The sequence below is a fragment of the Platalea leucorodia genome (genome assembly GCF_965183815.1).
Source record: "Platalea leucorodia genome assembly, chromosome: 7".
Lineage (NCBI taxonomy): Eukaryota > Metazoa > Chordata > Aves > Pelecaniformes > Threskiornithidae > Platalea > Platalea leucorodia.
The window spans coordinates 10,777,096-10,849,184 of NC_138829.1; the positions used below are offsets into that span (position 1 = coordinate 10,777,096).

At 43.1% G+C, this 72,089-nt stretch overlaps 2 protein-coding genes across 2 annotated transcripts; one reads left to right on the forward strand and one right to left on the reverse strand.

Moving 5' to 3' along the window:
- Nucleotides 1-23,497: 23,497 nt before the first annotated feature.
- TMEM179 (transmembrane protein 179) lies at nt 23,498-31,487 on the forward strand (the record flags this gene model as incomplete). The annotated part of the gene is made up of 4 exons (XM_082316877.1): nt 23,498-23,799; nt 27,497-27,634; nt 29,164-29,242; nt 31,308-31,487. The coding sequence occupies 4 exons, from the start codon at nt 23,498-23,500 to the stop codon at nt 31,485-31,487; spliced, it is 699 nt and encodes a 232-aa protein (XP_082173003.1).
- Nucleotides 31,488-46,149: 14,662 nt separating this feature from the next.
- On the reverse strand, nt 46,150-54,955 carry LOC309593759 (nutritionally-regulated adipose and cardiac-enriched protein; the record flags this gene model as incomplete). The annotated part of the gene is made up of 4 exons (XM_082318834.1): nt 46,150-46,352; nt 49,119-49,145; nt 51,017-51,140; nt 54,938-54,955. The coding sequence occupies 4 exons, from the start codon at nt 54,953-54,955 to the stop codon at nt 46,150-46,152; spliced, it is 372 nt and encodes a 123-aa protein (XP_082174960.1).
- Nucleotides 54,956-72,089: the final 17,134 nt, after the last annotated feature.

Below are 72,089 nucleotides of genomic sequence, written 5' to 3' on the forward strand. Positions count from 1 at the left end.
TAACCAGATGTTGTTCTGCTAAAGCACAGCTGCTCACTGTATATGGTCCTGACAACCTCCTATTTCAGAGACGGTCATTGCGTAGCAATCCCATCTCTCTTTAACATAACCTGTGAGCCTACAACAAATGACGATCACAACTCATAAATGCACAGAGCACTCATAAAATCACAGCTGGAATTCATAAATTGGCCATAGGTGATCCCCAAACTGTCGCAATGCGCTGGTCTGTCTGCCTTCATGGATGTGCTCCCTAGCCCTCTCTCTCTCCCTTGACCAAATGCTGGCCAGACACAGCTTTCAGGATCCACAATGCAGTACTTACTTACACTGAGATTTGTTTTATTTCATTCTGGTAAGCTCACTTGCTGCTCTCTCTTGCACAGAATACAAGATTACCCTGAAGAATAAAATAAAGGAATTAATTGACATTTTAATTAATTACAACTTTTAATTAATATTCACCAGGGTGACAAGTGTTCTGGAATGCAAAACAGGAGTAATTCTTGAGGAAAAAAGGGAAAGGCCCTGCAGTTTGTGTTCAGGTTAAATGAAGACCTTGTAGCTGAATATATGATTATATCAGGTATCTGCTGACTCTGTTCAATGCCCGAAACTTTTGCTCATTTTGAAACAGCATGGACAGTTCTTTACTAACAATATCAGGGGCTGTGAGCAGGGCTCAGAGGCAGAGTGCACTGACTGAGTAGAAAGCATGGTCCATAACCTAAACAACTCAATATCTAAAAACCTTGGTTGAGGTCAGGCACAACCTCTCAGGCACCACAGAGAGAGATGTGAAGGGACGCACATGACAGGTGCCATCTCCTTCTCCTGCTATTTGCAGCCTGTCTTCTCCCATGTGCTGAGGAAACCCATATAGGAACATGTAGAAATCCATGTAGGAGATCTGCAGCCTGTTGATGGCTCTGCAGGAGCTGAAGGACTCCTCACAGCCACCCACCGCCCATCCTCCCTATGAAATACTGAGCAAGGCTGTCATGAATTGTTACATGGATGTGCTGTATTTTATTTGCATAGTAGGGATCCCTTGCCTGGATTGCTATAAAAACTGTCCTGTAATTTTCTCCCAGGCATGAACTACAGCTCTTTGACATGCCTATGAAAGATGGGCTCCTTTTACTCACTGGTGGTAAAGAAGGGGAAGGGGAAATTCTCCCTGTATATAATTCAGTATTCACTTTATAATGCAGTTTATATGTTAGTAATACTCCACTGATTGCAAGGAATGCTTACAGACTGTGATCCTGAAGGATGGGGCAGGGCTGTACTACAGGTGGAATCAGGTGTTTGACAAAAGAAAAAAACCATTGTTTTTTTCTGAGTTTAAACAACTGTAGCTGTTTGTGGAAAGAGATGAACTAAGAGCAGTCAGGAGTTCCCTGTCCTGCCTTTCCAGCATGAATATTCTGCAGAGATAACTACTAAAATGGAATAGTGCCAGAAATTATCTTACTGCCAAGAAATAGTTCTCTTTGACTTTGCAGTAGATTTGAAAGGATGAAGGTGGAAGAGACTTTGCATCCCTTGGCTGTTCTCTGAAATATAGAAATTTCCCTTCACTGATGGAGAGCAAGATCACACAACACAGTCAAGCTGACCCAATGATTGATTTTCACTAAAAAAAGAGCCCTCCCTTCTTCCTCTCTCTTCCTTTCCTCTTCGCCTTCACCTGCACTCCAGAAGCAGCCCTGGTCTGCCAGCCTGACCCTTGCATGAGCCAACACAACTCTTCTGCTGGGTTAGTTTTCTGCCAGGTTAGTGAGTTCAATCAGTTCAGCAAGGACCAGGAAATCACTCCAGTCACAAAGAGAGAAGCAGAAACACACAGCTGGGAGCAGGTGAAAAAGAAAGCAGGAAGGCTGGAGGGACAAGGACTGACCTCTCTCGATGCAGTGACCATTAGACTGGCTCAACTATGTGATCCAAAGGTCTTAGAGAATATTTCACTTCTCAGACAACTTTCTGGTAGCACAACAGTTGGGATACTCCTTTACGAGTTCAGAGGAAGTGGTATCATCTTGGATAGTGTTTTCATCTATTGGGGTGCCACACAAAAATTAGATCCTGTAATCCTTTCTCAGGCAAAACTCTCCTGGGCTGCAAATGATCTGTTGCAACACCAGAGCAGTCCACAGCAGAGGCTGAACCTGCTCCTTTGGAGATCATCATTCAGTTATGCTCTTTTACTGATGGTGGTGATAGTTTCCAAGCTGCCCATGACTTTTCCTGATCCTTTGGTGACCTCCAGGTGGTAAGAACCTTTTTTGACAAGAGTTAGGTCTACACTCATGTGCTTTGGAAGTGGTGTGAAGGAAGCTGGGGTCCCTTCTTGGGCCTCTCTGCTGATATTGGTTGTGTGATGTTACCACAGTGGAGGAGGAACTTATGGAGTTGGACTTATCTGCCCATCTGGCAGCTAAGCTGTAGGTTATGCTCTGAGGCACAGAAGACTTGTTGACTCCTACACCAGGAGGAAAGACGAAGCTGAAATCACTCAGCAGGTGAATGGGGAAAACTGTCACCAGACCTGATCTTGTGGCCACTCCAGCACTCCAGAATTCAAGAAAACCAGCTAAATTCTGGATGAAAATACAGATCCCTCTGTGCATCAGCTATGCAGAATCAGACCCTAAATAGCAAAGGAATTTACTGCAATCCCATCTTTGCCAATTAAGTGTCTTCTGCTTCTAAATCGAAGGAAGCTTCAATGTTAATTTTAAAATATTGCTGGCATTTATCACGGTAATTACTTCAGCCATGTAAAACTCCAGACGCCATAAATAGTGTTGGTACTATAGATTAAATGCTCCCAAGGTGCGTATTACTGATGCTACAAAACACACATGCGGACAAGGATATTCTTCTCCAAGCTCAGCATTTGTTGGGCTCATGCAAAACCATTTGAACACACATTTGCTTCATGAGATGTCTGAAAATGACTGATGTTCCTTGTCAAAAGCCATCCATCTTTATCAGTGACTATATTTTGGAGGAGCAAAAGAAGCACACCTGGGCAAGCACACTCACAATCTGTAATATGAAACATGCTTCATTGAAATTATATTTTTCAATTAGTAACTTTTGAAGATGGAAAAAAATTATCTCAGGGACTTTGAATTTCCATGGTCTTCAGTTTCCAAATTCTCAGTCTCTGAAAATCAGACCTCTTTGATCTCTTAAAGATATTGTGGGTATATAACCCATAAATGAACCATTACAAATTACTAATCAGCTTAGAAAATGTTCATCTTAATCTACCACTGTGGGCCTCTGCACCCAAAAACAATGAAAGGTGTCTGTGTAGGTAGGAAAAAACAGTCTTTATCAGACATGCTTCCCTAGTATGGACAGGCTTGTGCAGACAGGTATGAAAAGGAGGATAGAGCAAGGATTTAAGGACATCAGGAATAAGCTAGAAACTGATAAGATAGCAAACTGTGAGGTACTTGAAACTGGAAGTTACACATTGGCCAAGTTTACAGATGTAAAGTGTGACCATTAATGTAATCAGCTGACATCAATATTATTGATTATAGGCACACCTGACTGGGAAATATATGCTGCACTTCTGTGAACACTGGTAAAGGGCATTGTTGCTAAAAAAGGTAAAGAGATTTCTCTTTAGATTTGGCTCTGGGCGCTCCCTGCAGACAATCTGCCCCATCACCTGGCCGATAGTGCTGATGAAAGGTTCCCTGGGCTTATGTTTTCTATAGATTTGCCTGTTTACAGGAGGAGGCTGTATAGAGCCTGCATACAGCAGGAGGTGGCTGCACTGTTGGAAGCAGCAATATACATATATAGTGATGTGTATTGCGTAAAATGCACATTTATCACTCCATTGCTCTTTATTAATAGGAGGAAAGATACTAAAAAATAACTCAACCCCAAGACACAGAATGGAGATAAAGCTGTTTTATAGCATCTGAAAGCACGTGGAAAAAATTGTTGCATAGCTGGAACTTATTTGGCACTAGGGAAACTATTTGTTGAGCTGCCAGTAAAACTGTAGAAGAGGAAATACTTATAGAAGACATCCAAAGAAGCACTGAGCTTCCGCCCCATGAAAATCAAGGTCAACTAGAGCACTTGAAATCATTAGGAATACCTGAAAAAATGAGCCCGTATTGTCGCTGGGAATGACTCAGACAACGGTTGGAAATACGTGTTTGTAAGGACACAATAGCTTCCTACCACCCGGGGAACTTCTCAGAATTTATTTTCTTGAGCACAGTGACTGGCATAGCTTGGGCAGAGTTCCCAAAATTCAGCTTGTGTGGCCTGAAGGGTGAGTTCTGTCTGTAATACCATCGCTCTTGCTCATGTTTAAGCCAAGGGGAGATTTCATTGCTCGTTAACTTCCATCCAGGAGATGTGGTTGCATGCTCTGGCACAAACTTGGTCAGCTTCTGCAATGCAGTGCTTTGAAAAGCTGTGTGGCCAATGTGACTTCTTAAAAGGATACATATTTTGCTGTGGAAAACTGCATCCAATTTGCTTTCATATGGAAGCATTGGCTTAGTGTTAATATTTTGTGTCCTGTGGCCACAGTGGCATTGTCCTAAATATATGTACAAGTATTGTTGCTTATAATCTTTATCTAGTAAATATTCAGTGGCAGTAAGAAATCACAGGCAGCCAGCACACTAGAAAGTTTATTGTTGTAGGCTTTTTTTAATTTTCACTGAATCTACACTAGCTTTTTCCAGATGATGAACTGACTTCAGAAACAGAAATAAAACTGTATATTTTATATTATTTAAAACCTTATTTTACTTTATATTGCATTTCACACAAGAGAAAGAAGGGGTTTTTTTTGTGTCTGAAGTGAAATATATCAATAAATATTTTGATCTGTTTCCGTTCACTGTAACTAAGAGTCTTCTGTGATCATCTTTTGCAGCCAGTATGTTGCTGGTTGTTTAAGAACTTGTGGTCATTATGGAAGATAAATGACAGTCCTTGGAGCCCATGGCTGAAGCACACATTAGTCACTAGTAAATGATGTATAAAAAATATTCAGCTTGCAAAAAGATAATGGTGGTTCCTGTTTGAAAATGCAGAAAAATGCACATATCTGGAGTACAAAAGTGTCTCATCAATATCTCTGTGGGTAGAAAACTAACCTGTCAAGAAGAAAATGTTGACGAGATGGAGATATTTATGTACTCACAGCACTGATCATAATGATGTAAAGGACTATTAAAGCAAACTTAAAATATTAGATACTGCAAGTATACCACTTAATTGTTTTTCCATGCAACCTAGGAATGCTCTAAAAAAATTCAATTGGGAATTGTTCATTCCACATCTTTGACCTCTAGTGATCCTGCTCTTCCCTATTTCACTGTTATCCATAAATATAATAGCCATTCCTTGTTTGACCTTATACTAATGGAAAAGTCCTTCACCCTCTCCAGTGCTGGAGCTGAGGACTGGGACTCACAGGGAGGGAAGCCCAGAGGACAGAGTCTGTCTCGGTGACTCTGGCATTGCCAGGGCTGTAGCAGCTTCTGCAATGTGAGGATTGTGGTGACCTGATGGCTGAGCTCTTCTCTGGCCCTCTTCTCCCAGATGATGACTTCCACATGAGACATCACCCCTGCATTACACAGAAAATCTCATTGCCCTCCCAGAAGAGGGCAATTCTGCCATTTCCTTGGTGTGGAAATTGTGTGCAATTATGCTGTCTCAGGGCTCCAGCTCCCAGACTTTTGTTAGTACCAGACCTTGCAGAGTAAGCCACATCACAGGACCAGGCTGTTGGTGTGCGATGGTTGAACACCGGCAGTGGAGAAGGCAGCTGTCTGCCAAGAGTGGGGCTTCTGTTGCTAGCCAGCGGCCTCCTTATGGGCCTTTTTTCCTTGCCTTTCATTCCTGTCTCCCTTAGCCTACCTAACAAAGGACCTTTTCTGCATGGCTTGCCAGTAGGGCTGAGCTGACCGAACGACTGCCAGAGCCAGTCCTACTCCTCTTCCTCTACCCTCAGGCTTAGTGCTGTGGCCTTGCCTCCTCCCTTATTCTAGATCTAATGCTTCTCTGACTCTTCACTGAGCCAATTCAACTCACTTATCTGGAAGAAAACAAATATAAAGATTATATATATATATATTTTTTTTTTTTTTTTCTGCCAGTTCTGTGAGATCAGCAAGAGGTCCTTTGAGGACCAGGGTAAGTGAAGGGAAACAGCAGGAGAATGGGGGAAAAGAAGTGATGGTGTGGAGAGAGCAGGACCACCCCTTCCCAAGGCAGTGAACCATTAAAGTGGCCCAGCTCTGCCTTTGAACAGTCATTTAAGTATACAGGTACAACACTACAAAGGTAGTTTCCCTACTTAACATGAAGCTGGAAGAGCCAGCAGGAGAGCAGGCAGCAGTTTGCTGTTGCTGTAATGTGCAATTGAGTACCCACCTGGAGAGTTGGTACTTAGATGTAGAGGGCAAAATCAATTAATCAGACTAATTTTAATTTTCATTAGTAACTATGAATTCAGCTTGAAAGGAGAAAAGTAGCAGAGTGACACCTGTTGAATGTTATGGATGCCAGAGAAAGCTACTTGTACTTATTCCCTATCAACACGTAGAGACAATACAAACTCATTCACGGGAGGCCTTTCTGCCTGCGCAATGCTCTTTGTCACTCTGTGCAGCTACCGAATGATCTCACAGATAAATATTCACCTTTAGTTCCTTCCTGGCACTCCTTGCTTTAGAGTGGACGATATGATACCACAACCTGAAAGGTTATATAGGCCTTCTTTTACAGTAAACATCTGTGACATGCAAAAGGGAAAAATTGTTCTGTAGATCTGGACATCAGTAAATGGCATATGTCAGTCAGCCAGAAGCTGCCCAGCTGCTCGAAACAGGACCTGGGGTCTTCAGCTGCTCTCAGCTATGCTTGAACAGTCTGTTGAAGCTGTCCTGTTGTAGCAGAGGTGACCTTCGCTCTCAGTGCTTTTCTTCATCCTATAAAGATGCCACAGCTCTTAATGTATTGAAATTTTGATATTCAGTCCCTTTTTCAACTTCTATAACCCATGAAAATAGGGAGATATTTTGCAGAAAGGAAAGCCTGGAGAATTTGCCTGCCTTCTGCTAAACCTTGCCCATGTGGCCTGCCCTTAGGCGAGATCGAAGGTTAGTTCAACTCCCTCAGCATAACAGAATGCTGTTTGGCACTCGTACACCGAAAAAACAAATTGAACCTGCCCACCCTCTGACCTGTTCAGCTCTTCTATAATGAAAAGCAGTCAAATTCAGCATGTCGCAACTTTATTATCAGAAAAGAGAGAGAAATCTCTTTAGCAACACTTTATTTACTTCAGAAGTAACCTTGAGTTGTCAGCTGGAGAGGAATACATTCCTTCTCTGTATCCACTTTACATTTCCCTTGCTTCCAAGGTTCCAATTCGAGGCAGTTTCTCTTGCTGCGGCAGGAACAATAGTGTGTTGCTGAGTGCCTGGTTAAGATATTTATAGGTGCACGTTTAGAGCCAAAGTACTGCACTGTAGCATTATGTTTTCTAGACACAAAGAACAGTTACATGTTTTCAGCTAAAATGGTTTTTATTTGAAATGAAGACACTCAGTGCCATAAAAAGTACAAAATCAAACTCACCCAGAGGCAGCTTGCTGAGCATTTTTGATGTGAACTCTACTGCAGGAACAATGAGAGCAAAATTGCTGCTTTTCCAGGAGTATGAGAAGGGACTTTAGGAAGGCAGTCCCCCACTAGCAAAGGTAGTTACCTCTCAGCTGCTTATTATAGCAGGCTGGGAAAGGCTACTTGCTCTCTTTCACAACATTTCTATTCTGAAAGAGTGTATAAACAAAGCCTCTGAAGTTTTCACTGCAAATGGGGACAGTGAGGGAGATTCTGGAAAGGCTTGTTCATATCTCTTCCCTTCCTCTGTCTCCTGGCCAGGTGCTTTTACTGCCATGCTGCTGGAAAATCTGGGGTGGAAACCAGCTTTGGGGCTGTCTTACTTTGCATGAAAGCTTTTTATATTTGTGGCCTGCATCCTATAGAACAAGGAAAATAGATTTTAAAAAAAGACAAATAGAGGAACAATTAAATAGAGTGGAACCCTTTAACATGGAAAACAGATGATTATATATTTGCAAACAAAGGGATTTTTTTTTTCCCGCCTTCTACTTTCTTCCCCTCTAAGGAGGAGAAAAACGTGACCTCTGAAACTATTGGTTGAGGAGACAGCACTTGGGATACTGTAATACTGTCCTGTGATGGAGTTGATTTGACAGCCAAGGAAGCACTCTGGGAACAGATGCCCTATTGAGGTCTCTGGCCCTTTCGTGCCACAGCAAACCTCTCCTGGAGATGCTTGGGAGAGAAGAACAAAGTGTCCTCTAAAGGAACAATATGGGACCCTACCCAAGCGTCACTAAATACACTGGGAAAAAGACAAAGTTTACGAGCTTAAGCAAATGATTTAGCCTATGATCATGGGCTAGAAATTAAACTTAAAAGGTTACAAGAGAAAGAGTGGCTTTTGGAAAACGTCATGTAAAATGTTAGAAGTTGAGGCTAATTAAAGCTACACCTTCCTTTGGAAATGGGTCATTTATACATTTGCTCTAGGACTAAAACCAGGGCTAACTTTGGCTTTTGGTGGATGCTTGCAAACAGTAACGTATTTGTTTTAAAACACACCCAGTATTACAGCTTAGAAATGGAAATGGAGAAAAGAGACAGACTTTACTGGAATAAATAAAACCCTGCAGTCTAATTTGTCATTTGAATAAATTATATTAATTACACAATGTCTTGGAATTTTGCGTGCTGGGTTTTGACAGGGTTGGCCTCCAAATTATATCCTACACTGCAGAAGTTATCACTAGATTTAAGACCCTGAGTCATATCAGCAAAGCAGCACTCCTCACAACACATTTTTGGTAATAACTTCTGTTGCAAAGTCAAACAAAGCAATACAATTGCAGCCTGACAGGGGAAAGAAAGGCAATGCAAACAGCCTCTGTAGCACCCACGCTATCCATTAAGCACAAACCCGCTCAGGGAGACAGGAGGTTTTTACCATGCCGGATAATTCTTCTCCCAGTGGTCAGGAATTAACACAACAGCACCCAAATGCAGGGCATTTTCTTTTCATCCATTCAGACAGCTTCTCACTCAATGCTCTCAGCTTTCAGGAATCCCATTCCTTCCTGCTTAATTATCCCCCGGCACTGAGCGCTGGCTCGTCTGTGGAGTAGGTAATCCCACTGCTGTCTGGGCATCTAACACCTCCCTTGCAATGCTGGAGTCACCAGGGGACTGCTTTTGTATACACTAGTTCCTTCTCTTGATTTCTTTTTTTAAAAAAACAGATAACCCGAAAACCTGAATCACTTTAACAAAACAAGAAAGAACGTGAGGCTGCTTTGGTTTGAAGTTGCTCTTCTGGTGCGCTGGAGGGAGTGGATGGCAATTTGTGTGAGGGAGAGCACCTTGCCCAGGTAGCCCTCAGAGGGGAAAGAGAGAGTGAATTAAGGGGTCTTAATTGTGAAGCACCACCAAATATCCTCTGGGGTGGACCTGTTTTATGCTTCCCCCATCTCTGAGACCTTTCCCGTCTCCATACTGCAGGTTCGCAGTAGCGGGGTGATGACGCTGAGAGCTGGCATATGCTGGGAAACTGACAGCCAGCTCTGCGAGCGGAGCTGGCAACATCCCCCCTGCTCCGTGGTGATGAGAGCGGAGGCCTTGTCATGGGATAATAAAATATTCATGTCTTTGGGAAACATGTATTTACCTCACACGTGGGCACTGCGGGTCAGAGCTTGTTCTCAGTGACTGTGGTGCAGATCCCAAATAGCTGCTTTGACACTGGGATGTGTCTGCGTATGTGTGTGAGACTTTTCACACCGGTGTGAGAGGTTTTAGGGAATTTGACGCCTTCTACCAAAACTATTTGGAAGCTGTTTGTTCAGGAGGAGACTGGTATTAGCAGGCTCTAGGGATTGCTATTTATACATATATTTTAAACTGCAGTTGTACTCAGAAAATCCACTTTAAAAATAGCAATATGTCTTTGTATTCCCCTGGTTGCCATATGAGATGCCGTGTGTTCCCAAGGATATGTTTGGGTTTTTTCCTCCCTAACTGCCAGCACTAGAAATTCAATCTCAGGTCTGAGAGCAAACAACATCCTTGTCTTCTCACATATCATCGCCAGTAATAAAAACCTGAAGATCAAAGTGTACCCTTGGTGACACCTCTACAACCACTCTATCTGCAAGTGATCAGCCCTGGGTAGGAATCCTGCCAGCACTTATGTCCTGGGTGCCTGAGAAAGCGCTGAACCCAGATTGCTCTTAGTGTTGTATCTTCCTTGACAGCAAAAGAAAAACAAGAGTAAAACAATTACTTTTAAAAGGGAATGGATAGGGATGTGATTATATGTAGTATTACCTCACTGTTACTAGATGTAATATTGCATCAATGTTATTCACCTGTGGAGAAGGTGCTGATTTTGCCTTTGTGGACAAGATGTGAACTTGAGTGCACCTGGACTGACAAATGTCAAAGTCTGATGTTGCTGTTACTGTTCCTGACAAGTCTCTTTGAGGTATGGGGAGCAGAGGAAACTAAATCTGAAGCCTCTAATCTGTGGCTTTAAACCCGAGGGCTTTTAACTCCAGTGACTCTCCCTCAGGCTGCAACTTGTTCTCTGCTTCTCACACAGCTTTCCTGGCCCAAAGAGGACAAACCTATGCAGAAAACAGCTAAACCATCCCAATTATATAGAGTGCTTAAGCAGCTGACGAGCATTTGACACATGACATGCTCAAATTTAAGCGTTTATTGAAATGGGCCCTACAGGCAGGCAGGGCTGTGCTTGCTACGCCAGGGGTTGCAGACTGGGCTCATGGTGCCCTGCAGCTCTGATCCGCGCTCGGAGAGCCGTGCAGCTCAAAGGGATGCACCCTGCTGTGCTGGCTGTGGGTCCCAGTCCTTATCTTGCTGGCTCCAAAGCTGTGCTCAGCCTTGGATGTAAATTTAATCTTGTTGGGAGCTAACGGACTGAGAAATTTGACACACCTTTTCTCTCTGTAGATGGGAGCCATATGGCTCCCGACTCTCACAATGTTCCTCTATCTGAAGATGAATGAGCATTAACATATGTTCTCTGGAGTAATTAAAAATGTGATCATAAACATAGTATGACTCACTGAAGGTAGAATGTGTTACCAGGGGACCCACCTCCAGCAGCAGGGCAGGATCTTTGGAGAAAATTAAGGAAATAGGAATTGGAAAACTCTTTGGGGGCTGCCAAGCCCATTCCAAGTGTGAGTTAACCTGCAGCATTTTAACTCCTTTTTTCATATTCATGCAAGATAAGTTTGATGAGATGCAGAGAAGTCTGTTTACACTCTGTCACTATGAAGAACCTGTGCAGATTGGTTTTGCTGGAGGCAACCACCGAAAATTGAAGTCAAGCCAGTGCTAAAGTGACAAGCATCTATCTGTGGTCCCAGATGCAGATAAAAGCGCAGCAGTTTTTGCATTCAGCATTGGAAAGGAGGGCACTGGGAAGAAGAAAGGAGACTTGTTTAGCATAAACCACATTAGTTTAAAGCTCTCTCAAGAAAGTTTGAATTAAAACATTTTAGGGTGTTTGAATTAAGACATTTCATGGTGTGGACAGAAGAAGCAGCTGCAGCTCAGCTGGGGTGAGGTAACTCACTGAGCCAGAGGAACTCAGTTATGATTCTGAGCCCTAAGAAATTCCGATTGCCAAGCTAGCGCTGAATTTGAGGGATGTCTGAGAATTTCCCTGGGAAGTATCTAAGGACTGGATATCTTTGGAGATAGAGAAGTAATCCCTAAGGCTGGAGGAAGAGGATTCGTGCTTGTTACAAGAGCTGTATTTTACAGACTCTGTCTACCAGCAATATAGAAAAAGATACAATAGTTCCTTAGGGAAGTTCAAGTATCCCATCCTGGAAAGCTCTGTGAAAAAGCAAGAAGATTGCTGTTTCCCATCTCTCCTTAGAGAAAGAAGCGACCGGGTGGGAAAGCACTCACAGAGGGAGAGTTTTTCAAAGCGAGAAACCTTCCGAGATGCTCCAAAATGAAAAGCTGAGAGCTCCCACCAGTGCAATCTGTTTCGGTGAACTGGTGTAACTTGCTTATTGTGTGCTTTCCTCTTCAATTGGGTGCTTATCTTCACATCTGTTGAGGGCGTATTTTGCCTTTCCCCTGGGATTAGAAATAGGTGTACTCTGCCCCGGGGTCGTTGCACAGCCGTGCCCCCATGCTCCGCTGCACCCCACTTGCCTTTATTCTGCTCCCTGCTCCAAGCCTGGAGCCCCACCACATACGTCAGGTTGTGCCTGACACATCCTCTCTGTTTAGAAGAACTCTTCCAAAATTAAAAGCAGACTCAAGGCTGGCTTTGGGGTTTTGCATTGTTTTTTCTGTTTCTTCTTTCCTTCTGTCCTGTGAGACAGGGTTTCATGACGTGCTACTGCTTTGCCTTGTCCTTAGCACAGAAAGGTGAATCTCACTGAAAATCCATTGCTGGGAGAGCCGCTCCCCGAGAGCTGGCTGGGCTGGGGTGAACCCTATGGCCACGCGATGCAGCACGACCTCTCAGTGTTACAAAAGGAGGAGGGATTTGACATTTTATCCTGTGGACATGAGTGATGTGGCCTCTCTCAGCCAGGAATAGCAGTGGAGCTAGAAAGGGTAACCCAGGCCACCGAGCAGTGCCCGGGGCAGGCAGCTCACCTGCTTCCGGAGAGCAATAAAAGCCAATTCCTATCATTTGTGAGAGTCCTGGCCAGCTCATCCAGGCATATTTATTCTCTTCCTCCAGCAATATTTATTTTAAAATTGCATTGTGTCTGACTTCTCAGTACTATGGTGGTGTGTCCTATCCGTTCAACCTGAAAAGAAGTAAAACCAACCCCTTCCACTGAATTTTTGCCTTCTGTTTTTTGGGAGCAAGTTACCAGAAGCCTTGAGATCTTGAAGTTCTGGTAGCTGATGAAAAACACCATCAAAACAAAATCATGTTTTATATCAGAGAACAAATTTTAGGAAACTAAACTGTGAAAGGCTAATCTGAACGCCACTGAAGTTGGTGGGAAAACTAGTAATATCAAGTGTAGAAGGATTTCACCTCAAGAAATACAATATTGATAAATGTACAGGGAATTTTCAAGGTTTCAAGATGAAAATTTCCAGTCAATGTTCACGAACATTACCAAACAGATATTCTTTAAACAATTAAAGTCTCTTCTTGCTTATGTCTGGGAAATCCTAGACAAGGTGTATTGACTTCTCCAAATTAATGTTACATTAACGGGAAAAAAAGAGAAAGGCACAAACTGTTAAAACTAAGTTAGCATCAGTGAAAAAACCCAAAACCACAAAGCCCAGACATATCCATTTGAATTCAATGTTTGGTCCGATGATGTCTGTTACTTTAAGTTATTTTCTGTATATTTTGGGGAGCAGAGGGTTTTTTTAAATGGCTTTTCTAGAGAATTTCCCAACATATCATAGGTCAAAAGGCAAACAGAATAAAAGGCAAATTTGATATAAATCATTTATTGCAAATACTTTGCTTAGTGAATGATGAACCAGAATAACAGAACAGATTTAGATCTTCTGCCCCTCTAGGTCATGATATATTACTGTCTGCAGGTCCTTTTCCATTCTTCTCCCATTCACGTCCCCATAAAATGTCTTGAAAAGAAAGTGAGTAATAGCCCAAGTCCTGATGTCCAGGCACTGTCAGATGGATGGAGAAAAAAATGCGACAAATGTAAATGTAAACTCTACACTGCTATGTAATAGTAAGGCATAATTTGCATAAATATTGTTTGCAAAGAGCAATTAGCACTTCATTTACATTCAGTGAAGTAGCAATTTGCACATTTTCAGGAAACAATTTCTTTACCCATATGTGCAAATTTTGTGCACTGCAATTGACATGCTAATAAAAAGATGTTAATAGACCAATTTTTTTTTTACTTTATATCACAGTGTACTGAAATATTGATTCACTCTCCTGAAATATTGATTTGGTGGGCTATTTGTAAAACCAGAAAAATGTAGATTTGAATTTTTAAAACTTGCTTTTTAAAAAAAATATCAGAATTAATTTCAGATGTCTGCAGTCTTCATGCTCTTTAAGTGGTATTTTAATGGGTATTTTTGTCAGAAAAATATAATAAACATTATTAAAAAACATTAGCAAATTCAGTCTCCTAATCTGCAATAACAATGAGTATATTTGCATATCGCAGCATAAAAATAATGCAGTCCATTTTGTAGTGTCAATATAGCACTCAATTCTTTGTTAAATGCTAATAAAAATATTTCACATTTATATAGCATTTTTTTCAGAATGCAGAAACTTCCTAATTAAGAGACAAATTTTATAATTATTGGGGGTACAGAGCATTTTCTTAAACAACATGAATTCACATGGGAACTGGTCAGGAAAAGAATAGCTCTGTGTCAACCAGCTATTGTCAATGGATGTTTCTGGCCTTTGCAGCAGAAGGAATTGATGTTAAGTGAATTTTTTAGACCTCCTGCAGCACGGTCACTAATGGTTGTTTTGTTTGTTGTGTTTCCTTCAATATTTTCTCATTTCTATCATGACGTGCCTTTGGGGAGGGGTAGGGATTGGAGATCCTACAGCAGTTGGGTTGCACTGTAGTTGGTGGTTACTGAAGGAATGGTAAGAAATCTTTTGGGCAAGATTATTGATTTTTGGAGTGAGTGTTGCATTTTTCCATTCTCAATCTCAGTTCCCAAGAAGGGGTTATTTTTGGAGACTGTTAGTTCTGAAGAGGGGTAGGCATTAGGATACAGCAGCAGAGAAGGATGCAGACAGACATGAATTTCCCTGCCAAGCAGGCTGGACACAGTCCGCCTCTGCTCTGCAAGCCATGTAACAACATGTCCTAGCTAGTAGGTCCTGCATCTCTTAGCTGGAGACTCTCAAATGAACATATTTGCTAAATTTGTCCTAGTTATGGCAAGCTCAGAGTACAGACAGAGTCAAATGGGTCTGGCTGTTACTGTCTGTGTAGAGACAGTGTCGGTGGGGCGTCCAAACACCACAAGGCACCACTGAAAATCTTGCTCATAGGGTGCATTTTAGTAAAAGGCATTATTTGTCAATTGTTGATCAATCACAAGGAAAATGAATACCAAATATGACAAGAAACAGCAAAACCTCCCAAATCCCCTTTTTACATGCTTGTTAAAGCAATTGTTACAATAATGAGCTCGTATTCCCTGTCTTTTCATCTCTGCCAGGAGATAAGGTATCACTATGGTTGCACCCAGGAGTGTGACATTCAGATCTATTTTGATGTCTCTTTATTGCTGTTGTTGTCTTTTTACTTTGCAAACCATAGATCTATATTTCATCTCCTATGTCAAGTATTCAAAGCTCTGCTTTGATCAATGTAAAATGCATGTGTCCCTAACACAAGGTGGGACCTCTGTTTGAACCTACAAAGTAGTTAACTTTGAGCTCAAAATATGAATCTCTGATCTGCTAATCATTATTTTACTCTATTTTTATTTACCCTTTTTTATTCTTTTTTGTTTTTGTTTTGATAGCATCCTACAGAACCTTTGAGAGCCTGGGCAATAACGCTGCATAATACAGCTGCATCTCAGCTGTGCAGTAACTTCTGGGGACCTCAGGTTTTACCCAAGCAGCGGCTTTTATCCTCCCTGTACAGACCTTTAAATGCAAAATCCACCACATATTGTTTTATAACTGATCCCTGTACATTACAAACAAATAACACCTTAATGAAAAGGGGAATAAATAGTTGAACCTTTAATGTTTCTAAAGCCTCAGAGGGACTACATTTTGCAAACACCTCATAACATTACAAGAGAGGCTAATAAGAGAGCAATAATGACACGAAACATTTGGGAGTCCTCTGACCTTCAGAAAGCCCATGGGTTTATTGTTTTCAAAACCAAACAGATCTGTCCAATTTTCTGTTGATTACCAATAACTAAATCCAGTGACAGCAACTGATGCATACCCGACATCCATGCACAGAATAAGCTGGGGCCAGCCAGTGTGTGTCAGGGCAGGTACTTTTGGCTTGGACTGAAATATAGAAATGGAGCTCTGCAAAACCACCTGGTTTGTGCAGTTTCATCTGCTGAGTTGAAAACTGCACCAAGCCAGGAATATGATGATCTGGGGCTCTTTTTTTTTATTTATTTCCACTTCTTTCTCAGTAGCCTCGAGAGTTGATGTACCAGGTCAGACCTCCTGCTGGCTGTAATTACGTTAGTACCAGCGCCTTCAGCTGAGGAGCTGAGCTGAGGAACATTTGTCTCTATCTCACATATGAGCAATGTGTTTAATGAGGCCACGATACACTCTGGAGCTATTTGACGTCCATAGTCGCCTTATTTCCCTCTAAGTCTTGGTGTCTTGTTTTATTGGGACTGGCTCTCAGCTTTCACAGCTACATGCCCAGTGTGTATTTTGGTGGTGGGACTTTACTCAGGTTGACAGATCATATCTTTAGGATGCTAAGCGTGGGCTGTGACATGATCGTGTGGTGGAGAAGCCACAAGACCCTTGTACTTTACCCTTAATCTATGGCTCCAGAATCAGTTTAGGTCCACTTTCCCCCATTACAGATGCATTGTCCCATTCACAGACAGTAGCAAGGCCCCATCTTAATGTTTTGGGTTCTTTTTTACTCATTGCCTCATCAGAACTAAACAGTCACCATGAAGTTCCTCCTGTCTCCAGGAATTAAGGATGTGCCTCTCTGTCTTGATTTATTCACTTTTGAGACAGAGTTTAATTTTGCAATCCAGCTCTCTCCTCAGTCTTTGCATTTATTTTTGGCAGGAGCAGTTGCCTGCGGCACAAGCACTGAAGACTAGCTCAGTGTTAATAGTTGTCAAGGAAAATGAAGAGGCTATTTCTCACGTAAGACTTCACCCTGCATGACAAATGCTAGTTTGAGCAGATTAAAAATCAATGCATGGTACAATACGTCACACATGAAGCGACCACATGTTATTAATTGGCATGCTACCTATTAGCTGCTCTTAGTATATGTTTATGTGAGTGGAACAGAAACTGGTGAAGACAGGTGGGTCAGAAACTCCTTTGGTATAAAGTAGTGCAGCAGTGTCGGAACTAATTGAGATATGCTGATTTGTAGCACCCAGTTACTTGGACAAGGGTTTGAGATGCTTTTTTTTTTTTCTAAAATGTGATTCAACATACATTTAATTAGAATGAACAGCAGCGATACTCTGATATGTCTCCCCCTGCACCTAAAACCTTTTTAATCACAATAACTCATTTAAAAACATGATGTGGTTTACAGAGGGATTTTTTTTTTCTGCTTTTCAGCTGTCTTTGTGGTGGATCCTTGATTACTGACCTTGAGAATTTCCCAGGGAAATTACTTGATCTTAAGATACAAATTAGTTAGTGGCTGCACATAAAAATGGTCTTACAAAGAAAACCAAAACCAGCAAAGGCTGAATTTCTTTTTCAAAGTCATATTAGGGCTGGGAAATTTTTGAGTGATCTTCAGGAAAAAAAACTGAGTGTCATTTTCAAAAGGCGTAGAGTTGGAGCAGCAGCGTTGCGAGTGCTGGGCACCCCCTACACAAGGCTCTGGGTGCCGGACTCACTTCTGCAAAGCGGCAATCACGAGTAAAGGCCTGAGGACAAAACAGTTCAGAGGTCTTCCCCAAAATTGCTGCTAGATTTCTGCATGTCATAAAACACGATTTCCTGCAAGAAGTAGAAACAGAGAAGGGGATGTGGACAACACAAGGGACTTTGCTGTTGTGTGGCTGGTGAGGCCACAGCCTTACCTGCAGGTTCTGCTCGGTGCCTCTCATGCTACAGAGCAGGCAGGGGCATTAGAAAGAGGCACTTGATCCATTTTATCGAGGGAAATAGTGCCTCCCAGTAATTATCCAGGTAGAAAAAAGCAGTTGAAATAGAGCAGAACACTGCGACAAATTTTGTTATATGCACACAAGGGACTTTTGGATGCTGAATGTCTGCAAGCACAGAAAGCACAGGCTCTGAAGTGCGGAGTTTTGAGCAGATCCAGCACAGTTCAGATGCACAAGACCTCAGTGACTGCTTGCCTTCTGGATCTGGTGACATTGCAGTCTTTGGCAGTCACAGGTTAAGCTGCAGATGTAAGATATTGATGTAATATGTAATGACCCCATTTAATCTAAAGCGGGGGAGAGTTACATTTATCCTCAGGCTGGGTTTTGATTGCTCGGACTCTGTGGCTCCTAATTTGCTGATCTCTCTTCTGTCTTCTTCCCCCCCCTCCCTGCCCTGGGCTTTTCTAACATCTTTTTGGTGCCAGAAGAAAATATACATTCACTCCTGAAGCTTGTTTTTTCGATGCACTCTTCACCTGTGCAGAACCTGGGATCAGAGCCTTGCTACAGTTTGTCCTACCCTTGTCATTACCTCTGTCCCCTTAAAAGAGGGAGGCAGGTGAGCAAATAATGTGCCATTTCGGGACCGTGCCCCTTCTAGCTGTTATAGCTCTCACAGGCTGTAAGGTGCTGTGTGGAGTCTGACATGCACTAGTCACTCAGCTTAGGGTTAATGATGCTCTGAAAAGCTCAAGCATTTTTTTTTTTTTAATTATACTTTAGCCACAGCCTGGCCTCATTCAGTTCAGAATGTGAATAGGTTTGAATATGTTTTTTTTTTTCTTTGGGTATAAGAATGCATACATTATTGTACCTGGACACATTAATGACATTCAGTTGCTTCCTGGTCACTGCTCCATTAATGTCTGTCATCATGGCACCTTCTCTGCCCATAACCTCCTCACAGACAAGACAGCTTTCCTAGCAGAATAGAGATACTTTAAAAAAAAAACACTTGCACAAAAAAACCCCAAACAAAACCGAAAAACCAAAATGTCAAGATGTTCCCAGATGAGATGCCCTGAGAGATTCATGACTCGGTAGTAGTGTGAAGAAATGCAGATGTGACAGGTGGGTGACAGTTAGGTACTTTGTCTATAATCCTTCTGAACTAGTGGCAGACACATTCTTAAAGACAGTGATTACCATGAGAAACCTCTCCTAAAAAGTGGTACTTGCAGTAACTTCCATAAGATGATATATGGGATGCCTGGATCCTTTTTATCAGTTTCAGAGGACAAATACCATAGGTCAAGACTTGTGGAATAATAATAATGGATTAATATAATAATAAAACAGACAAGAAAGTCTGAATAAAATAGAGTCCAGAGCCTGGAGCTGGTTTGCTGCATTAAATAGGCAAACTGCATTTGCTAAACCATTCGGTAAAATGGGCTGAGGCAGCTGTTTGAGCTCAAGTAAATCAGGGAGACGTTGCCTTTGGGTGACTGAAGGGCTGGCTCAAAACCAGCCATTTGGACTGGTTTTCTCTGCCTAGAAAACAGACATATTGCTCCCTGGGCATCCTTCTGCAGAGATACCGCTGTGACTCCTCTCCAGAAATAAACAGCACATTACTGGTATCAAGATGGTAGCCACCTTCTAGACATGCAGCCATTATTTTTCTTGGACCACAGAAATGATATATCCAAGGTAAAATAAATATATAAGTAAATAAAGTTGCTCACAAAAATGTTTTTGCCTGAATAATTAATTCCTCAGCAAATTTTCCCATAATAAAACATGTCCTAATGAGCTATCAGAAGGAGAGGAAATTCATCACTTACCTCACAAATATCAACTTGAGAGCACTGCTCATGTCAGAGAGCATAATTAATGACTTGAGAGGGAGTGTGGAGCAGCACAGCCAAAACCACAGTCCCCATCAGTCATTCCACATCAGTCCAACTCGTACAGTGTTACTTGATCTACAGAGGATTAGCCAGGCAACTAGAAGGAGATATGGGGCTGAAGGGAATACAGGCAAATACGGTACATCTGATCTTGATTTATCCAGGCTGGTTTTCTGCTTACCACTGAGGTGGCAATGGCAGTTGATCCTGCAGCCTGTTTTCAGTTTTTGTGACTTTTCTTCAGACAAATAAAATTTGCAAACTCTGGACTTCACCCTCGCTGATGCTGAGCAAGTCATCTTCAATCCCATGTCACCACATGGTTCCCTTGGGGTTTCTTTCCTACAGGAGATGGGAGTTCAATTCCTGTGCAGAAAGCCCAGGTGGGTGCCCTGGAGTGGGCAAGCCCCTTCCGAGCTGTGGGCAGGAGGTCTGGGATGTTGTGTTAAGGGTGCTGTTGGTCATGGTGGTCATGGCCCCATCTCTTCTCTCTGTCCTGGGCAATTGCAAGCACTACCCCACTGGCTTCCTTCACAGTGCAAAAGGGACCAAACACTGACCACACATCTGCTCAAGTGGTAACCCCCTCCTAAAGATGTTTACAGAAGCCAGGCTATGGGGGGATGCTTTGGAGGAACAGCTCTCCCTACTTGGATGGCAAAGCTGAGACAGTGGGCTAGTTGTCAGCTGTTGTAACGAGAACCTGAAATGGCCATAGTGGGTCAGACCAAAGGACCATCTCGTCTGGGATCCCATCTCCAAGGACACTGGCACCACCACATAGCAGATACTTAGTTTAGGGAAGAATGGAGGATTCTAGCAAATGCAGAGTGATCATTTTCTGGCTCTACTTTCTCAGCAACCTGCTGCCCAGGGACTTCCCGAGCTGAAGGCTACTTCTCCAGCTCTGTGTTTAGCAGCTCTTGATGGGCTTTTTCCATTAGTTTCTCTAATCTCTTTTTGTACTGATATTTATTTTTGGTCTCAGCAGTGTCCTGTGATGAATGCCACAGAATAATTGTGTGCTGTGTGAAATATGTACATCTTTTCCTCTGTTTTAAAATTTCTGCCTGACCTGTATGTTTGATGTTCTCTCTTCCCTGTGATATGAGAAAGAATGAATAATCATTCACCTTGCCTTGTGCCTTTCTCCCCCAGTTTCAACATTTTAAGGAAACTAAGCCTATTTAAGTCTTCTTTGTAAAACACCATCAAATTTACTCCACTAAAACAGCTGCATATTTCAGAGACCAAGTTCCAGCCTAGTGTAATTTTATTTTTAGGATTTACATGAGAGAAGACTATAAGAAATCCAGGCAGCTGCCAAACGAGTGACATCTGACAGGTTTGATTTCTACCTCTTTGCTCACTCCAGTGTGTGGTCGCTCCATCCGACCAAGTACTGCTCCTCAGTAGCTGTCAGCCTCTTAAGTGCAGCTGTTTTACATGTCTGTTAACATTTGCAAATGCCTAACTGTATTTTCTAAAACTCTCCGATAAATGCTCACTTGAGTTTGTTCATCAGCAAAGACAACTTTATATGTTCTACAAGTGACCCTCACGTTTCACCTCTGCAATAACCCTCCTGCAACAGAGCCTTGGGGTTGCTGGTGGTAAGATCTGAGCATTGGGCTTGCCCGAGGCAAAGTGCCCTTGGCATTTGCTGGCCCCTTCTGTGGGCTCCAGTGTAAGCAATAACAGCTTTTATGTTGGTGTTGACCTCCCAAGTTAACTTCAGAAAACGTTATCTGGCAAATCTGATGTGTCAGGTTTCAAAGAAAAGAGTTTTCCAGCTCAATCCAGGTTTGATTTCCTTCCAGAAAAAGGACAAAACCCTTTGGGAACCCAGCACTTCTTGGAAGCAAGGTTAAGAGCAATAAACTTTTCTCCTTACTACCAGACTGAAATATCAGCGAAATCTTTTCTGTTAGGAGTGCACCTCTGTCCCCACAGGGTCAGGTCAATGCTCTGTAACTCATCTTGCAAAATTGAAATACAATTTATGATGATCAGAGTTGGATAAGTATCAGAAAAATGGCCTGACACATTTCATACATACTGACAAAAGTTTTTATTCAAGAAGCAGGATCTGCACAAAAAATATTTTCACTGTACGGATAGAGCAAGATTTCAAGATAAAATGTATTACAAATGATTTACAATGAAGCTGAATTAATGTCTTCTCTGAGAATCCCCCCAGTGCCTGCCTCAGGACTGCATCTGTAACCTCTTAACAACATAGAAAAATGATTGTTTTGTTGCCCAATGGAAACACAAGCCTGAAATCCCATGAGCAGTATATTCGGGGTCCCAGTCCGCATCTGCTCCTCTAAACACTACCCAGAAAGTGGCACAGTGCCTAAAACGAGCGGAAACAACCCTGGGATTAAGAAGTGATTTGAGAACTGCAGTTGATCTCAGACTGGATACGGCTAGGAAATTGGATTAGGAAATGACTTTACCTGGGACTGGAGATGAATTGTGGTGTCTGGCGTTGGAAAGAGGATTCATGTTTAGATGGAAAAATGAAATTGGGATTGAGGGGAAACTCTAACTTGGGGACAGTTTAATTTGGATTTTTGTGCGGGGGGCGGAACTGAGCACAAGCCGCATTCCCCTCTGATGTCTTTTGCTTTCTTCCATCCTGGCCATGCAGTTTTGGACCCTACAGCTGAGGGGATGCTCCGATGTCTTTCCAAGAGTGGTGCAGGGCAGGGGGCTGGTCCCTGGCAGTGCCGAGCAGGGTGGATGCTCACCCCTGGGAATCGAGTGAGTAGTGACTGTCCCTGCCATGCACATAGCATTGCTGTGCTCGTCCCTTCTCAGCTTAATGTCCAGCTGGAGCTTAGGGTTATTTTCTTTCATCTCTACTCTGCCTGCCAGCCAGGGGACAATGCAAGTGATCCCAACCCTGGGCAGTCCCTAACTGACACCAAGGCTCAACAAAAGTTCTTCCACTTCTGGTGAGCCCTTGCTGCCACTTTCAATATCTTGTTGGAGGGGTGACCAGCTGGTCTAGGAACAAAACCACTTGGTCTGCAGGTCCTGGGGTGGCTGTGCACCCTGTCCCTTATGGCCGCCATCTGAGGTTGGTGGCCAGATTTTTAGAAACTGGGACCAAAACTTGCTAGGATTCAGCATTCAGGATGAAGCTGGTTGGTTTTTTGGTTTTTTTTTTGGGTTTTTTTTTTTTTTTCAGTGGAGAGTGCTTGTCCCGGCCACCAACACAGGTGACGTCAGTGTCCTATGTCATTAGCAGGATACCCCACTGAGAGCCTTGTGGTACCCAGCCTGGCTGGGAAGGCACAGACTGATTTAACCCCCTGGATGCCAGGGTGTATCAGCAGCCAGGTTTTCCCGAAGAAGAAGGATCCCCCACAACAGCTCGTCCTCTCTGCTCCCCCCCGCAAGCCCTGAAGCCATCACTAGGAGCAGCTCGGGCGCAGGAGAGGCAGCAGCTGTGTCTGGAGGAGGCATTGCATCACATTGCATTGCACTGCGCATCCTCCCTCCCCACCCCCTACTGCTGCAGGCTTCCTCCCTTCGTCCCTCCATCCTCCCCCCCTCCCGCCCCACATCCCTCCCTCCTGCATCCCTCCCTCCTGCATCCCTCCCTCCATCCCTCCCTCCTTCCCTCCCTCTGCCTGCGCAGAGCCACGGACATGGCGCTCAGCAATTTCCTCTTTGCTCAGTGCATCTGCTATTTCCTGGCCTTCCTCTTCAGCTTCATCGTGGTGGTGCCGCTCTCCGAAAATGGCAACGACTTCCACGGTCGGTGCCTGCTCTTCACCGAGGGCATGTGGCTCAACGCCAACCTGACGGTGGAGAGACAACGCTTCACTGTGCAGGAGTGGGGGCCCGAGGCCGCCTGCCGCTTCAGCATCTTCACCGGGCTCCTCTCCCTGCTGCTGGCCACAGTACAGGCCTGGAGGACCCTCTTCTTCCTCTGCAAAGGGCACGAGGAGTAAGTACCCCTGGGGAGGGCAGGGGGTGCCCATCCCTCCTGAAAGCTGGGGCAAGTGGGAGCAGCCTGAGGGTGAAGCATTGGGCTTTGCACCATCCAGATCACCCTGCTCCCTAAAGGGGTTTGGGGTGAGGCAGTGTATTGCCTCCATCTGTCTGCACACACACCATGTGCACCCCTACCTGTGTCCAGGGCCCTCTCTGGAGGATGCTCCCCTGCAGGGGTTTGGGGTGTGGGGCCAGATTCACCACTATGCACCCGCTGCCCTTTGGCAGTCTGGGAGAAGTGTCTGGCCAGCTCAGCTGTGGTGGGCATAGAGGGTGCTGGGGGCCATGGGGCGATACTGGAGGCTGGGGCTCGCAGGTGCCTCCTGACCATCATCCCACTACATGTCCTTCCCAGGATGTATACCGGGTGCCTGAAAAACCTTGAAACAACATGGTTGCACGTGGGGGGGCAGAAGGGAACAGTTGGTGGTCCCCCTCTATTTTTATTCTGCTTTTGTGATGGACATGGCAACTATTGCAGAGGACAACTATTGCTTGGTTATGACACGAGAGCAATGCTGAGCGCTCCCTGCAGCAGCTGCAGGGCTGCACTGGCAGCTGGTTACTGTGCTCAGACAAACCAAGGGGCATCAGACCTCAGCAGGAATAGTGAGAGGCTTGGTGGTCCAGGCAGCAGCTCAGGAGAGCTGTGCTCTGAGCTCGGCTCACTAGTGGCCTGTCCTGCCACCTTGCGTAGAGTTCCTGGCACAGGTAACCCAGTCTGCGGGTGTTACGGGGCCAGGGCCCTCCAAGCATCCAGCTGCACAGAGGTGGGAAGGCAGGAACACATACTGGTGGCTGGCTAGGCTAGGAAAGTCATTTTCCCATGGTTTAGGGACCATGCCAAGGGTAAATCACTCGTGTCCAGGTCTATTTGGATTGGAGGGTTCTTGGGTCAGTGGCTGTTATGCAGATCTGGGCTTGTACAAAACCCTGATGTTGGTAATATTGGGGACTGGGTAGTAGTGTTGTCTCTCTGGCTCTTTCCAACCACTCTCAAGCTGCCTAATACTAAAGCATGGTATACCAAGTAGAGATCAGAAACTTATTTCCATATTAAAACTTACCTTACAAGATCTAAATATAACCATGGATTTCTTAATACATTTAAATTAGGCTTCCTCAGGTGATCAGACACGTACAGAGCATTAGTTGAATCCAGACATTTTTCAGTTTTGCAGTTCAGAACTAGTTAATTTTTGGAAGAAACCAGCAGTAAAAATCTTGTAATAATGAAATTTGGATCAGATGTTTGGCCTGCTTCCAAATGTGGCTATTTAGTTCAAAACTGTTGGGCAGGCCTCTGAAAATTGTCCCTTTAGGATCACTGCTGCTGGGTCAGCTCTGGAGTAAGTTGGCCTGAGGAAGTCAGGGTTATGCATCCTAGCAAGGTGGCCAGTCTTCATGTGCAATGGCTCCGAATGATTGCTGTCAGATAGTTAGGCCTGCTAAAAATCCTTCTTAACAGGGTCTCAGCACCCCTTGCCTCAGGGACAGACTGAGCTTGAATTGCCTGCGGGGGCAGGAAAAGCAAGTAAGTTCTCACTGCCAGCCATGCTCTGGGCCTGGGACTGTTCAGCTCAGCTGAAAGGTAGAGGTACAACTCAGATTCTTCACTACTAGGATTGCAAAGAGACTTCTACTTTGAGTGTAAGCATTTATCATTACAGGGCATCCACTCAATCTGGAATATGTAGCTTGAAATTCTGATCTAGGTGAGGCAGAAAGCCAAATTAGCACAGTTCTCTACCAGGATGCCCTGGCCTGAGGAATCTCCAGCACACGGTGATGGTTAGTGCTTGCCTGGTGCAAATCAAGTGCAACACCCAGCTCTGCTTTGTCAGTGGGAGGTCTGATTCTGGACCTTGGCACCTCTTCTGTGCTACAGGGTAGGAAGTAGAGGGAGGACCAGAGGTCCCAGGCTGGCAATGATCCACTGAATACTTTGGGAACTGTTAGTTTTCTATGGCTTTTACTAATTCTCATGTCAGCTCTGTTCTTATTCAGTGGACTGCTCAAGTCTTTTCTGCCTCTCAGGCCAGCATACCATGCTAAGGTGCACACAGTGGCTATGGCTTTAGCAAGACTTGGGATGAAATCTAGGCTAGGTGTGAAATCAGGGCAAGGACAGTGAACATGCAAAATCATGGTGTGCTTGTCCCAGCTCCCTCTGCTATATGGGTGACCCTGGCACTCCGCAGAGGTGAGCTGATCTAGTCCACCAGGTCCTGTGAAGCCAAAGGATAAGAGTAGGATTCATGTCTATGTTCATCTAGAAATCATGTGTCCTGGCATCCAGCTCCCACTAGTTTGTAAGGGCACTTCTGGAAGGTGGTTTATTTCACTTCTTTTCTATCAGTGTTGGGATGGGATGGGACGGGATGTGATGACTGTCACTTTGGAGAGAGCCTAGACAGCCCCTCTAAAGCCACATCAATCCAGAAACAAACATCCTAACCCCACTGGTAATTGTTTCCTCATTTCATTTTAAAGAAGTCCTCCTGAGGTCACATATGTCTCACCATGCATAACCTGTACAAATTAAGATTGACCCAGAACCTTCCCAGGATTCAAACACTGACTCAAAAAGCCTCTCGGCTTTTCATTTAATGAGCCACCAGGGAAGAGAAATTACTGGATTTTTTGTTCTTTGGGGTGAGTAGACTCCTTCTGTCCTCAGCATAATGAGAGTGGCACTGGTGGGAAATTCGTCATACTCATCCTTACCACCTAACCTGAATAGGACGACCTGCCTCCTGGAGTTGCTAGTCTTTCTCCAAGCTAGAGTAGGTGTCCAGTTTTTAGATAATGAGACTTTCCAAGTACCATCTAGAGCAGTTTCAAGTGGGGAGGGACTTGGTCAGATGAATGAGAAAAGGATTAGAAAGTTTTCACTAACTAAAATTAAGGGGGAGAGACAAGTAGCAAGGTTGGAAGATGAGTAGACAATTCCTTGGCCTTATGGGACTACTGTAAGCATCCCACACCCTACCACTCCAAACATAGAATGTGCCTAGGGCTGGCCCTGGTTGGGCAAACTTAACGGAGCTGAAGTAAATTAACATTCAGCTGGCAGAAAGTACATACTGACACCAAAGCCAGAGAACTCCCAAGAGTAGCTGGCCTGCTCCGCAAATTGCCCATAAAACTGAGATTCGTGTCCTATGATGGCAGTACCTTGTGTTACATTGCTTAAAATGATTATAGCTATCAGTACTGTGTTGTTTTATTTTTAGTTTCCCTCTCCTAGGCAATTTTTGTCCCAATTATCACTTTAGTCATGAAATAATTTTAGCTCCAGTTACTATATAATTTAAGCTAATGACATTTATTTTAACAATGGTGATTTTCATTATTACAGCTAATGAAAACCATGCTGTGTATGAACAATCGCCACTTACTATTTATGATTTAAAGCCCCATCCTCTTATGGTGAAAAAAAAATCAAAATCAAAAGCACTTACAAATGAAGATAATGTGACTCAAAATCATAATCCATAGTTTTTCAATGTATTAGGTGTTCTTAATTAAAGCAGATGTGTTTCAAATGGAAACTGATATCTTTGTGCCCAGTGTATGCTGCTTAGAGAGACTGCTGATGTTGTGTTTCAGCTGTTTATGAGTTACATTTTTCTTCCCTTTTATTGCAGCTCTTTCTTTTATGCCTTCCTGAATCTGCTGATCAGCGCCTTTGTGGTGTTTATCACATTTATTGCTAGCACTATAGTGAGTGTAGGATTTAACATGTGGTGTGATGCAATTACCGAAAAAGGAAGCATGCCAAATAGGTTAGTATCGAAGAATACATTTTCTTCCTTTTTTTTCCCATATATGCACAAATGAACAGTGGTGTTACAAACTGTAGTTATTACATGCAAGGTGAGCAAAGGGGAGAAGGCATTTGTAATGTGGAAATTCAGATTTTTTTCATCTGGAACAAAAACAGCAAATAAAACTTTTTTTGCTTTTAGTTTCTCACAAAGAAAAGTATGGTTTCCCTGGTGTTTCATGGTCTCTTTAAGAGTCAGGATCATAAGCAAAAGAAATCCATTAGTTTAAAAAGTTTTATTTCCAAAGGAGATCTGGATTTGGAAATGCTGTAAGAATGGGAGGAGTGTGGTCTTGTGAGCAGGGCAGGGGACCGGGAGTCACGGCTCCTGGCTTTTTGTCCTGGCAACCCACTGCGTGAGAGTGGGCAAGCCACTCATCCTGCCTGTGCCACAACGCACCATCATCCAAAAACTGGTATAAAGATGCTGGCCTCATAGCGGTGCTGTGGATGCCCTGAGAGCCACAGAATGGAAAGTGTTTTGTAAGTGCAAAGTACAGATGGTTGGTACTTTCTTACAGTGCACAAAATGTACAGCTCCTAAAATGGTCTACTGTATCCCACGATGCTTATGCTCCTTATAGGAAACATGATAAGTTGAGGTAGACTTTTTCCTATCAAACAAATAACAATGAAGAGAGAGGAAAAGGTGACATTTTATGTCATATGATTTTGAATAGACGTACTATTTAAAGCGTACATTTATATTGCACATTGTCATATGTTGTAAAATGCCATAGTAAATGTTCTGTTTAGGGCTGCAACGATTAATCGAATTATTCGAATATTCGGTTAAAAATTCAATTACAAAAAAGGTCTAATCGAATATTCGGATAAGAACCCAAGATGACCGACAGCACTGAAAAGGAGAGAGAAGAGGCTACAGAAATCAACCAAGAGATAGAAAGACAACCTCAAAATCCTGGGATTTTTTTCACACCAGTAAAAGTCCAAGTTATTTGTAAAATCTGTAGGCAGCCTCTATCTTACCGTCAGAGTATCGTCTCCTTGCTGGAGCATCTGAAACAAAAACACCCACACAATCCCTTCTTCTGAGGCTTTTCCTGATGAAGTCAAAAGGTAACGGAGGCTCATACACTTTGTTTCGTTGAGGGGTGAAGCAACCAAGCTGGGGTGATGCCAGATGTGTATATGTGGGAGGCTTAGGGGTAGTGGGAGAAGAGGGTTTTAAGTATATTGTTGTCATAATAACTATTACAGTTCCACTTATGGAAGATTGGTGTTATCACTTACATAATTATACATTTTTTTTTAAGGAAAGTAATTACATGCCTCTTTTAGCCTAGTTTTAGAGAAGATTAGCAAGCAACCTGGTTACTGCAATACCTTGAATATCTTTTGATAGAACATACCATTGTGACTGTTTGAAATGCATGTAAGATGTTGCTTCATGTTATGTTTGGTTTGCCTGTTTGGAGTCTCTGAAATAATTTTCTTTTTTCCCCTCCAAATGCCTTCCTTGGGTAGCTGTGAAGAATTACAGGATATAGATCTTGAACTGAACTTAGAAAACTCTGCTTTCTACGACCAGTTTGCTATTGCACAGGTAGGTCAGACTAGGTCATGGTTCTATTCCAGTTCATTTGTTGTTTGCTCATTGATCTGGGATTGCTGGAGCTGAACTACTGCTCCTCTGAAATCAATGGGAGCGTTTCCACTGACTTCAGCAAGTGCTGAATCAGGATGATAGTGACGGGCACATTTGCATTTTAAATTCAAAATAGGTAGTTTTGAATGCGGACATGTCAAAACCTGACTCTGCCACTGATCATGTTACTCATGATGGAAAATTTATTGTTTCTCCAAAGGATGAGCTCTGCAAAAGTTGCAACACTGGTGTCCTGGAGCTCTTCATTGTTGTTTAGAATAATGTCTGACCTGCACCAGATCATGGGTCTATTATCTTTGCCTTCCAGGAATTTGTCTGAGATCCCCTGAGCCCATATAAATATCAGGCCACTAAAAATAATTAAAGATTACTGTCATTTACATAGGTCTGTTTTCTGATGAATCTTTGAGAATTAGACCTCTAAGGCTGTCAGACCTTTCTATCGAATATGCTAGCTCTAAGTCAACAAAGTCAGCGAACACTGGGACTTGAGTACTTGCTCATGTAAGCACATACTAATTCTGCAAGGAGGATAGCCCCATCCATGCAGAGCTGCACCCATAAGCATGCTTCTTATGTTGTCCCACATGGGAATAGGCAATAGCTTGTCTGGGGCACTCCTTGAAGGTAACCGTGCCTCTTGGTCACAAGATAGTTTCATGCCTTTGTTGCCAGTACTGGCATCTAGACACCCAGCTCAGACATATCTGCATGTAGGACAGAAATATGCCATGAAAGTGACCCCTTTATATGATGTTAGCCCAAGGCCAGGGTGTATTTTGTAGCAGATTTTGCCATTAGCTCCTTATCTGCCAGCTAGTGGGATGGTAGCAGAAATAAACCTGTTATCAGTCTGTAGCTTTGAGTTCATGGGAACTAAATGTCCATGTCCACCTTGTGAGTTTCCAGTTCTTTAGATATTGTCATATAAAGCCAAATTAATCTCTCTTATTTCCAAGGTTTGTAGAACAACTAAAAAATGCTTTTTACTGGTGAACTGAGATAATTTTAAGTATGGGCAGAAATACTTAAGAGAATTTCCGAAGTGCATAAGATATATAGGAACATAAAGTCCCTTTAAAAAATAGTGGCCCTTGCTTATCTAAATTGGCTATTAGAGTAAACAGCTGTATTACTGTCTGGAAGTGTTTAACTTGCTGTATTTTTTTAATTAAAAATGCAGTATGTCAAAACTGAAATACAGGGATTCAATTAATGTTTCTTTGCTAAAGGCATCATAGAATTAAAATGGAATTTCTGCCAGAAAGCTTTACTGCAAATGAGCCTCCTCTGAGGCAGGGAGGCCAACATTCATGTACCTGTACCAATCAAAGTGTAATTATTTCTATGAAGTTAAGCAAGAGAGACTGACAAGTTAGTGATGGAACCTATTGCAGATCTGAGGCTTTAAGCCCAGGTATCTCATGCCAGGTATAAATGAGCCACCGGGAACTTGGATGGATTGGAGTGGGTTTCTCTTGCTGTCTGAGTTCATGCTAATGTGAACCAGTTACCCCAGAGTGTAACAGTTCAATTGGTAAGATTTTCTCAACAATATTTTGAATAGAAATACCTTAAAATTTATACTTCTCCAGAGGGAGATGGAGGCCCAAAGGACTTGGGAAGAAAATTTTGGAAAATATCTTAAAACATATTGCAGTTCTAAAGTAACAAAAGTGAAATAATCCCAAGAATTTTGCGCTGGCCAGAATGTCAGATATGGAAAGTTCAATGGATGTGCCTGGATTATACAGATTTCTTTTTTTCATTATTGTACTTAGTGCATTTTTGCCTCAGTTTTTCTAGTATATAAAGAGTTTTTTCTTTTAAGCTAAGAATAACTTGACAGAGTTGAGGAACGGTGGGGCCAGGACCTCACTGGGTGCGACTTGGTGTGACTCCATGGGTTTTGGTCCAGCTGAGATTTTGATATTCATCTGGACAGTTGATTTTGTTTTTACAATACAGTACTGATCTCTTTATCATTTCTTTTCTTCTCTAGTTTGGTCTCTGGGCTGCCTGGCTGACTTGGCTGGGAATTACCATTCTGGCTTTCCTGAAGGTTTATCACAACTACAGACAGGAGGACCTGCTAGATAGTCTGATCCATGAGAAGGAGCTGTTGCTAGGAAGATCCTCTTCACGAACCTCTTTGCAAGATGACAAAAGTGGCATGATCTAAAGTGTAAGCAAATTTCCAGGGCAGGATCTAGATTTTATTATTCAGTAGTGCGAGCTGAAGTTGAGTCAGGGTATTGAGTGTGTGAGATATTTTCTTTCCCAAAAGGAGATGTACCTGTGAATCACCCACTTCCTCCATGAGAAATTGTTGGCAGAAATACTTATATTAGGATGCAGAGAATGAATGGCCCCATGTGCCATTGGCACAGCAAACTTTCTGTCCTGTGCAGGCACAATCTAACCTGCTCTTGCTAGCAGAGCTCCTACGCGCTATCACTGGCTTTCGGGGAAGGGGTCATTTCTGAGGACTGTGCTGGCAAGACCAGGCTACAGAGTCTAGGCTATTTCTTCAAACTATTCTGCAACAGCAGTTGTAACTGGGGCTGTGTCCAGTTCCTCATCTCTCCCTCTCCTCCCTTTTGCCAGTAAAGCCGTCCCTATTCTCACTTTATTCTGGGTAATTGCAGCTCTGGTCCCAGTACAGACTCTCACTGTCTCTACTTTTGCTATGTATGGATGCAGTTCTGATGAACCTGTTGCTCCTGCTCTGATTTTGAGTTCATTTAGAACAGAGACCTGTGTTCCAGACTTGATATTTAATATTGGACAGTGTTAATGAATTTCATGAAACCACTATATTATTACAGTATCTGTCAAAAACTGTGTATCATTTGGAAGGATGGTGGAGAATTTTTGTGGTTTTGTTTCTTCTTAGATTTTGGCATGACCAACATTTATTATAATTCCTGAAGTGTAGTGTAGCTAGCAATTGCTGAAGCTTGCATACTAAGAAATTATGCTGAATAGGTAGTATTAATGCTTGTGCATTTATAAATGTAACTTGGTCCCTAACATTGTATACTATTCAGTTTTGAGTATTAGAATTTACTTGTGATATTTGTTTCATATAGGGTATGCAAAATTACTGTAAACATTTGCATTGTAGGTATCTATATATCTATAAACATAGCAAGGAGCTCAAATAGCTGAGTTATTTTAGAGGTAGTTCAGTGTTGAATGGGTCCATTTTCCCCACTGACGGGCAGGAGTTCCAGGGCTGATTAATTTTACTGTGAAAAGGGAGAAGAACTGTTATTTTTGCAAAGCTCACTAGTAACTTTGTTGTTGCGTTCAGTTTTGCTTGGCCAGTGCTTCAACAAATAAAGTGGATGGTTGAGATGAGAAGGTGATCCGATAATTAAGGAGAGTCACTCCGATGAGTGTGGGATTTGCATGGTAGAGAAGTAAAGTTGTACTACAATTAGGCAGCTCTCGCTGGGTACACATTACACAGAAGACCCTGATTCAGCAGAAAACTTAAGCAAACAGTTCAGTTTAGGTTGAAGAAAAATTTTTGTGAGTATACAGATGCTGCCTGTGGCAGCTGTTTTTGAGTTGAGACTCAAATTATTGCAACACAAGTGCAAACCATGCATATCTATATTGCCTGTTAAATAAGAAGGTTCGGGAGAGAAGACAGCAGGCTTCTACCCCATCAGAGCTCAAGCCTGGGGCTAGCACAACCATATAGATTTACTGTTGTCTTCTGGGGACTGTCAGGTGCTTGAAGTTAAGTACTTGCTTAAGTATTTGGTTGAAACAGAATTTGAAGTCATAAAAAATCCCTGAATTTGTAAGCATTTAGGGCATAAAACCTAACATTACATTTAACAGCCAAATTGTTCTCATAGATTTAGGGAAAAAACCCTCCGTGGACTGTAAGCAGTGAGCTAGTCCTGTAAACATAGCTTATAGCCCCAGCTGGCCACAGCTGTCTGTAGAGAGATTTTGTTTTTCGATCTGATTTCTGCCCACAAGGGAATGCAATTCCTTGATCAAGTTAGTTAATACCAATTTAAAATTCAGACATCAGGACTGTTGGAATGCTTTTTTTTTAACTAATTTGGTCTAATAAGAGATATGTTCTTGCAGGTACCTAAGCCCTTTGCCAGGGCATGACTTTCCCCTTCATACCCTGAAGAAGAGCTTGGGTTCTAAAAGTTAGCCTGTTTCCTATGTTTCCCCAGTTGTTTCTCCAACTGTAAAAGACACTACTTCTCCTTTCAGTCTCACTGGATTCAGCAATGAGACTCTCCCTACAAATTAATTCAGTGCATGACTTACTCCTCACGTGGAACCTTGCTGTTGCTGTGTGTAATGTATTTTATGTATGTGCCAAATCAGGCTTAAGCTGAAGTAACGTGTGGGTTTGGACCACTGTTCCTGATCTTACCTGGGGGTTTGAAGAACCAGAAGGTAGAAGATAGCAAGTGTCCCCTCCTCATCCTTGGTCTGAGATACCAGGGCTCAAGCCTTGTCTCTGGTTCTGAGGAGGAAGAAGGTGCTGCTCATCAGTGAGGCTGTCCAGAGCTCATGCTCTCTTCTACCTCTCTTTTCCCTTGTCTTGGGGTCTTTTCCTCCTTTCCACTTCCATGAGAAGCAGCAAACACTGGTCCTGGGGTTTCTACTCTTGTTGACTTTTGTGGTTAGCAATTTCAGTAGCATGTGTCACCCTGACACTATTTCCCTGACACTATCTTCATTGTTCTGCAGCTTAATAGACAAAAAGTGGGATCTTTGAAGCACGTGGGGCAGCCAGGATCCCATGTCGAATTAAAAGTAAATAGGAATGAAAAACCTCACTTCAGCCTTTGGAAAGTTCAGCCCAACAGAAGTACATGTACAGACTCACCTCTTAACTTTGGCATCAAAGCTTAGCCTCTCTAATTCATTTACCTGGACGAATCCTTCTAGCCCCAGTTGCATTTCAGTGCTTATGAAGCAAGCATCTTGGCTGTTGGAGTTGGTATGTAAACTGAAAAGAGGCTGAGGCTCTCCTTTGAGTCCCACATGCGTCTCAGTCTCTTTTCCCCAGCTTCCCTCACTTGACCAGGTGGGGTGAGGCTGGCACGCAGCTTGCAAGCATCAGTGATGCTTAAAAGCAAAGCTAGTTTTGAAGGGAGCCCCTGGGCAGTTGAGAAGGCAGAGCATGCAGTGAGAAGCTCTCCGGCTGACTTGAGGGGAGGAAGGGTATCCTTGGGCTTTTTTGTTTTAATTTATTTTTCTGCAACCTCTTCTCCTAAAGCTTGGACACACAGGCCAACCTGGTGATGCCAAGCTGAAATGCATTAGAATGGCGGTATTATTTGTACACACTTACATACCTATGCTCTCTGTCACACACATCTCTGTCTTGCACATTTCTGACCTCTGCTTTTAGTCATCCATTGCCAACCAGCGCAGAGTGTGGCTGTAGTAGGAGTTTCTCTGAGTCAAATGTTGCATTTCTGTGATATTTCAATGCCTTCTTTAATTTGCCACCTCCAAAAGCAGGACTCTGGAAACAGTCTGGCAAGAGATGTATTCAAAGAACTAGAACCTTGTGTGGTATTTATACTTCTATTTATTTATTGTCACATCATGGAAGGGGAAAAAGCTTCGTGGCCTTTGCCCATGCAGCCCCTCCTGCTGCTGCCCCTCATAAAGCTGTGAACCATTCTGGTGAAGAATGTGGGATGCAGTTGTTTAGTCACCGTGTTCCCTGTGATGCTAAAACCACAGTCAAAAGATCTCTGTTTTGGCCTGTGAAAATTGCTAGTAACGCAGGGAGATCCTTACTTAGTCAAATGCAACTGGATTCTGCTTTCTGAGGCACCAGGGTGTTGCCACACAATTACTCTGTTAGACTGAATATATTCCCCACATCCTGGCTACCATCTGCGGTTAATTTCCTTGCCAATTCCCTGCCAGCAGTCCACACTAGGTTAGAAAAATCTGAGCTAACAAGTGTCGTCTGAGCTTTTAGATCAATGCTGTTCATTATTATTTTTATACTGGAGAAACAATTGAAGCCATTTTTTGGAACAGAATTTCCTCATGAGGGCACAAATGCTCATAACTCCTTATCTCACTAATTCATGAGGCATCTCAGCTGTGAACTTTCAATAGGAATCACAAAAATAAGAGCATGATGATATACTTTAAAAATGTGTACTATGGCAATTTTTCTATGGTCCCTTAGAGAACTGGTTGTTATAATAACCAGTGATGGATGCTTGAGTACACGGACCTTGTCGTGAAAGCATTCGCTGTCAGGAGGTGGTATATGTGTGTATGTACAATGTACACAGATATATGCCAGAAAGAATTCCACTGCTCTTCTGTGATGTGGCTATAGGCTCTTCTCTTAACAGGCGGCTTAGGTCAGAGTAGTTGTTAGGTTCCCTTAACTTTCTACACTGCCTTTTTCTTACTTAGTATTAGGATCTGTGCAATGATACATAGGTTATGATACCCAGAGGTGGATGTGGATGTGATGTGAGCAGAGTAGGAAAGCACTGGCCAGTGCACAACTTCCAAAGAGCTGAGATGGGTTTCTAATGGGGGTTTGCAGATGTTTTAATTCCTCTCCTATCTCTGGGTAATGTCCTGATGTTAGCTGTATTAGTCCTGTTAGGAGCAGAGTCACATTTCCCTTCAAAGCCTTCCCTCACCAACACAAAACATCGTTGATTTAATCTATGTACTATTCAGGATGGAAGCAGAGCTACAAGGAACAGGAGCACACACTTTACAGTTATATTGCGTGAACAAGGGGTGCTTTTCCCCTAATTCAGGAATTCTGCGCCATGGACTCCTAAATGACCAGTGATCCTGGCATGAACATGGTACTGTTATTAATTAATTTAAAATACAGACTTGCAGGCAACAAACAGGAGATATTTTGATAGGAGTGTCAATCCTTTGGTTGCCAAACCATGCTTTTCTGCAACACAGTACAATATTCTGGCTCAGAACAGCCAGCATGTCTTTTTGTAAACAGTCATTTATTTGCTGTTAGAAAAGATAAGGTGACAAAGGGGAAAAAAGATGTATTCATAATACAGTTATTCAGTAGTGGGAGTTTAGATGGGAGAATTAATTTGAAAACTTATTTATTGTCTTAATGGTTGAAGAAACTCAAACAGATCTTTGGTGTAGCAAGTTAGTGTGTCGTTCTTGAGGGACAGAAGGGCTAAGCTGATTCATGGTGTCTGAGAATCTAACCAATCTAACCCTCTGTATTTAAAATAACCTGAAAACTCACCTTAAGAAAATACGTACACTTGCCCTGTTTCTTCTAAACCCCTGATGTAAATAGCGGGTTAGAATGTCCTAGGCTGTGTTATTCTCTGAAATGGAGGGATAGACTGGACAAACTGATTCCTGGTTTGAGGGCTTTGGGGTTTCTTGGTGCAATGGCTGTTGCATGTGAAATGCATGACTGGTTGAGAGAGGACACTCAGGATTCCCCTGGACACCTGAAGGCTCTCATCAGTGAGATACAAAGCCATGCTTCACCTTCATTTGTCCTCCAGAATCTTTTAGTCTTTGTTGCATATTGGTCCAACCTCAGTTGTTCGCACCTCATGCAGCTTAGCCCTTAGGTTGATGGTTGGAGAACATCTCCTGATGGGAGATGTGCATAGGACTCTCTTCAGGCTCATGTGGGTGCAGAATTCAGGGTCCCCTTGCTAGGAAGTGTGAGCCACAGGCCATTGTATAGGCTTTATGCTGGAAACAGGGTTTCCACACAACCTCAAATCACACATCGATCTACTTGATGGGTCTCAGAAAATGCAATATCAAATGTGCAAATTCAGAATGGATGCCAGCTGCAAACTGTTCAGTGCAAGAAAGTACATACAAACCTGGTGTTTGGGTGAACGTGGCTTTTATCATCTCCCTTCTCCAAAGCACCCCACCTCAAACATATTGCACGTAAAATCACTTTTACTATTTAAATGATAAATATAACAAAAATCCAGACAGTCATTCATACTGGCAAGTCTTACGGTATTTTGTGACAAGCCAATCTAGGTTTTGACAAAACTTTTTTCTTTTCTTCTAAATCAATGGCCTGGGTGTGAACATCCTTGAGCTAACGGGAATCCTGTCTGTATCCAGATCCTAAATTTGTGCCTCAGACCATTTCCTTTGCTCATGGAAATAGCTTATTTTTATCTCATTGGAATGTTTGCTCTGGAGACCACGAATGTCCTTTCCTTATGCTTAGGCAATCTGGGAAGAGAGGCAGGTTTTGCCTGGCTAGTTTCCACACCTGCATGCAGTGAGAAAACACTCATACAGGTTCATGAGCAGTGAAATTGTTTTAGAATTATTTCTGTTCGTGGTCCTAATGTCTTGAAGTACACGTTCCTATTTTTGTCCTCCATAAGAAAGAGGAAACTTAACCTGAGCTGTATTTTAATATGCACAAATACACATTAAGAAATTTTTGATTTTTTTTTGAAGTAAGTGACAAAATTTCACTCAATACTTTACGAATCTAACAACTGCATAGAAGACAGCACTTTGATGTACTCTTAACATAGAAGGGAAAAACACAACCGCACTCTCTCAGAAAACTTAACATTTCTTTCTGAGAGGTTAGACAACAATTTACTTAATATATAGCAAGTACTGCTTATTTCAATGCAGGCATGTAATTGATAGCATCTTTCCATTCTGTTGTTGGGAAGAGTATTTACATAACAATGCTTTCTCTTTAGTTTCTTTTGTTCATGCCAAAGAGTGTAATTGAACTGCTATTGCAAACATAGATTAACGTGAATGTATTCACTTGAGTGCTTAAACTTTTCTACCTCTCATAGCTGCTATAACTGCTATAAGTGCTTGAACTGTTATTGCACACAATAGTCAAGAAAACTGAATTCATGTGAGAATCTAAATCCTATTTTCACAGATAGTGAAAAGATTTAGGATTTAACTCATTAGCTTCCTGCCAGATTCTTGCTCCTAAAAAATGGGCATCAGCACCCAAGAAGGGTGAATAGCCCTTTTGATTGGTCAAATAATGCTTTTTTTTTTTCTTTTCTTTTCTTTTTTTTCCTCACCAAAACAAAAAGCCAGCAACTGTGATTTGTTAGACATGGAAGGTTATATGTTACCTGAAAATCTGCGTTTCACAAGGGTGGCAGAAAGCAATGAGCTACCTGTTAAAATGCCTGTAACGGTCCTTCCCCAGCCCTCCCTGCTGGCAAGTAACTGTGAGGCACAGGTTTAATCTCCCCCTCTGCCTTGGGAGACACAAGCCTCCATCTTCATGGCAAATGCTTCCTCCATGGTGTTATCCTGGATCCCCCTCAAATCCTCCTGCTGGAGCTTTTCTACATGGCTTGAAATTCCTAATTCCTGCTGGTTCTGGTGTTTATCAAGGAGACAAAGTACTTGGCAGGAAGAGCTGCTCACTGAAATAGCTTGAATTATTTGTATGTGGTGGAAACCCAGTTTGAGAAGTTTTTGTTCCCCCTTTCTGCTTGACTATGTTGTAAAGTGAGGGTTGAGACAACCTGCCAGGAGGTGGGAACGAAGAGTCATCATTGCTGTTGACCTGTTGGATGACTTCTCACACAAGTGAGTAAACAGTTGTGTGACAAAACTACCTATTTATTTACTCCTTATTTTCCCCTTGTTTCCCCCCAGATTTGGGCAAGTTTGACTCCAGTTTGTATACAGATTCTGAAGAGTATTTATGAATGTGAGACAAATTGCAGCTCCTATGGCAAACTTTACATTTGTCAAAAAATAAGAAAAACTGTGGCAGATTTTTCCTGTTCTCACTCGGGCTCTCTGGGGTATGACGTCAAACCCTTCCCTTTACATAAACCAGGCCTGATTCGGGTGACATGTTGCTCTAGGAGGTGCCCAAGGCTGGTGCCAGCAATCCCTTGAGGAACCTGGTGGAGCTAGAGGAGTGCTATGTTAAACCATAGATTTTAAGGTGGGAAAATGTTTGAAAAACATCTGTCATGGTATTCTGCATAACACAGTCCAGACCTCTTCCCCCACGCACTCCTGCAGCAGAGGGAATTATCGTTCCCTGTTAACACTGTGAAGTCCAACAGTTTGTGTCTGAAATAGAGCACATCTTCCAGCAACACACTGGATCTTGATTTAATCAGTTAATCCTTTCCACTTTCTAGGTTGCTGCAACAGTTTTAACTGTCATTGTTAAAACAGTGTTCAACACTTTACTTCAAAAGGTACTAACAGTCTCCTTATTAAACCACAGTCCTCCTGAGTTGCAAGCATTCTGCTAAATGCTGCCGAGAAGCTCTGTGCTGAACAGCGTCCTTCCAGGGGGAGGACCAATGCATTGGAGTCCACAACCAGTGCAGACTGATGGCATCAGGGCAATTCTGGTCAAATACTCTCTGAATAAAACTATTGCTATATTTCAGCCCAAGCTACACAATTGAGAAATCAATATATTGCGATCTGAGGCACACTCCTGAGAGGGTTTATAAAGGTTTATAAACAAAAAAAACCACCAACAACAAAAATCAACAGTTCCACTGACATGTCCTTCCCCTGGATCCTTTCATCTCCAAAAACATTCCTGCAAACTTCAGAGGATTTTATTGCCATCAAGCTGATCAGGGCTTATTTCTCATGTCTCTTCCTACTGGGGACAAGGACTGCTGAGGGGGACAGGAGAGAGCCATAAATCAGAATAGAAATAGGTAGTGGGGACAACTGCTAGTGCATTTGCTATGAGGGATTTCGGCTTTCAGGCTGCGATGTGAGGGATCCAGCATGGCAGTGCCTGTGCTGGCAGCGCTGACACCAATTTCAACCTTTGCTTGGTCTGCTCAGCCCCAGCCTGCTCTTGTGGCTTCACAAACTGCAGAGCATCTCCTTGAAGTATGTGTTTGCCTAAACCCAGCTTCTGGAGAGAGCCACCTCTGTCAGCTGTGCAGATACCTAGAGTAAAGGTGCTGGCATTGCCACCACGTTTGGAGGGCCTGCTTTGGAAACCTCTTCCTTCCACATTGGCAGATCCAGGTACCCTACAGCTGGCCCTTTGCCCCCTGCGGCTTGTGGCTTGTGTGGGGAAGGAAAGACTGTGCCCAAATCTCTGTAGACTTGCTCATTTTTGAATGGAGCTCATTAGCACCCCTAGTTTTAAAAGGTTTGGTTTTTTTTGTGTGGTACCACCTGCAAAGACCTGAAGCAGATCTTTCTTGCTTGTAAGTCAGTGCAGAGCCTGAAAGCATTTCAGCCTCTCTGAAATGGATGTCCTGTGACTTACGCATTCGTAAGCTATTGTCTCTTCTCATAGCCACATGGGAAAAGCTTTATAAGAGTCTAGATTAACTGTTGTGTTATGCTGCTAGAGGTCCTCACGTAATGGGTATTTGGGGACAAAACTGAACACTTTTTCATAATCTGTTTAACCATTGAAAGCAGTAGAGGGGCAGATCCTTTGCTGGTGTATATAGCTTAGCTTTGTGAGCCACGCTGGAGCCACGCCAGTCCACACAAACTGAGGGTAGAGCCTGCTCTGTTTTGAACATTATCTTTCTTGATTTGTGTGGTCTTTTGCAGTGTAATGACTGCTGATTTGGAGCTTTAATTGCATGCATTTGACAGAAACAGAATTGGAGTGAGGTTTATTATTGTTTTGATACAGTCTCAAAAGGGAAGCTTTTTACTAGCATTTTAATACAGCTCTTTGTAAACAACGAGCAAATAAAAAATCTGAGTCCAATCCTTCTGCTAATGGAGTCACTGACAAAGTTTTCTTTGGCTTTAGTAGGAGCTGGACTGGGTTCAGTATAAGTGATACACTCTAGTGTTACTGATAATGAGTTAACGTGTTTTATATATTGATGCTTTTTGCTGGACAGTGCATTAGCTTTTTATGATTTGGTGATATACACAAATAAATTATTTGAAAAGTCAATATTTCTGTGCCTGCTTTTTGAAGATGAATTTAAATTGTTACAATGTAAGATAAAAAATTGTTCTCAAAGTCAATGGTAGCGTCTTAGTTCGTGTACTCATTCCCCAGCATCTGCATGCCACATCTTGTATAGTCAAGGATATAGCCAACCATCCTAAGCTGCCTGAGCCCTTCTGGTACCATCTTCCAACAGTGAACCCTAATGCCATAGGAGGCAAGGAGAAGATGCTCCCATGTCAGCATGCAGCTGAAAGGCATCTTGTTACCAAATGTAAAGGGGGACCACAGGCTGCATGGGCAGGTTCATTTTCTAAATGACAGCTGGTTAATTTTCTTCACGTAGCGTCAGCCTTTCCCTTCAGAGGTGGGCCTAAAGGTTCCCAACAGCTATCCTGGAGCAAGGAATTAATAAGAAACAAGTCCACGCTATTATCTTAGATGTTTCTGAGGTATTCCTTGAGGGCAGCCAGTAATACTCTTTTCCTAGTCACATGCTGCCAGCCCTTCTGCTTGCTTCAAAGTGGCAAAAGGCAGAAATGACAATTCAAATTGCTGCTGTGGGCTTCTCCTGCTCCATTAACTTGTTTCCAGACTAGCAGGGTTGGAGAGATGAAGGGAGGGAGTGGGACTAGAAGCAGTCTTTAGGGCTACCTTTTACCAGTACTAATGCTGAGTGTATTAAGAGGTTAATGGAAAAAAAGTTAGTGTCATCTCACTGTGTCCTTTTCTGTCTCCTCTAATCATATGGGTATGGATACGCCTGCTACTGCAATCAGGTGCTGTTGATGCGGTGAGCCTGCCTGAAGAGAGTGTTGGCAGCTGCCCTCCGTTCCTGCTGCAGGAATGTACTGAATGCTGCCAAAACTGTTATCCTTTGCTGTTGTGGTCTGCCGATTTCTGTTGTGCATTAATTTAATATCCATTGCATAAGGGATATTAGGCAGCACTTCTACCCTTAGGCCCTGTTGCTAACCCATTTTCACGCACCGACCTCATTCTACTCTCTTCTGTCCCTTTGAGTCTTACCACCCCAGACACTGCTCCTGGGAAGCCCACTTACTTGCTGTCTGCTTCAAAAATTGCTGCAAGATCCCTGTCCTCCATCACTTCTCTTTCAGCCTTCTAAAGCAAAAGCATGACCATTTCCAAGCTGGATTAAATAATTGCTCAGAGCTGGCTGGCTTCAGGACTCTTGGCTTCTGAAGTGATTCACCACGCTGGCACCAGCGTGAATTCAGGTGAGCATCTTGACCATTTGTAATAAATTATGTATTCCTCTTTTTTCACCTCTTTATGGGCAATTCTCTGGAGTTGTACGGAAGGGAAATATTACCCAACACGGCCAATTTTGTGTACTTTAGAGCTGCTGTCAACTCTTCCAAACTCATGGACTCACAAACAGTCACATGTCACACCTAGAAAAACGGCATTGAACAAAAATAAGGAGAAATCCTGTCCAGATCACAGCAGTGAGGGTAGATCTGTGATGGATAAAGAACAGAAAGAAGGGGCAGAGTGGGAAAAGGTGTGTATGTGTGTGTGCGTAAGCAGGATGGATGAATAGGAAAAGAGCTTCAGTGTGAGAAGGAAATAAAACAAGTCCACTGTGAAGCTGTGCAGCAATAATTAAATGCAGGCCCAGGAGCTGGGATTTTTGCTCCTATTCCCAGCCTTGTTAGTGACCTGCTTCATTCACTTGCGCAGATGCATTGGCTTTCTCAGCTTCAGTTTCTTTACCTGCAAAATGCCACCACTCTCCCAGGGATGGGATTTAGCTTTTATTTATTTCAAACATTCTGGCTTTGCAGCAAATGTGTTTTGCCTTTCTGCAGCCTGCCACATGTCTGACTGATGGCAGTAAACAATCCTGACCTGGGAGGCCTTGCAAGGCCATGGCGAGTCCTCAACACACAACACAAGTGCTGCTTTTGCCCATGTCCAAAACTGTCCCAACTAGAGCCTAGGCAGAAGCCAAGAATAGCCATTCCTCTGCTTAATTTCCCTGACAGCCCAGATGCGATAGCCGTTCTCACTTGCACTGATAAATTTGGGCCCCAGCAAGGAGAATGTGGCCATTTTCCATTTAAAGCAGACCCACAGGAAAGGTGGTCCCATGCCCATCTCCTGGGGAGCTGTGCAGGGAGGTGAGCACACATACGGATTTCACACTGCCTTTGCATCTTCCCTCACAGTCCTAAGAGGAGTTCCTGTTTTACTTTAACCGTTTGGCTTGTTTTAAAGTTACGGAAACCAGGTTGCTAACATACTGGAAGGGTTCACTCTACTGCTCTTGCTCTTCAAATTGCTCAGTTCTTGTCAGTGCAGGCTTTGCTTTCTTGTTGCAATGTGCCATGACTTGCTGTGAGGGAACCATCTCTTCAGAAAAGGCTCCTGTTTTGAAGGGGCTAGTTGCTGTGTGCTGGGGGTCACGTGTCAGTCCGGAGCCAAAAAAGAATGCCAATGATTTGCCAGGGTTTCAACACGAACACTGGAAAGATCATAAACATTAAAGAAAGAAAACAGAAGTTGTAATGACCTCCTTGCCCTATGCAAGTATCAAACCAAACCTTTCCATCAGAGATTCACCAGCACACAAGTTTAAAACCTTTCTTCTTTATTACCTGAACAGCAGGGCAGAGATGGGGGAGAGGGAAGGGAAGCAGCAGTGAAACTTACCCTCCAAGCTGGGGTACCCCAGCGGTTTGCACAAAGAGCCCCTGAGCTAAACACTCCTCCTGCAGCAACCTCTGCTTCCCAGACTGGCAGCGTGCTGAATGCAATTGCTGTGGCCTTTAACATCTTAGGAGGAGCATGAGAACAGCCACTGAAGTCACTTCTTTCTGTCTTGGACTGCAATTTTTTGGACTCGTTTTCAATGAAGTTGCTGCCCGCTCTCTTGAGACAAGTCTGTATAATGTGTTTCTGTGTATCCTCTGCCTGGCTGAAGTCCTTGGCCTGCTTGGAAGGTTGTTGGGGCAGAGAGTTATGGCCTTCTTTTTAAAAAAATCAATTGAAAATAAAGCACCATTTTTACTTTTTGGTGGGTTGCAATGGCAGGGGAGTTCGAGCCAAGGTCTTGCAGGCGTCTCTTCCATCTTCTCTGCAGTGTTTTCTTTCTCTTTTTTTTTTTCTTTTTCCTTTTTTTCAGCTCTTACAGGTTCTGATGTCAATCTTATCATACCAAATAAACCCAAGCATGCATCAGGTGCTGCTTGACAATAATCTAAGGCCTAAAGACCTCATTATAATGGTTTTGTCTAGGAAGAAAACATAGCTGAAGCTCATAAGCTTGCATTCACTTGTTCTTCTCTCAGACACCCAGAGCACCATTCCACATTTATTGCATGTTCTCCATTAAAAGGATTCCCTTCAGAAAGGTGCATACTGTGGTGGGACAATGGAGGCATAAAGGGGCTTTGCCTCCCATGCCTTCATAAACAGTCCATATTACCATTATATAAGGCCTTGAACACCCAGGCATAAAAGCATAACCTCTGACTGAATACAAGCACTATCATAAATCTTGGAAGCTCAGCTTGTGGGGTTTATGGACTGAATCAAACCCAGAGGATTAAACTACTGATTCGATAATTAGCTTGGGATTCAATGCTGCTATTTATTATGTTAGACAAATAAACTATTTACTGTTTAAATGAGTTTTCATGTTCTTTTTCACACCTGGGAGTCAAGTGAAACATTAAGAAACAGCTTTTGCCCATGGAGGAAAAAAATGCATGAAGGGAAGCAAGCAAGCCATTTGCCGGGATTTTACTAATAATCATTTCAGGTCTATAAACGTAGCAGCTTGACAAGCCTTTGGTCACCAGAGCAGTGTTTGTGCAATAGCTCAGCTTTATTTTAACTTTCACAGACTAGTTCTTAGGAGACTTGAGGAATAAGATGGTTTGGTGTTTAAAGCCTTGCCTTGAGACTTGGGAGACTTTTATTCAGAGCTTGCTGTTGCCTGCACAGATCAATGTATTTCTCTCTCTACTTCTGCTACTCATATCAGCAGTTTATAAGCTCTTTGGGGAACAAAATTCAGATAGTTGTTTGCTGTTCAGGATGGTGGATCATGAGTTTGGTGGGACTGTGTGCTGGTTTTGGCTAGGGTAGAGTTAATTTTCTTCCTAGTAGCTAATATGGGGCTATGTTTTGGATTTGTGTTGAAAACAGTGTTGATATAATACAGGATGTTTTAGTTACTGCTGAGCAGTGCTTACACAGAGTCAAGGCCTTTTCTGCTTCTCACTCCACCCCACCAGCGAGGGGGCTGGGGGTGCACAAGGAGCTGGGAGGGGACACAGCCGGGACAGCTGACCCCAACTGACCAAAGGGCTATTCCATACCGTATGGCGTCATGCTCAGCATGTGAAGCTGGGAGAAGAAGAAGGAAGGGGGGGAATCTTCGGAGTGATGGCGTTTGTCTTCCCAAGTAACCGTTACGTATGATGGAGCCCTGCTGTCCTGGAGATGGCTGAACACCTGCCTGCCGATGGGAAGTAATGAATGAATTCCTTGCTTTGCTTTGCTTGCATGCATGGCTTTTACTTTACTTATTATACTGTCTTTATCTCAACCCACGAGTTTTCTTGCTTTTACTCTTCCGATCCTCTCTCCCATGCTGCTGGGGGGAGTGACCGAGTGGCTGTGTAGTGCTTAGTTACCAGCTGGGGTTAAACCATGACAGATCTCAAGGTGCTAGTATAACTGCCCACTAATGTGAAAACAACAAAGAAGGAAAAAGAAAGAAGAAAAAGTGGCTGCTGGACAGTGCACAACAGGAGTGGTTTTCTTGCTCTTTGAGGTGGATGCTCACGTGTTCCCTGCATGCGGCTGGAGTGGACTGGGAGCTTTGCACTGCCTCTTGCTGGTTAGCAGTGCTCTGAGATGTCTGTCAGGCTGGAGGACATTGCTACTGCCTCATAAACCAAGTCCAGCATTTCTGAGCAATGTGTCTTATCTGAAGAAAGAAGATAACAAGTTGGGATTGAAATTCCTCCAGGACTTTGACATCTTGCTTCATGCTGGTGTAGTAGAGACTCACAGCAAGGATCAGCACTGCACAAAATGAGAGCCACAGGAGCACAGGCAATCCAGATGATGACCTGTCATCTACTGAATGGTGATGAGGAGAAAAAAGAAAGCAGCATTATTTTAGTGTCATCTTAAACACTTCCCAAATTTGACCCCCTGCTGATGCCTTTGTCCCACTTTTCTGGGAACACAGGGCTCTGGTTGTGAGTACTTCTGTAGGCATCAGTTAAGTGATAGTGAGTCACACCTCCTGATGGAGGGCGGTGAGTATAAAAGATCTAATCTAATGGAGCATTTAAAGAGTTTAATTATATACAATAAGAACAGGATTACCATAGCTAATGCATGATATCAAGTTTCCCTCCAGCAATTATTTTTTATATCTTTACGCTAAATGTTAAGTTAAATACTAGGAAAATATTAAGCTACTTCATATTTAATGCTCACAAATGTTCCATAAAAGAGAGAAGATCTAGATTTCTGTCCTTTTCCCTGGTAACTCAGCTTGTTTCGGGCTCCTGCTAATTACAGTAAGAACCGAAATGTGTCTCCATTAACCGAGAGGCATATTTAGAAAGTTCTGGCAGGTTTAACCTCTCTCTAAGTCCTAGGTGTGCTAATTACACTGGAACATCCTCCACACTTGCTCTTAAGCAGGAGGACACTGTAAACATTTTTCTTGCCTTTAAAATCTAGTTCAAGTATGTTAAAAGTGCCATAGGTCAGGCACAGTACACATGTGGAAATCGATTGGCTACATTTAGCTCACTGGCATCCGTGCCTCAGCCCTTGCACATGTGTATCCATCCACGGGCCTTGGGGATCCAGTTTGATTCACATCTGGCTGCTCTGTTTGACTGCATGGCCGTTGCACAATCGGTATTATTTTATAAAGCACTTTGAGTATTAAACATGCAGTATAAAGCCAAATTCATGCCTGAATGAAAACCTGTGGTGTGCAGCTATTTTCCTGCCATATGCACATAATCAATAAGGAGATAAAAATGTGGTGTGTATTATTATGGGTAAAAGGGCCAACATTAGCTGTAACATATTTAAATTAGCTTCTACTACGAGCCCTGGAATACACAGCAGTCAATTAAACTGTCATATAGATGTACAGAGAGGAAGGTAAAAGTCATAAAACCAAGCAAGAAACACATAATAATGTATCAAAAAGTGCATGGGGAAAAGGTAAAATGTTAATAGGCAGTCATTTTATAGCTAACCAGAAACCAAATCAATGTCCCATAATAGATCTGAGTGAATTATTTGCAGCAAATAATTTATTCATTTGAATTTAGCTTTTTTTTTCGATTTGCAAATTATCCATGAGCAGATTTCAATTTTTATGAATTTTTTTGTTTGGCATTATTCTATGAATGGTTGATATGAAGGTATTTAGCCAGGGAACTACTCACCACTTTTTGTTTTTACAGAAATTTCTGATCTGGAAGTTGGTATTTCCCTTGTGTGATCTCCCACACTACAAGATACAGTCCTCGACTGGGTGACTACCTGCCTTTCAAAGCATGAGGCCTGGCTGATGAGCATACCTGGTAATAGTGAAACTTTTCTGTGAAAGCTGACCAGCTTCTCACATCAGCCCTTTTCTATGAAGTGCTTATAACCTTTTTCAATCCTGCGAAAGTTACTTTCCATGCAAAATTTTTGTGTGATCTCAAATGCAAACTTGACTTTTCCTTATGTCCTCTCAATTAGGGAGTATTTTCAGTCCAGGAACAGAAAAAAATAATGTGGGAGAATAATCCCACCCACAAAACAGCGATGAGCTATGCTCACAACAGCTTCAGCACATTACTACAATTATGTGCTTAAATGTAAGTTTGCTCTTTTCTAGATTACAAATAGAAAATTAATCCTTAAACTCGTTAGTTAACTTGTTTGTTGGAACAGCACGCTCAGCCCTAGCCACATGCCCAGTCTAAGAAAAAGGCAACTCATCTGAGAAAAGCACTGGGTTGGGATACAGGAGATTTTGGTTCAGTTCCTGCCTTGGGCACACATTTCCACTATCACCTGAGGGATATTTGGTCTTTCCTTTTCCACCTGGCTCTTTCCTGCCTATAGTACCTTGTTCCTAGCCCAATAACTGCCTTAGCTGATGCTGTCATTGCTATCAGCATGCAACCCTTCTTCCTGGGCAATAACAACAGCTAGGAGTTGTGGGGACATTTGCTTCATTTTGGCCTCCCAACACTATGGTTCTGTGCGTGTGGGTATACATGCATGGATATATGTACCCCTCTCCCCTTACTGCATTGCATACAGCAGGGGCTGGATGTTGGCCAGGGCCTCTAGAAATGATCACCATCATAAGAACATCCAGACACACACATTTGCTTGAGGGTCTGTGAGGCTGGCTGGCCTTGAACATCCTTGCAAACAAAAAAGAAAAAACAGATTATTTTTATTATTTCTACCCTGCTGCCAGCATATAAATGAATTGTCTCTTCCCCACATATGAAAGTCAGCAGGGAGAACTACTGTTTCGCTTGGGGTGCTTTCCCTGCATATCTTAGTGAAAAACCTGTACCTATTCTATTGCCATAAAATATATTAATTATATTTAAATTAAAAATAGCTTCAGGGATTTCATTTTTGTTTCCACTATTTGTCTTACTCGATGTCTTGTTTAAAATACTGCACCAGACCTCATCAACACCTTGTGCTTCATATGCTGAGAAGAAAAAGCAACAACCACTGACAGTACAAAATGCTTTGTATACAGAGGATATATTTGCACAGTGCATCCCAGCAGCCGCAAAGCAAACTCAGGTTAGTGCCATGGATGGCTCACAGTTATAATGTGAAACTTCGACTTACCCACTATGTAGTCACAGCAGGAAATGGCTAGAAAACAGAATGAAAATGTTCTTACATGCCTGGAAAGGCCTCTTTGCAGCAGATGAATAAGAAAAAAAGCACCAAGCAGTGTCTCTGAAATTGCCTGTCACCTTATAGACACTGGGCTACCTCTTACACTGCTTTTGTCTGTACAGATTTATGCCAGATGAGGATCTACCCACACCATGCAAACATGCAGAAACACTTCAGAAAAGTGAGAAAAAAATATTGTTTGGGGGGTTTCAGAGACAGAGATTGCTGCTGTTGCAGGGAGGTCAGGAGTAAGCTCACAAAAAAGACCTCCCTATTCCACCTCATTTCTAGAAGGGAAATGAGATAGACCAGCAGGCTGAGAGAAGAACAAAAGTTAAGAGAGCAAAGCCCACTGTCAGATGCAACTGTCATCCAACAATATCCTGGAACTGCTTTCTCTTGGCAGCTGGGACCCAAATGCAAACCAGGATGAAAAATCCAGAGAATGGAAAAATTTCAGTGCTGCCAGCAACCTTCATCTTACCAGCCTCTACATTAATAACATTGCATGGGCAAACAGCAAATTGTCTAAATCACAGGCTGCTTGCAACACAAAATGCTAATTATGGGTTGGGACATTTCTCATGTCTTCATGGAAAAGAATCAGAGTCTTCTCCATCCTTGCAGCTCCCTGGAGCTCAAGCATGGCTGTGCTGAATTCAGAGCCGGTGAGAGATGAACCAGGTCCCCCGAGCTGGACTGACTGCAGGATTATCAGTGCTGATGTGGGAGCATGGACTCTGGCAGGGAGATGAAGGAGGTATTACAGCTCATCAAAATCCTGCTCTTGAGCAGTCAAATGAGCTTTGTAGAATTTAGGGCCGACTCATTGAGTCTTCCCAGGAGTTCAGTTTTGATGGGAAAGCCCAGGCCATGTCAACAACCTTATCAAGAAACAGCTTTTCACTCCTGCATCAGGAGGCACCAGAAACAACATATTGCAAAACCAACGCAAGGTCTGTGTACAAACACAGTAGTGGATGCCAAGCCTTGTTTTTAGAAGCTGAGCAGCAGTCCAAACAGGTGGCTGACAGAAATTTTACCATTCTGTCACCTGTGTTTTTACTGACTGACATATCAAAACCATACAATTAGTATGGTTTTTAGTTCCCTACCAATAAATACAATTTTTCTTAGTTGGGTCAGTTTGTGAAAGTTATTTGGTTATGAATTGTATATTCACGTGCAGAAGTGCAAACTGGATCCTTGTACTAGACCTCTGCTTAAGCTCACTCCCAGCTGACCTACCTGCAAACTGTTATTTTGGCTCATGAATGAAAGACCAGGGGTTATGTTAGCTGTATCATTCCTTGGGTGCCCTTGTTGGCAGAAATGGTTACATCCTGGCTGCTTTTAACCCCTGTGGGCCAGTCAGGCTCAGACCTTTGCTATTGTATCCTGTGGCATGCATGCTGCTCAGAAACAAGAAAGGGCTGGCTCCCTCACCGCCATTACATCCTAGTTACCCAGAATGACATAAGCATGTTTAAATTTGGTCTGAGATCCTTTTCTATAAGTGAAAGAATTGTTCTGGGGTAGACCTGGGGCTTAGCCAAACCCATGGTCTACAGTGATCCCTGTGGGAGCTGACTCAGGAGTTCACCACGAGAACAGCCCTCAGGCTGCTATAATGTGATGCAGGAGCCTGTCTCCTCCCAGAGCAGGCAGGCAAATGGACCAGAAAAATTCTGCAGAGCACAGAGCAAAAATTGTCTGTCCTCTGCTCCGTGCTGAGCTCAAAATCACAAATAACATTATCAGAGGGGGAAGCTGATGTGGGCAGACAGGGTGAATGTTAAAAAGCTGGAAAGGTCATGCCAAAAGGCTTAATAGCTTGAGCGTACCATATTCAATGACTTCTGGGTCACGAAATCGAACCCTTCTCTCTGCTTTCCGCTTTTCCCCCACAGCTTGGTCCACAGGTGGCCTTTTCCTCAGTATTGAAGGAGGATAGCTACTGTCACCTGTCTAAAGAGTTGATCAAAACACAAAACACATGGCTATTCAAACTCGAGTAATGCATCTGGGTGAAGCTTTGAGCTTCTGTGGCTATGTTACTATGTCCCTTGAAGGACATGATATGAAACACATCTGCTCTGACATTTATAGTCAGACCACTGTAATATTCATAGCAAGACAATATGGATATTCCTTCATTGTCATAGATCTTCAGTACTCTAAAGCTGTCTTCTCATGAAAAAGGTTAGTTAAAGTAACAGACAGCAAAGTGTTCAGAAAGGATTTCTCTAAATTGGAGTGATCAGTTACTGAAGGTGGCTGCTCAACAGCCCTGGGGTAGACGGACATAAATGTGATGTGAAATACATGAACCACATCATTGGGAGCACCTTTGAAATGTTCTTCTGAGCTAAGCAGCTTCATTCTGAATGCAGTGTTGCCATTTCAGCAACTGAGACTATGCAGCAGTCTTGGGTTTGGACACAGTCCTGACGGGTACAAGACGGTAGTTTGCACTTCAATATCACAATTATGTTGTTGCTCTGTTTTTTACTTGGAAGTCACACTCAGTCTTTGATAATGGAATCAGATTGCTGTGGATTCTGCCAAATGACAAGAAACAGAGCTGCAATAATAGTAATAAGTCCCTCTTCTGCATAGGAATGCTCTCACAGTCAGCTCCTCAAAGTGAATCCAAAGCATCTCGGTTCAGAGACACTCACTGCCCTCTGAAAGTGGAGAGTGGATGGTAAATTTTCTCCTTTTCAAAGATCTAAGTGGGTGGCAGAGATTCTCCATATTTTATTTTTACTTTAAGATCAAAGTAATCTTCTCTACCTCTTTCTCCCCCTTCCCTCTGTTCCTTTGCTAGGTAAAGGGTATTATTTCTAAGATGGTTTGTTTGCTCCTTCTGGTCACTGTCCCTGCTCCTTTTTTTCCCCTCATGTGTCATTTCCCCACTCAGTGATTGCACACTCCTTCCGCCATGTTTTTCTTCCTGCTTTAATCTTTCTACTCCCCAGTGCCTACTACTTTTGCCCAGTTTTAGACTCAAATACACTTGCTCTACACCTTTTCTCTTTGGATGCTTTCCCCACGCTCACCATTTCACATACCCACTCCTTGGGCTGCAGAGGCAGGATTAAATCCCTTTAACTACAGTCTGGGAGTGTCAGACCCCAGAGCACAGGGGATAAGTAGGTTTCCCTATGCATCACACTCTGGATAATCTCAGAAAGGCACATAACTTAGCCAGCAGGAACCGCCATGGAGTGAGGAACATCTTCAGCTTTGATACCTTCTCCTGAGGGATTTATAAACCAGATTTTGGCTTAACTCACTGATAAGGACGCTTTCTCTGAGCTTGGGGTCATACAAGAATCCATACCACCTCTGTCTCATGACCAGGGACAGTGTGTGTTGGAGATCTGTGGTTTTTATTCAGCAGCTCGGAAGCTGGAATACCCATCCAGGGTATGGGAAACCTGGATTCAACTTCTTTCGAAGTCCAAAGGAATATGAATGCATATCTCTTATATGCACACCCTCATCATCAGAGCTATGGTACACACGTGGGAGCAGGCAATCTCAGTCTCTGCCACTGAAACCATCTTGTTTGGCCTCAAGTAATTAAATATTCATTGAGATAAAGAAAGAAAGAACAAAAGAATGACTGTACAGCTTGGTGTTTGGGTGCTCCCTTGGGGGTGGGAGAAGTCTGCCTCTGTCCTTGCTCCAATGAATACTTAATATGAAATACTTAAATATTCATTGGAGCAGTCACTGGGAACAGGGTCTCTCATCTACCAGGTGAGTACCCTAATCACTCTGCTATAGCCACACACACACACACACACTTTGTGGCATAATGAATATTTAATTACTCTGTGTAAAATGAGACAGGTTTAGGGAGACACAGCAGGAGATGCCCAGCTCAGACTAGCAGTGGTTATAGCTTTAGCTGGGAGGGCTCCTCCCGTAGCACAGCCAAGGAAACCAAACCTTGTATTTGAAGAGATTTATAACTCTAAGTGCAGCTCTTGTCCATATGAGCTTTTCCAAACAGCTAACAGTTACATCACATCAGAAGAGAAAAACATTAAACAACTAGCTTTTTGGGTAGGACCTAGACAAGGAAGACCTTAAAAATGAAGTGGCATTTACGATATTTGCTAGACTTTAACAACTTATGGAAATCAAAGCTACACAGTGTCAGAAAAAAATGATGCATTTTCCCCTCAGACAGAAACCCAGTGTTAACATACTGTGACAGGAGCTGGAAACCTATCAAAGTGCTAGTCGGGAAATTATATGCCCTTAAAAACAACCCATTTGTGAAAAGCTCCAGATGTTGGACAGAAGGACTCTATCGCCCATCAAGAGACTACTTACCAGCAACTCCTCTGCATTAGGGTCAGAAGGTGGGGCTGGACATATCTGGGACATGTACTCTGGATGCCAACATGAAGCCTCCCACACGAAGCTTCGGTCGGAAAGCCACTTGCTCAAGAAAACAGGGAGAACCAGGGGAAAGTGTCTGGAGATCTCTCTGCAGCAAGGACTGAGCAGGCAGTGCCACTGAGCAGATGGGAGCAGCAGCAAATGACAGAGGAGTGGAAAGAAGAGTTTCCGCCCTTCATACCAGTGTTGGCTTGGGAAGGATGACGTTATTTGAAATGTACTCAGTAGACAAAAATAGCACATAGTGATAATACTGATTGTGCAGCTGAAAAACAGGGCTTTCCTGGCAACTGGAAAGGGGCTGAATGGAGCAAATCACAGATAAACACCTACATATTTATATGCGTAAACGTGAAGTCAAGGCTGTTCTTTATATAATGATTGCTGCATTTCCATGATCATGTTGATCTCCTTTCCAGAAGCCATTCCCAATCTCAAAAATCTTGCAAGTGGGATTGCTTTTAATCCTTCTCCCATTCAAAATATGTGGCTAAAGCCATCAGGAAATGATATAGATGTAGTGGGATCACATATATCTCTCTCTAGTACAGTTATGGCCTCACTTTATATGTTTTACAAATTAGATCCATTATTATAGTAATAAAGTGGGATTTTAACATTAGACATTTCTACAGACATTATAATAAGATTATTGATAGGAAGAGAGGTGATTTACTGTTCAAGAGGCTTTAACAGCCTCTTGTCAAATGCTGAAGGCTGGTCATCATCAAATATACAATTTCCAGTCAGAAATACCTGCCATGACTGCTGAAATATGGTGGTTTACTGTCTCTACATGCACAGGCTTGAGCTTTTTTTGTTGTTCTTTTCCTGGAGCTATTTATTTGCTGTGACACGTCTAAAGTACTCCAGTTTTGTGCTGTTTTCCAGGTGGTTGGATGGATTCTCCCATGGCATGCTCAGACTGGGGCCCTCATTTTGCACTTACCCAGTGGAGCAAGGGTTGCAAGATGCTTACATTGGCACTAGGAACCAGAGGGCACAGCAGCTCTGTAGGCTTCACTATTTTAATCTTCCTTTCAGGGATTTGGGGAGTGGGTGAGTCGATGGGAAGGGTCAAGATCCTCCCCTAGAGAAAACTGGGCCAGCACAGCAGGTGAGACATCTACAGCTGATGTGGGGCCAGCAGCTCCCTTTGAGCCTTGCTGCCTTCCCACAGCTCAGCCTCTGAATGGGTCTGCAGCGCTTGCAGGGGCTGCTGTCCTCAGCCCTTCCCTTTCCAGCAGTGAAAGCAGTGTAAACATGGAGAATGACACATTTTTCTGGACTGGGGATCTTCACTGAATGCACCATATCTAAAAACCACCTGGAGAGAGTCCCCTTACCTTCTCTTTCCTGTACATTGGGGTGATGGAGGGCTTTTCCTCATGCTGCAACCGGCTCACAGCTGCAGAGCTTGTGAAATGCTCTCAAAATCCCTTCTCTGGTGTGTCCTGCAAGTGTTTCACAGCAGTTATTTTGGGATATCTAAGCTGAGCTTTGGGTGAGAAAAAGTCATTCTTCAAAACTTTGCTCATAGTAGATCCTAGACAGAGAGGTGACAAAGCCTTCCAAACCGTGGTACCTAGCTTCTCCTCTGGTTCCTCCTTCCTCCCTTTGTGATAATCACTTGCTACTAATCAATATAAGAGGGAATTTATCTGCCTACTTTGGCCAATAAAACTGATGGAGGTAGGAAGAAGGAAGTCAAACTCTAGTCTTCATCTAGCTTTCACTTTCTGTATGTGAATTGTCTCATTTATTTTTACTAGAGTCATCCAGCAAGGCACATAAGAAGGCCTTTTGCAGCCTCTTATTCCTGCAGAGAGTGGCAGTGAGCTCATGAGATTTTAGACCTGAATGAACAGCCTTGTTCCTGTCTTTTTCATTGAATCTGGTTTTATTGAAAGAAAGGTTTCACATTTTTCTAAACAATTGATCAGATTTTTTTTTGGTATTTTCTTTAAAAAACGCCAAAGGAAAGATGGAAGCGTGTGTTATTTTCAAGAAATGGGCATGTGGAGACAACATTTACCATTTTCGATGCCAGAAACCATTTCTTTTCAGTTCTGGAGATTCCCCTTAAATGTAAACAATTTTTCTGTTCATTTGATTGAAAAATAATTAGGCAGCTTATATATGTTTTCATGAAAGATTGCTATCCAAATGCTAGGAATGATCATTTCATAGTCCCATTCTCACTTTTATCCGAGAATGTGTTAATTATATTGATAGTAATGGTTGTAAATGCTTGAATAATTAGTAGTTACCTGGGCACTTAAGTTCCAGTGGATAAAGATGTCAGGAGTTCAAATCTCATAACAGGGACAGATCCATTCCTACTAAGTACTTTTGATTGCAGTTTAACAACCTAAAATTGGATATACATTAGGAATAAAACACAGTTTAGTGCATGAAGAGAAGGATTCCAGGAAAATAACTTCACTAGGTTCTGAAATCACTGGTAATAAATAATAGTTACAAGAGTGGGATAATTTCTGCTTTGGAAGCTGGAAGAATTTCCTTTAATATTGCCCTTCTTTTTAAAGTAATTTTTCATCCAAGCTTTGATCTCATTTCATGCAACATATGTCAGAAGCAAAGCTGGACAAAGAATTCATAAATGAATTATTTAGCTGATGAGTGTCACCTCTATTTCTTTCAGCTAATTGTTCACAAATAGATAGTGACTTTTGTGAATGTATTCATTATTCAGATTTATTCAGTGGATAATTGCTGGGAGTAATTCTTTGTCTGTAGATTGCTTGGAAGCATTTCACTGTGAACATTTAATAGTAAAAATCTATCCAGGCTTTCAATACAAGACAAACTAAAAATATCTGCAACTACTGATGGAGTCCTTAAGCACGAACAATATACTGCAGTCTTAATGAGCAACGCCAGCATTTTCAGGAAGAATTCCACTACTTCCCATGGTACATAGGAGGGAAAGTAAAGACATCTCAACTATCTGTATAGTGCTGACTTTGAATGGTGCACATTGTATATGCAAATAAGATTTTACAAGAAAAGGGTTGCTTAAGTGTTTGCTCAGTAGAAAAACAAAACAAGCCTGAACGAAACATGATTGACTTCCCAGCAAATAAATATGAACAGTCACACAAAGGAACTAACTGCACAGCCAGTATTTTCCCGCAATACCCCAATGGAAGATGTCTAGGAAATAAACATAACATGATAAAACAATTTTATGCTCAGAGGATAGCTGTGTAACCATATGAACTCTTTTTCCATTTCCTTCTGTGGGGATAAATATTTTAGACAAGCAAAGTACTTTGTAAATGATGCCTTTGTGGGGATTCGTCTGGCCTGGTTCAATTATTTTGAAACCTAGCAATTTTCTCATATCATTGAATCTAGTTTTATTGCAAATAGGGTCATAGAAATAGTCACTCATAGTGATAATGGACTTAGTTTATCTTAACTATTAACACTTCCAGTAGGTTTACACACACGTATGTATTCAATATTTATGGATATGCACAGTGCATATATATTAATAATGAAGTAACTTTATCTCCAACAATGTGAAAACAAAATCACATAATACCATACAATGTGGGGTGCAGTGGTAACTGGAAGCAGCATATCAGGATAACAGAACAGAAAATGAATAAATAAATTAGAAGGGAGACTTCCATATCTTCTTCAACTTCCAGAGTGTCAATTGAGCCTTTGTTCAATATACCACCTTTCGTGGTTCTCTGTGCTCTTGATTAATAATTTAGAGATGCACCTTTTGGCAACAAGGTAAGTTTTGTGTTTGCCAAGAGTGATTTTCCACCAGTCAGGGAGTATATGAGGAAATAAAAAGGCAAAATCCCCCACAGAGCATAATTAGCTGTGTGTCTTCTTCCTTTTTCTATCTCTGGAGAAACAGATTTACAGCTGAAAGGTGTGGGACGCCTGTGAGGTGTCATACAGCACCATTTCTGCTCCTCAGACCATCCAGGGGGGAAAGCACTGTATAAATCCCAACCTCAAGACAAAAATCAGCCCTTTGCACTATATGTTTCTACGTGTATTCCATGACCAGAAGAGTCATGGTTAATCTCTCATCTGATGGTCACTCCAAAATGGGGCTTTTTTGTGGAGTTGGAGGAAAAAAAGATCAACAACAAAGCACAATGGAGACAGAGCAATGAATGGGCAGATGGTTTGATAACACTTGGTGTGTGTAGCCCACTATGCTGAAAGCAATCAGTTTTCCTTTCTGTATAGTCATTAATTCCTGTGATGCCCAGAGAGCTGTGTACCCAGGGGCGTTTGCCCCCAAGGAAGGTCAGTGTGGTCAGTGCAAAGCACAGCATCCACAGTCCCTGTGTTGCTCCATGAAGGACTCACAAGGCTATCCTCCCAGTGAGACCTTCTCTTTGCCCTTTAGATATTACTACCCTGCACTGGAAGTTTTCAGGATCACACAGATGTATAAGCTCCCCTTTGATGCAGGTAGGCAGACCTGGGGCCATCCATCCAGCAAATGCTGGCCTGAATTGCTACTGTTTGCAAAAATTAGGTTAGGCATGGTAATATCACTTGCAGCCATCTGATTCAGCACAACAGAATTAATTTCTGAAGGCAGAGCCCTGGCTTTATTTGTGGCTATAATAGGTACTTCTGAGTGATGATTGTCTTCCTGGAGCCATGGCACCAGTTTCAAATCCACAGTGTGTAAGTGTTTATACTGGTTTTGAACTGAATTCTTCTCTAAGAAAAAGACATAAGCAGTGAGCAAAATTTGTAGTAGGGTTTTGCATTGTGGTGAGAACATCCCCACTGCAGGGCATAGTGATTTCTGCTCTCTTGGGACTGGCTAGAAATGATTTAACTCTGTTGAGGAACCTGGTCTCAATTCATCCCTGGCATGAATCCATTGACTTATAAAAGGTATGGATCCGTCTCCATTTCTTAAAATTGGCTCTTTTATTCATGCGTCTTTCCAAGTAGATGTTACAAATAACCACAGAGTACTTGTGATGATATATAGTAAACACAAAGAGAATTTCTGGGCTGCTGAAATGAACTTTCTAAATAATTACAGAATGATTCCACATCCATTTCATAATTAGACTCCTGAGATTACAGCCAAGTTATTATTTGTGATTCAACATGCATTTTTATTTTGGAAATGTCCCATAAGCCATTAGGTTTATTCCACCTGAGGTTTTCTAATTCGTTCTGTTCATCCTGCCACTGGGATCTAAAATGTAAAGCATGTATTGATTGAACAAGAGTTACCAAGTAACCAAATGCTAATATCTGTTGATGGCTCACATCAGCCAGTTCTGTTGATGTGGGATGTAGGAGATGGACAGGGCTGGAGTGAGTGAGGTCATTCTGAGTCAGCTTTTATCACACACTCATTCTTTTTAGGAACAAAAAGGAGTGGAACTGAAACCGCTGTTTAAAGCATCTGGGCTGCTGTTGGTGGCAGGGCTGCCACCACCCGTGAGATGAGCGAGAAGGATGAACCCACTGCCAGCAAGAGGATGGTTGAGCTGGCATAAAACAGAAAGGAAGGCAAAAAAGGCATGAAAAGAAAAACCCTCAGAAACAGCCAAAACAGAATTATCTTCAGGAATTACATTTTAGCAGTAATCACTCTGTGCTCTCTGTTGTTTTGATTGGGACTTTCTGTAATGATTCCTCATTTCCCCAGGAGAGTTTTGGCCTGAGGAGAATTCAGGCTAGGATGACTGCAGGGTATAGCCTAAAAAGAGGATTAGCAGTCTTGTCTAAATCCCAGATATCAAAAGGCTCCAGTTGACTTCTGCGAGCCACTGTCTGTCCTTAATGGATTTTAGAAACCTGGTAGCCATTAATACCAAACTGGTCCTGAGAAGGGTAGCAAGTGGGACTGACGGCAATGGGAAGGGAAGAAGCCAAGGGAATTGTAAAGCACCTAGATGCAGGCATTGCTGCATAAGATGAAGACACTGATGTAAATGCTCTTGAGCTCCATTTGCAGTGTCACCTTGGAAGGGGATTAGATTAGATTAATAACATGAAAGAAGAACAAAAAAATGGAGAAAAGAGCAGATTGAAGTGTGAGAAAAGCACAAATGAGTAAAATATGCATGAATTGGAAAGAATTTGAAAGGTGATACTGGATGATGAAGAATATAAAAAACAAGTGGCAAATCCTGCTGTCATTGGCAGCCACTTTACATTAATGTTAAGTCTATTAATGCAATATTTGTTCTGAATTTAATTTCTTGTAATTAGTATTTAAGTCTCTCTCTTCCACCTCTCCAGGCCCTGGAGGCTGGTGTTTTCAGAGTAAAACAAGTAGGTTTAATGAAGAGTAATTGGTACAATTTCCAAAACTGGCCAAGTGCTTCTGGAGCCTATATTCAATTGCATTTCAATTTAAGCTGAGGCAAGGAAATAAAGCAAGGGAAAATCAGGCAGCACATCAAAGAATGCTTGTGGACATCAGGATATACAGATAAGTCAGGTTGAAAGCCATTTATGTTTTGCACAAGCAAGCTGAAGATTTAAGTTGTGCTTTTGTTCCAAAGCAGAGCATCCTTTGGCATGCCTGCAGGAGTGTCGGAGGGACCTGCTCACACCAGAGGAATTCGAATCTTACAGAGGGGCAGCTGAGAGCAGGACAGGCTTTTACTGGAGAGTGTGGAACTGGGGTCCAGCTCTGATCCCTGGCAGGTTTGGATCAGATCCTTAAAATGCAGTTCCCCTAGGAAGCAGTTTGTTACTAGCTGCCTTGTAACAGTCACAGCCCTCTCTCTTTCCCCCCTTTCTCTCTCCATCATTCTTATCGGAAATTTGGTCCTGGACCAGGAAATCTCTCAAATTAATATCTTGGTTAGAATCATCTCTGCTTCAACAAATGTACTTTTTCTGATGTGGAGCGTTTTCATCACTGCATTTTTCATCTCCTCAAATGTATGAGCCTTTCAATCAGTCTCCTCAATGAAACAATGGAAATTACATTGCCTTTTCTTTTAAACCTAGACAAATGCAAAGGCAAGGAATAAGCTTCACAGGACAATCATGGAGATAGTGAATTAATAGTGTCTGAAGGGAGGAGACTTGAAACAGAGCTCTTGGTCTATCATATGCCTCTGGCTATGTGCATGGTCTCTGACAGAGGCAAAACTTCTGGGAACAGAGAGATGGTTCATTGTCTTGCATTCTCTCTTTCATGCACTGTATCCACTCTAGCAAGCATTTCTAGGAGGAGTATTGAGACTGGAGTGCTCTTATGCACTCTACCTAGTGTTAGCATTTCTCCCTGTGTATTGGAGAGCTGGAAAAAATTAGATCCCTTTTGGAGCATACTGGGCCAAAAGGCTTTTTCCAGCTCTAAAGTGAAGATGATGGAAAGGTGGTGCCACGATTCCTCTTTCCCAGAAGAAGACCCTGCTGCTTCTGTGACTCCCCTGAGGCTGTAGAACTGAAACACCTTTTCCTGACACTCCTGGTTTTGGCAAGATTTGTCACTTGCTGCATGGATAGTGCCAGAGCTGGGAAATAGTGTCAACTTCTTTGATGGACATATTTGACAGCCCAAATCAAAAAGTTATTAGCAAGGGATGCTTTAAGATTTCTTTACAGAAAAGTTGCCTTCGGTTTGACAGACATATTTTCTTTACAAGTCTTTTTTTTTTTTTTCAACATTTCTAGAAGAAAATAAAAGGGCACCTGGTTGTTCCCCACTCCACAATCAGGGATGCCACTGACTCCAGTGAAGAGTTCTGCATGTGGAACCCAGGCAGGATTTCACCTCTGCTACTCACATCTATGGAACTGATAGATCTCCATTAAATGAGCAAAACTTATCTCTGTTAGGGCACTTTGAGTCAAGCTGCCTTTCTACTTACACCCCTGAAAGAATATTGCAGTGAATGGAAATTTGTTAGTGCATGTGAATTAATATGAAACACAAAGACTTGGGCAAAGTACTGTTGATCCCAAAACACAGGTATCAAGTTTCTTGTCTGACTACAGCAATAATTTCTATTTTCCGCTGGTTAAAGTAACGTTACTGTGAGGGGCACAATCTGACTGTAAGGTTGGCACTCTGCTCTCTAGAGCTATGGCTCTACTGGATTCTGCCAAAAAGCCAAGTAATTTCATCTGTCACATTCCCACTGCCTGGTCTGCTATCACAGGCTTATTACAACTGGTGAATTTCCAGCATTCTCGCACTCCCAAAATTATGCACTGACACACAGCATGATTGTCTGAATAATACACTGTGCTTGCAGTACACAAGTGAAGAAAATATCTATCTGTTTCACATTTCCCTCTCTTTAAATTAATTTTCCTCACATGCACCCGTCTCTGCACAAAGACACATGGTTCCCATTTCTAAGCCTGGTAGCCAGCCTATTCCTCACCTGTTGCTCCAGCCTGGGTTCTTTCAGGCTGTGCTAGGTGACTTTACCTGGCATTTGTCATGGTGGCAGCAAACACTGCAGACCTGGCTGCAGCCTGCTACCAGAGATTGATGGTTAAACCAGGTGCTGAGTGCCTCTTCTGTTTCAGATAGGTGGGTATAACGAAAAATACACACTTTCTTGAAGCCTGTATATTTTCCTTGGATGCAAAACATGTCCCTTGGCTGAAGCACGTACAAAAAGCACATCTGAGACTAGAAGAGGAGAGGATTTCCTCAAACTAACCCATAGGAAGGTGGCTGCTGGAGCCACCACTCTGTCCTGTCTCTCAGGAGGACCTGGTGTGAACCAGGAAAGGGAGACCAAGTAAGTGCCAGGCTAATCAGGCTGGTGGGTTTGCATGGCCATGATACACTACCTGTTCTATGCTCCCCACTGCTGTTTCAGAAAGGACACCTTCAGCTCCTTTGCATTTACCAAATAGAAATCAAACACACACCAGGCAGCAAAATGGCATTGCTTCCTTTTTTTCTGGGGATGTGCAACATAAATAAGCAATATCAAGGAGGAAAAAGAAAGGGAATTTGGAGAATTTGGAGCAGGTGGCACTGGTAGTTGTCACCTTTACTTGTCAGTCCAGAGTTGGATTTGAGGGCAGCATGTAGTGGAGGAAATGGGGTGGCCCTGGCAAGGAGAAGCTAGCACTCCAGTGTACCAAGCAGCTCTCAGTCCTTCAAGCCACCTGCTTACACAGGAGTCTCTTTGTACAAAATCAAGGCTGGAGATATCTTGGGGATGAATTCCCCCAAATCTTGATTCTGCCCAACAGTCCGTGCAGTAGTAGCTCTGGCCCTAGGCATGTGCAACCAAACCCCTCCTATCTGAAATTTTTGCTTTATTTGCTCCCTCAAACATAAAATAGCTGCTCCAGGATGCATATATAAAACTTTGTAAATTCAGATACTTGTCAAAACCTTTTATTGTGAAACATCCCTGTCCAAATAATGACTCGTTCACTCTAGGTGCTTCATATGAGCAAAATGGAGGTTAATTCCTGGATTTGGGAATGACATTAGGAAAGGAACATAGATCTTTCCTGATCCACACAACATTAAGCAGGTTAGACCTCCTTTCTGGAGGTAAAGTGGGTTGTTGGGGATCTGAAATGTTGTCTACCTTGTTTTCAACATTAATGGCAAAATAGGCTCTAGAGGAACAGGTTGTCATACTGCTTTTATACTGATTCAATTCTAAAAAGTCTGCTAAGAGATTTTATTGCAGTTGCTAGTAATGGTTATTACTGATCACAAATCATATGCTTATTTTCATAAGTCTTATTTAAGACCAGGGCTGTATAAGAGCTACAGATACTGGCAAAGAGACTGTTCCTGCCCTGAAGTCTGTATGAACTGAAGGAGCAATGCCAGTTTACAGCAGACTAAAGCTTTGGCCCACAGTTTCCGGAGAGGCTGAATATACAACATAAGGGAAAAGAATCCAAGAAGCCTCAGCGTTTTGACAGAAGCAGGTTAAGCAGCTTTATGACAAAGGCTCCCTCCACACTGGCCTGTGCAGGCAAGAACACAAAACCTTTTTTAGACGTACCTGTTGGTCACGATGAAAAACGTAGGCAGCATCTCATAGTGACATGTCTAGCTTGGGAGGCCTGCTCAGAAAAATCCTTCATCAGAGCAGCAGCTGTCTCCTTCCCCAGAGCAAATTCCTTTAAAGCTGTCAAAGATGCTGTAATCAGACTAGGTCATCAAAACCAGTCCTCCTGAGGACTGGAAATAAGATCCAGAGATGAGCATTCAGCTACATGGGCAAGGTCTAAAACACTAAAGTTTCCATTGAAATTAAATGAAGGGACTGTAATTGCTGTGAAAGAAAAGCGAAGCAATCATTGGAAGAGCCCGAAAGCTTTCAAACTACCTCCTGAAATGATGCTGGCAGTAAAGCAGGGATCTATGTACCGCATAACAGAATCCGATAGCAGAGCAAAGCTTTTACCAGGAAATCAACTTAGGTAACTATTGGAGCATTTGCCTGTGTAGCTCCTGGAGCTAAGGCAAATTTTAATCAAGATTTCACCACACAGCTGAGTAGTTTTATTACCGGGTTAAATAAAAAAGGTTAATAAAGTAATAAAAATGGATTCTTTTTTCTTCCTGATTTCAAAACATGAAGCTGTGGTCAATATGTTTAATAATTTGTAAATAGAGTGGAACAAAGCACAATAGCCATGGTGACCACTGAGAGGATTGCTGTGCATTTGCACCCTCTCTTGTACTTGTGCTTGCACCAACAGTTTTGCAGTTTCCATAAATCGTTTGTCAGTAAGGAAGAGAAAATGGAACGAGTTCCTCTCTGGTGCAATGTTTACTGCTGTAACTGGAGTTACATCTGGGATAAATTTGGTTTGGATTTGACTAGACCTAGACTTGGATAAAATTAAAGGGTATCAGTGTATTTGATTTTAGCTGTATTTACAGTATATTGTTTACAGTGTCTCTGATTTTACGTGATTGATCCCTGCTTGAGGAATATTATTGGAGCAAATAGATCAAAATGTGTTCTTAATGCTTCTCCGGTGCTCTGGCACTATGTCAGATACTGGTTCCCAGCTCTTTTCTAGTGCTGAAATTTAATAGAGAAATCATCACAGTGCATGGTGCGAATGTTTGCATAACTACAGAAAAAATGAGGAATAAACACCCTCTCTCCTAGGCAGGAGAAAATCACTGATTGATCTGACACTTGATGCACTGATAGTTTAGCCAGCCCTTTGGTATGACTGGGCTTACAGCTGCCCAGGAGGAGCAGGCAGTGCACTGACCTCTGCGGTGGGCACAGGCGACGGGAGGAGAGAGTGTGCCAAGCTGCCTAAACTGAAAACAGGGGAGGAATCTCTGGGGGAAAAAAAGAAAGAAAATGAAAGTAATATGCTCCACTGAGCTTCTGAAGAAAGGTAGTCGGAGGAGAGGTTGCTGAAGCACAGGAGACGTGGAGGTGTGTTGTGGGGACATGGGGATCTGTAAAGCAGTTAGGGAAACCCCGGAGCGGTAAGGCATGGGGAAAGCTTGTGCAGGAAAGGAGAGGGCAGCAGCCCCAGAAGGTGGATCATTAGTGATAGAAAGGAATTAATTTCCCATTTCTGGTTGCTGTTTTCATCAGCCTCCAAGAGTGTTTCACCCAACTGGCTCTGTGCTGCTTTTCCTATCTGTCAGAAGGGGAAACTGAGGCACCAGGTTGCAAAGTGACTCACTCAAGGCCACTCAGCAAGCCAGCAGCAAAGCTGAGTGCTGGGGTGGTCTGATTGCTCATCATTCCTCCTCCTACAAAATCCCCTGCTACCCAGGGCAGGTGACTGCTCTGAGATGTTTCAACAAAAGGCTTCTGCAGGCTGTGAAGTTCACAACTGTCCAGGGAGAGCATGCCAAGAATCATCAGAGCATAAAAACTGTGGGAAATGCTGCTCTAAATCCTGTAACACTGAAGAGCAACGCTGCAAAAGTTTTGCAGCAAGGCAGAGCAGAGTATGGAGCAGGTAGCGGGGAGGAATATCGCAGTATATATAAAGCCATGTACTTGCCTGAACCTTCTCGAAGAGCAACACCCACCAAAGGCACTGTGCTTGAGTGAGCCTCAGGGCTTCCTCAGCTGTTTATCCTGGTGAAGGATATTTAACAGCCCAGACAACTAGCTGAAGCTCAGCTGGAAAACCACAGTGCCAAAAGCACAGGAGACAGAGCCACTGCGATAAACACGAGGCCGCCTTGATTTTTTTCTGTGTCTAATTATATATATGTTCAGAATTCCTGGTGCACAATTATAACTTTAAAGTTGCTTTTCCTTCCTCAAAGGCTTTGTCCCTGAGTTAAGCAACCAAGAACAAAACAACAAGTGTCTTTACTCTGCAGCTCCTGTGCCACATTATTCCTGTATCGAATCTGGCAGCTTCCAGTTTTCCCAACACTATAATTAGAGCATCTTGCAGCCATCGAAATAGCACTGACCCTCACTGCAGCACTGACCTGCCTGCTTTGCAGCTCTCATCTGTCACGCACGACAGCTCTTTGCCCACACAAAGCAAGCACATGGAGGGGACGCGGGGTTTGCATTTCGGCTGTGCGTGCCTGGCCTGCAGCTTGGGTCCACACATTGCCCAGGCTCCTGCACACCCTGCCCTGTGTTGTGGGGGGCTGGCTGTGCTCCAGTTTGCTGCTGGAATGGTGGAGCCCAGTGAAATGGGGAGGTGGAGGAAGGAGGCACTTTAATTTGACATCCCTTCACCCGGGCTATTTCCTGAATTAGTGCATGAAACTCAGTTCTTCTGTCAACATTTCATTTGGGTTTGATTTATATGAATGTGCAGGCAGACTGTGGCTGACTACACAAACTGCTGATTTAGGGAGAGCTGAGACCCCAGGATAAATTAACACAATCCAGTTTCCTCCAATCTGTGCTCTTTGTTTGGGCTTCCAGCTCCAGAAACCCCTCATTGAGCACAGGGGAACCCCTATCACCTCCCAGGCTCCCCACAAGGGCTAGGATGAGAGGAAGAAACAGAGGGTTGCCCTGCCAAGCAAGGATTGCTGTGTTTTGGGTTGATGGGCTAAATTTGCCCTCAATCTGCTTTGAGCAGTTAGGGGGATTCAAACTGCTCTCCGTATTTTGCTGTTTCATTTAAAGAAATTTATCCTCCTTAGTAAATGGGGTGAATAAGCAGCCAGAAGAGGTGTAGGCAGTCCCAGATAGCAGTTATCCCATCCTAAGAGCTCTAAAACTGATGAGCTAATAATGCACTGACAGGCTTTCTGCAGAGAGCCACGGTGGCTACCTTAGATCAGATATCTGAGTTTTATGCAGCTGGGAAGGCACATGGACTGGGTCTCCTCTGAGTGGGACTGGGTTAGTGTTAAGGAGCCAGTGTCCACAGTTTCATTGCTGGGTACACATCGGATTTGGCTGCCTTGGGAACCACAGGCTGCAGGGTTTCCAGTGCTCTGCCACACAGGGAACTAGACATGGACCAGGACTTCTGTTTTATTCCCCACCATCTTTATCACACATGGGCTATCATGCTGTAAATGTAGCATCCCCTCCTTCCCTCACCTGCTCCTTCCCATGCTCACCAGCCTAAACTGAAAAAGCTGTAAAAGGCCCAGCTTCAGTTCAACTCCTTTTCAGCCAACTGGCAAAAGTTGGCAGCAAATCCACGCTCATCTGGATGGAGTACAAGCATGAGTGCTTTCACCCTGTGTAGGATTTTTCCCCCAAGAGCAGAGTTTCTCTCACTAACTGCAAAGTCGGGATTCAGCTGCTCTGACATTTGCTGCCCTGCAGATACTCCCACTTCAGTACCTCACGCCAGCCTCCCACGATAGTCAAGGGACACAAACAAGTGCTTTTAGGGGCAATTCATCCACCCTAATTTAAATATCTACATCAGCAGCAGATGAGTCCTGTCCTGTAGGTGCCTGTTCCTCTCCCTGTAGCATGAAGGACTAGCTCTGATGGAGCTGCCTCCACCCAGCCAGCTGGATCACACCTACCCTATGCTCTGGCAGAGAAAATTTTTTTCCTGAAGGCCAGAATGACATTTCAATATGTATTGCCGGGAGGTATGGGAGGGGGAGACCTCTTCAGGGTGACCTTGCACTGAATGCAAGTTCTCTGCTGTGAGTTTGTTGGGCTGCAAGGGGAAAGACAAGGAGGATTTACCAGAGTGTAAACTAATCCCTGTATTGAAGTCCCAGCGCAGAACTATCCTGCATCGGCACCTCTTTACATCTCTCTCACTCTCTGTAACTGTGTTTCAGAGAGTTCATTTTAAATATAAACCAAGGCTCTTTCCCTTCTTCTGAAGTCTCTCTTTGTTTATCAGAACATAATCTACTTTTTCTGTTACTTTTATGAGAGGTTTGCATTTCCATGTGTGTCAGCAGTGTACAGAACAGACATCTGAGGCGGTGAAGGGGAATTTTGATTTATGGAGGAGAGTGCATTATCAGTAAATTCAAGCGACTAAATCTGCCATGGAGAGGACTTCTTTTGTTTCCATCATCAAGTCAGACATTATATCCTGTCAAACATCCCAAGGGGTGCTTTTGCTCCAGGCACCAGAGGTAATAACTCTGCTTAGAAATTCACTGTATGCTGAAGTCTTCATCTTACAAAGAATCAAAGAATAGTTTGGGTTGGAAGGGACCTTTAAAGGTCATCTAGTCCAACCTCCTGCAATGAGCAGGGACATCTTCAACTGAGCAGGTTGCTCAGAGTGCCATCCAACCTGACCTTAAATGTTTCCAGGGATGGGGCATCTACCACCTCTCTGGGCAACCTGTGCCAGTGTTTCACCAGCCTCATTGTAAAAAATTTCTTCCTTATATCTAGTCTAAATATACTCTTTTTTTAGTTTAAAACCATTACCCCTTGTCCTACTGCAACAGGTCCTACTAAAAAGTTTGTCCCCATCTTTCTTATAAGCCCCCTTTAAGTACTGAAAGGCCACTATAAGGTCTCCCCAGAGCCTTCTCTTCTCCAGGCTGAACAACTGCAACTCTCTCAGCCTTTCGTCATAGGAGAGGTGTTCCATCCCTCTGATCATCTTTGTGATCCTCTTCTGGACCCACTCCAACAGGTCCATATCTTTCCTGTGCTGAGGGCTCCAGAGCTGGACGCAGTACTCCAGGTGGGGTCTCACCAGAGTGGAGTAGAGGGGCAGAATCACCTCCCTTGACCTGCTGGCCACACTTCTTTTGATGCAGCCCAGGATATGGTTGGCTTTCTGGGCTGCAAGCACAAATTGCCAGCTCATGTCCAGGTCCCTCTGGATGGCATTCCATCCCTCAGGTGTGCCAACTGCACCACTCAGCTTGGTGTCATCTGCAAACTTGCTGAGGGTGCATGCGATCCCACTATGTCATTGATTAAGATATTAAACAGTACTGGTCCCAATACGGACTCCTGAGGGTCACCACTTGCCACTGATCTCCATCTGGACATTGAGCCGTTGACCACTACCCTCTGGATGCGACCATCCAACCAATTCCTCATCCACTGAACAATCCACCCATCAAATCCAGATCTCTCCAATTTAGAGAGAAGGATGTTGTGGGGGATCATGTCAAAGGCCTTACAGAAGTCCAGATAGACGACATCCATAGCTCTTCCTTTGTCCACTGATGTAATCACTCCATCATAGGAGGCCACTAGGTTGGTCAGGCAGGACCTGCCCTTGGTGAAGCCGTGCTGGCTCTCTCGAATCACCTCCCTGTCCTCCATGTGCCTTAGCATAGCTTCTAGGAGGATCTGCTCCATGATCTTCTCAGGCACAGAGGTGAGGCTGAAAGGTCGGTAGTTCCCAGGGTCCTCATTTTTACCCTTTTTAAAAAAGGGGAGAATGTTTCACTTTTTCCAGTCCCCAGGGGCTTCACCTGACTGCCATGACTTTTCAAATATCATGGAGAGTGGCTTGGCAACTACATCAGTCAATTGCCTCAGGACTCTCAGATGCATCTCGTCAGGTCTCATAGACTTATGTATGTTCAGGTTCCTCAGGTGGTCACAAACCTGATCTTCTCTTACAGTGGGAGGGACTTTGTTCCCCTGGTCCCTGTCTCACAGTCCATCCATTTGAGACATGTGGGAGGAGAAGCTGCTAGTGAATACTCAGACAAAGGAGTTGTTGAGTACTTCAGTCTTCTCCTTGTCTGTTGTTACCAGTTTGCCAGTCTTCTTCATCGTGGGGGGTACGTTTTCTTTGACCTTCCTTTTCTGGCTGACATACCTGTAGAAGGCCTTCTTATTATTCTTTGCATCCTTTGCCAAGTTCAGCTCCAGCGCACCTTGGCTTTCCTGACCTCATCCCTACACAACCGGGCAGCTTCCCCATACTCTTCCCAGTATACCTGTCCCTGCTTCCACTGCCTGTGCATTTCCTTCTTGCCGTTTAGTTTGACCAGCAGGTCTCGACTCATCCATGCTGATCTCTTGTCTTCCTTTCCTGATTTCTTATTCCTGGGTATCGAGAGCTCTTGCGCTCCATGGAAAGCGTCCTTAAAGGTCTGCCAGCTCTGTTCTGCTCCCTTGTCCCTGAGGGCAGTTTCCCAGGGGGTCCTATTGACTAACTCCTTGAACAGCTGGAACTTTGCTTTCCTAAAATTCAGAGTCATCTTCGCCTGACCCATATCCCTCAGGACTGTGAACTCCACCAGTGCGTGATCACTGTAGCCCAGGCTGCCTCCAATCTTGATGTCACTGATCCACTCGCGTTGGTGACCAACAGGTCCAGTACTTCATCCCCTCTGGTAGGCTGTCTATTACCTGGCTTAAAAAGTTATTCTCAATGCATTCCAGGAGTCTTCTGGATTGCCTATAGCTCGCTGTGCTACTTTTCCAGTAGATGTCGGGGTTGTTGAAGTCCCCCAGCAGGAGGAGAGCCTGTGAGCATGATGCTTCCTGTAGCTGTAGTAAGAAGGCTCCCTGTGATTGGGCGGCCTGTAGTAGACACCAACCACAAGGTTCCCTTTGTTGCCTCGGTCTCTGATTCTTACCCATAAGATTTCAACTCTTGTTCAAACGCAGGACACAAATGAAAAAAAGAAAAAATAGGCATTAATCCTTAGTCTCACTAGCCCTGTGATATCTGCTTTTTCAGTGCAGTCTGTGAGGTTCTTCATCTGAACTTTTTCTCCTGGTATGATCCCATGGCTGAGGGTGGTGTTGCATGATGAAATTTTCAGATTTGGACGCAGTGTCACAACATCGTAAACATCAGCTGGCAGCATCCCGTCACTACTATGATTGCTTCATCACCTTCCAGTCCTCAGAATAACTATAATGCTTGTTATTAAAAGAGGGATGGATCCTCCTTCTTGCCTTTATTCCCTTGCCTGGTGGGTTTTACAATGGAGGGATGGCCTGTCCCTCTCGGGCACCCTGGCATTGCTCCTGCTCCATGGGCTCGCCACGGTGCTCATTGCCCTCTCACAGACAGGGAGACCATGGTCAGATCCCCCACCCTGATGTCTCTGCTTCATTGACACCGCTGCTACCCACAACACTAATACCGCACAGAGTCACTTGTTGCTGGCTCAAATCTGCTCAGCTCTGGTGGCGTTTGTGGCGAGCCACCAGGTCACCTCTGCAGCACATCTGTTCCTTCACTGAGGCTGTTCATTTGCTGAAAGTCTGCTGTTTTTATGAAGTCACTGAGACCTGTAGTACAGGAAATTTACCTCAGATAACAGCATTTTACAGCATGTAGTCAGTTTTTGACTGTGCTGGTGCCATCACTGTGACACTAGCCTATGGCAAGCCAAGCCATGTCCCCAAGGGCAGTTTTTAACCAGAGCCCTCAACCTGGAGAGGAGCCTGTCTCAAGCTGGAGCATTATCCCTGTTGCTTCTTCAAATATCCCTGTAGCTCTTCTGCCCTTAACAGAGGTCTGGTGACCAGGTACAACATTTAGCAACTGATTTTTGACCCTCTTTCAGGCTTAACAGGTCAATAGTGAACCACTGTTCGTACATATGAATGAAGCTCACAAAAGCTTGTACAGGGCATGTCTGGTGCAAGTTGACTGAAGAAATATACTGTTTAATGAGTTCCACAAAGCAGAGGGAAACTCACTGAATAGCCAGCTATTTCTGAATAAATGTATCTATTCAGAGGGGGAATTACATAAAACAATGGGCTGGCAGTGGCTGGTAATTTAAAATGCAGAAGGCAGACTCTTGCTCACATTAGTAACCTAAGAGACACATCGCTTAAACAGCACAATCAGCTCCAACCAGCTCCTTGGGAATTACTGAACCATTTGTGGCCTGCTTTATTCTTAGAGAAACTTGCTCTTAAGACTCTATTGTATCTGTTTTCTTTGTTTACATAAACTTGGTATCTTCAAGTGACTATGGTTTCCTTTAAACCATATGCTTTTCATTTACAGGAAGCCACATATAGTCAACTCCTAATATTAGTTACTTTGAGCTCTTGGTAGGGTAATAATATTTAACAGTCCAGTACTATGAAATTTGTTTCATTATTTTTGTAATTTCTTTTCATCTCTGATGTGCAACAGATTTGTCTCACCACTAAATTTGGAGCTAAA